This window comes from Cryptomeria japonica, chromosome 7, assembly GCF_030272615.1.
Source record: "Cryptomeria japonica chromosome 7, Sugi_1.0, whole genome shotgun sequence".
Lineage (NCBI taxonomy): Eukaryota > Viridiplantae > Streptophyta > Pinopsida > Cupressales > Cupressaceae > Cryptomeria > Cryptomeria japonica.
In genome coordinates this window covers 845,520,709-845,592,797 of record NC_081411.1, presented here as the reverse complement: position 1 = coordinate 845,592,797, position 72,089 = coordinate 845,520,709, and the positions used below count along the sequence as shown (strand labels likewise).

Genomic DNA, 72,089 nt, shown 5'->3' with positions numbered 1-72,089 from the left:
AAAATGAATAGATCATTACATAAATTCCCTTAAATAACACACCGATAACAAATTTCAATTGCAAAACTTAATTATAAATTGAACTCAAAACCTACTTTCCACATTAAAAAACTTACAAATCTTCCTCGATATTCTTATGAGAAACCCACTTTAAAATGATAAATCATTGCATAAACCTCCCTTATAACCCATCAATAATAAACCTCCCTTGAATAACCCATCAATAACAAAAGCCTTAATTGAAACCTAGTTTCCACATAAGAAACTACTGGTCAATCATCTATACATTTTCAAAGATGCTATATATTCATCTTATTTTAAATCTAAAAAATACTTCTATGTGATCTCCCTAACCATCGGCTGAGATGGGGGCCAATGCAATCCAATAATGGAATGCGGAAAGAAATTTTATGAATATAAAAAGTAGATATTTATGTTAGCACATTAGGCTTATATCTTGGCTCTCTAGCATGTGCTGCCATGTTTCCACATGAGCCACACGTACGCAAATATAATTGTTTGAATATTTAATGCAAAATCTCTCAATTATCAAACCAAATTAGGGTTGAGTTAGTTTCATTCCTTCCCCTTTTGTTTTGTTGCGTAGTTATGATGTTTACTTGTGTTTTAATGGAGGCCTCTCTCATCATATCATTCTATTGGGTGACCCATTTTCATTAGGGAGTGGTATATCCAAGAGCATATTCTTTGTTTTTAAGCACATCCAATAGTATATTAATGGTCCCTGCTTGGCTCTATTATTGGTGTTATATTTTATGTTTACTTTGAAGTGTAGGGCCATAATGTCATGTGACCATCTTCTCTTTACTTTCCTCTACATGTATTAGATGTAATGGAGAAATTTTGCCAAATTTCATTTAGATTTGGAGTTTTTAAATGGAATACTTTAATACAATTATATATGAATAAATGATGTCTTTATAAATTTAGGTTTTTTTTTCGTTTTCTATTTGAATATAGTTTTATTTATTTTATTTATATTTGCATTTATTCTTATATATCCAGCACATTTATATTTATATTCATATCTGATTATCTATCTCAATATGATGGAGTCACAAATGGAGGGTCTAAAAAGAAGATTGTTCAACCATGCAACCAAGAGTTAACAAAGTGAAAATATCATATGATGGAAAAGAACTTATCTTTGATTCAACATAGTAGAATGATTACGACATGTTTGGTCTACTACATGAGATTACAAATTGGCTCGCATTGCACCACATGCTTGTTACAAGCTTCCATGCAAAGAGACAAAGAAACTCAAAAATAAGGTTCAAACTCTTATAAAACTAACTCAATTGGCTCTCATTGAATGTACAAGATGCACTTATATATAAACTCTAAGCCTTTTGAATGATTCGTGTTGAACACAAGGTATCCTAACACTTGATATTTTGTGAATGTGTAGGGTGTTCGAAGAGTTAATGAAATTCATTACAATTTCAATTGAAGATCTTCTTGGTCCCATACTACCCTGTGAAATGTCAAATTTAATGCCACAATGTACAAAAATATTTTGTAAACTTTGACTAAAGAAATATGTGATATTTTCCCTTTACTGTGAACCTCTAATGCTAGTAACTTTTAGTAAACTAATCCAAAGCTACTATAATCTGAATATATTGTGTATGAAATAAAACTCGACTCATGTTCTTTGTTGCATGACAAATTGAGATAATGCAATGAAATGTGGTAAGCACTGCTAGGATGCATCAAACACCTAGAATTATTTGAAAAGTGAGTCTTGCACTTCGTCAGTTTTGGATAAATTCCAAGGTTTTCTATCTCAATTTGTAAAATCTATAATGCATCTTCTATTGGTCTTCCTTTCCACTTGACTAATAATTCTCTCTACTCTTTATTTATGGTGCTACATCCAATTTTGTCATCCAAAAAATGTTCTATCTACTCTTGTGGTTGTTGTGGTTTTTGTTCTTAGAAGGAAACATTTTTTAGTGTCATCACTTGACAATCCTTCATGATACTAATGAAGATCTGCAATGTTGAATATGGGTGTTATGTCAATTGTTTTTGGCAACTCAACCCCTTATGTGTTGCCTAAATCAAACTTCTTAAAGAATCTTGCATGGTCCAAGCTTCTTCACCTTCATCTTGTTGCATGTACCTACTAGGAATCTTTCTTTATTGAAATACACCTACTAGGAATCTTTCTTTATTGAAATACACCATGACTTGCTCCCCAAGTTCAAATTCTCTATGTTTCCTCTTCTCATCTATCTAACTTTTATATTTGTTAATCATTGACTCCAAGTGTTCCCTAACCTAGTTGTGCACCGTTCCATGTAGTTTTCAAACTACTCTACTTTTACACTCCTTTTTCCTTCCCTGTTGATGTCCATAAGCTTTGCTACTCCTCTAGGATGCAATCTAGTCACCATTTGAAATGTTGTCCTTCCAATAATTTTGTTTACTAAATTATTGTCTACAAAATCTAGTTACGATAATATTATGTCCTAATTCCCTACCCTTTCTCCTACAACCTTCTCAAACTCGTATTCTACTACCTCTTCTTATCTATCAGTCTGTGATTCAAACGTTGAACTCAATTTTAGATCAATGTTAATATTCTTCTATAGTGTCCTACAAAAATATCTTGTGAACTTGGTATCCCTATTAGAAATTATTCTCCTCAATAATCCATCCAATCTCACAATCTCTTTGAATAATAGGTTAATTGTACAAGTATCGCATCATGTGTTTTCTTTCAAGGAAAGAAATGTGTCATTTTGGAAAATCAATTCACTACTACAACAAATATGGAAGCATATCATCTATGAGTGTTTGGTAGTCATAATAGAAAACCTATGCTTATATATTTCCAAGGTTTTTTCAGGACCATCAAAGGTTGGTATAATGTGGTGTTTTGACTACTCCTTATTGAAAATTGATGGGTTCTACACTCTTGAACAAGTTTTCTTACATTCTTGTGCGACAAATAATGTTCACTTACCAAAACCATTATCTTGTCTAGATACCAAAGTGCCCTAATCTGACACTATGTTTCTCCTTGATCCAATTCTCCTACATTGAATTCCTGCGAATGCACAATTGTTTTCCCTTGAATAACATACCATCTTTGTCACAACCCTCCTTTATCACTTTTTGATTTAAATACAATTCTATTATTTTATTTTTTTTGTTAAGCTATTAAAAATGATTGAATAAATGTTATAAAAGAATAAAATGAATACACACACACACTTGGAGAATATAATTCAAAAGGCATTATTTTTATTTATTTAATTTCCACTCCCAATTATGGCACATTTTGTAGGAAGAATAAGAAGCTTCTAGATGAATCTCCACCACCTTGCATGTAACTCCCCCACTAAGTTTAATCAATTTGCATGAGTCCAATATTGGAAAAGAATCTCCTTTTTAATTAAATTTTCTAGATAGTGGAATGGAGGGATTTTTCTTATAAAATGACATGCAAGTTTCAAAGAAGGGGGTTGATTATGTTTTGAAGAAAATTTCCCAAGTTTTTTTCTTTATTAGTCTCATTTTTCGTTGCAGGATTTTTAAGTTGTTGGTTGAAAGATTTTTCTCAAGTTGCAAAGGAGGATCAAAAGGATAGCTAGAGGATTCAACATCAAGCTTCGATAAGCCAAGTTCTCTTCTTGTTATTTCACATATGAGAAATGGTATTATCCAAAGATAGTTTCTAGATTCTCCCTTATTTTAAATCTTTTCTTCTTATTTAGGAATAAATATTGATAAAATACTTTCTCATAATGCATGTAAAGGATAGCATTATTATTTATTTTATTTTTCCTAGAAAATATACACATAATCTTGCTTTTTTTGTTTTTCCAAAGATTTTAGATCTATGCAAAATCATATTTCCTTTATTTTTAAATCTCTTTTTCTGAGATTAAAACTCTTCCCTATGTGATTTGAATCTTAATCTTTATTTCTTCCCTCTAATTCATTTCTCTGGTTCTTCGAATGGAAATCTGAATCTCATTCTTAAAATAAATCTCACTGTGAACATTAGTTAAATAAATCTCTCTATGAATATTAGTTAAATAAATCTCTCTGTGAATATCAGCTAAATTTGAGAAATATATTTCCCTGTGAATGATCCTTTGTGTTATTCATCCCTATAAATAAATTTTATTCTCATTTGATCACATAATTATTTGATATATACATGTGTGTGTGTGTGTGTGTGTGTGTGTGTGTGTGTGTGTGTGTGTGTGTGTGTGTGTGTGTGTGTGTGTGTGTGTGTGTGTGTGTGTGTGTGTGTGTCCTGTGAATAACCCTCTGTGTTATTCATCCCTGTGAATGCTAGAAATAAATTCTTTCCCTGTGAATGTTGGAATAAACTCTCTCTCTATCTGTAAATATTGATCTCATGTTACTGTAAAACCAATTTTAAAACAATTATCTACCTCTGTGATATCTTGATTTCTATTCTATTCTTGTTCCTATTTTCATAAATACTCTTTTATTATATACCTTTAAATAAATGTAAACCATATATATATATATATATATATATATATATATATATATATATATATATATATATATATATATATATATATATATATATATATATATATATATATATATATATATATATATATATATATTTCATACAAAAATGAATATATTCAATATTGCAAATAATGTTAATATGAAAACTATGTCCTTCGAAATTTAATTGGGGTATCGAGCGGCATGCAGGGTAGTGGAGGCGGTTATCGTAACCGTCGGGGAAGTGGTACCCTCCACTTCCCCTGCGATCACTGTCACAGCAGTGGCTGCAGGGTAGTGGAGGGGACCACGGGGTCCCCTCACCACTATGGGCCTGCTTCCACAGACCCGCAATGGTGATGGGACCGGTGGGTCCCACTCCCACTTGCTCCCCTTTCTTTATTTTCAAAAAAATGCCACTATAAATTCGGACATTGTTAAATTCTTTTTTTTAAGTTAATAAAAAAAAATTTAGGTAATTTTCGAAAAAGCATTTATTTTTAGCAACTTTTCCAATTGTAATTTAAATTGTATAATTGCCCTTAGAAAAAATTATAATAATTAAATTTCTTTTTGCAATTTTCAAATTGTAAGTTAAAATTGTATTAAATTTTATCATTGGAATTTTATAAAAAACTACTTAAAATTCGTTGGGTTATTTAGTTGGTATTTGGACTCATTAAAAGCAATTATCATATGCCAAATGTCTAAACTAAACACTATTTTTGGAACCATAATTAATTATTCCCGTGATAGGAATCATGCATTGCTTAAATCTTGCACGCTAGTTACACTTTTAATTTTTAATAGGCAAAGTTTTATAATTATCATTTTTATGCAAGTTATATTTCAAGTTTTGAATAATAAATAATGTTTGTTATGGTTTTTATTCCGTGTAATTCATCAAGTAGTTATTTCAATTAATTGAGACTTGCATACGCGTTCAATTCATAATTATTTTTCAAGCATGATGTTTATCATAAGTTAGAAAATTAAATAAAGGAAGTTGGAAAACCAAAACTTAGCAGCGTTCGGTATATACAGTGCCTTTGGGTCACGCTTACGGGTAAAGCCGTCGTGTTGAACTACTGCACTTAATGCCTAATAAAGCTGCATCAACGACATTTGTGGCATCGTCCCTATAAATCATCGGGGAGTAATAAGGGACACTTGGAAGTTAAAATCCAAGGGGCGGGTAATCCCCCTTGGATCGATAATTTAATAAGATAATTCTAAAATGATCTTTCATCCGCTGAGTTAAACCATAGTAAACTCCTATAGGGATGATGAGTGAAATGATTTTATGAAATTGATTTAATCTCGAAGAATTGTGGTCGATTGACAATTGGTCAAGGGTGACGCATATGATAAGAATTAGGATCTAGTTGTTTTAGGCCACAAGCAATAGGCCATCTTGAGCCTTTGCTTAAGTGCTACCACCGTGGGTAGCAACCGCAGAGAAACTGTATGGGACATTGACCCTAGAAAGGGTTGCGTACCCACTAATCAGTTTACATCAAACCTTAGAGTAGAAAATAGAACTACATATTCTACACCTTGATCCCGTGTCGAAACGGGTATGTAGGCAGTCTTGGGACGAAGTTGTCCCTAGTACTCAGGCGTTCGTGGGTGGGGTCTAGGCTTGGTAAAGAAAGATTGAATAGAATCCTAATTTTGAAATATAAGTATAATAAAAAGGAAAAAGTAAATCAATGCATACTCGGAAGGGATCCCGTATGGATTCGCTTGACTTCCCGAGGCTTTAAGCCAAATTCCAAGGCGGAACTCAAGCTTGTATTATGTAATTTAATTACTCCTAAGGATGGCGACCTTGGTGCACTTCTATTAGAAGAGTGTAGTACTTAGTGAGTGGCTCAGGACCCGAATGGTCCCGATGAGTCTAAGTCTCTAACCAGAGCACCTCCTATCCCGATTGGATAGATGCCTACCCCGTATGGGTAGATGCCTATCCCATATTGGATAGATGGAATCTTATGCCCCGTATGGACAGATGCCTAACCCGTATGGTTAGATGCTCATCTCAGATGGATGAATGCCTAATCCAAATGGATGGATGCCCAGAGTATGCGATTGAATCAAACACAATGATTAAATTAAACAAAAAAAAAAGAGAATGGTAAATTTTGTTGAGTTAATTATGGTGGGTTATTACATGTGGTATCAGAGCAAAGGTTCAAATCTAGGCCTTGTCCTCACTTCAATTTATACAACTAAGGGAATGTTTTGCAATGGTAGAAATTAAATTTTAAAATCCTAAACCAAAAACTAACTACATAATTTAACTTTCAGGTAAAAACCTAGAATGGGTAGAGGAAGAGGAAGAGGAAGAGGAAGAGGAAGAGGAAGAGGAAGGGGAAGGGGAAGGGGAAGGGGTAATGGAAGACGTACTACCACTAGGAGTCAAAGGGAAGAAAACCATGAGGAAAACCATGAATAAAACCATGAGGAAGACCATGAAGGGGATCAACATAACCCAGGAAATAACGAAGATGGGGTTGAGGCTATAATCAACCTTCTAACCGAACAAAGAGATAAAATCAACTTCTTGGAACAATCAATGCAGGACCTTAGGGAAAGGCAGAATGACTTTGAAAATCGAAGTGGTACCAAAAATGGAAACCCTAGTAGCAATCAAGGGAATATGGTGGGTAATAGAAAAGAAAATAACATATTGGAACTCTCCAAGGACTTAAAGAAAATCACCCCTCCTAAGTTCGATGGAAGGCAAATCGGTGAAGGAGCTGAGAATTGGTTAAATGAAATGGAAAAGTATTTTGAACTAAGAGATTTTAGCGAAACAACCAAATCCTTATGGGGTTCCTATCAACTCACAGGGGAGGCAGCTAGTTGGTGGACCAACACCAAGGAACAAAATGGGTATAGCAAGGATACGGTCACATGGGATCAATTTGTTCACCACTTCCGAGAGAGGTGGCTCCCTCAATTGTTCTTTGATGAGAAGGTGACAGAATTCCATAATCTACGTCAAGGGCCCCTATCAGTCCAACAATATTGGGATAAGTTCGCCAAATTGCTTAAATATGTACCTATGTACCAGAAAGATGAAGAAGGCCAAGCAAGGAAGTTCATTTTGGGGCTAAATACCAACATAGGGGCAGAGGTTGACATGCATGGACCCAAAAACATGAACGAAGTACTTGAAAAGTCCCTAAGGCAAGAGAGGAAGATTTAAACACTAGTAGGGCGGAACTATAATGGGAACCACTCATTTAAAAGGAAGCAGGAATTCAATGGGAACACTAACTTCAACAAAGGTCAAAGGAATAATTCTTCTGAAAGAAGGCCACCCCCTAATCAATATCAGAGGAATGGAAATAATAATAATAACAGAGGCAACTACAACAGGAATGACCAGCAGAGCAGGATAACTTATCCACCCAGGGCCAATGAAACAAGGAATGATCCCCTTAGGAACCAAGGCAGGAGGGGTCCTCCAGGTGGATGCTTCATGTGTGGGGGAAACCATTTTGCTAGAGAGTGTCCCAGGATGAAAGGACGGATTAGGGCCAATCAACTCCAACAAGGACCCCAACAAAGGATTCATGCAACAGTTAGGAACCGAAGAGGAAGATACCAGAATGTTCCCGTGGAAACTACAGGTACACTATTTGAACAACCAATTTCAATTCTAATTGACACTGGGTCATCTGAATGTTTCATATCACCTGAATTAGGAAGCAAATATGCATTAATCTTGTGTGAAATAGTGTCCTACTTTGTCATTCTTGTGTGAAATACATCCTTATCTTATCTAGAAAATGGATATATCATTACATGAATCTCGTTATTCTTGTGAGAAAGACATCTTTATCTAAAAAAATGAATAGATCATTACATAAATTTCCTTAAATAACACACAGATAACAACCGGATTCAAAAAACTGAGAATCCTTTGAAGAAATTCATGGAGCATAGTCTGTTGTGTTGAAGGTGTCCTCGCAAAACATGAATGTGTTGATTGCTTGCCTGGAGAAGAACAAGCAGAATAAAGAAACGGTGATTATTGATGACGAGTTGGCTTCTAGTTCTGTTCTACACTCTTACAGACACAGAACCAGGCAAAATGCAAGTGAGCTGGAGCTGAAGACCAAAGGCAATCAACAGATGCAGGAAAATAAAAAATTGAAAGAGGCAGCTAATGCGATGATGATGTTGGTCAAGGATGCGGAAGAGACTATAAAGATTTTCATCCGAAATGTAATTTTGTTTTAGGGGTGCCAGTCTCTCGCTAGCCTTGAGTTGTTCTTTTCTTTGGCTGTTGTTCTTTTTGATGTTATTTTGCAGTCTTTCTCTCTTTGTTCAGTCTTTTCTAGTTTCTCTATTGCTTATCTCTTCGTTATGTAAGCGGGTTTCAAGTCCCTTAAAACCTGATTTTCCTTAATCAAAAACAAATTTCAATTGAAAAACCTAATTATGAGTTGAACCTAAAACCTACTTTCCACATTTAAAAACTTACAAATATTCCTCAATATTCTTATGAGAAACCCACTTTAAAAAATGATAAATCATTGCATAAACCTCCCTTGAATAACCCATCAATAACAAAAGCCTTAATTGAAACCTACTTTCCACATAAGAAACTACTGGTCAATCATCCATACATTTTCAAAGATGCTACATATTCATCTTATTTTAAATCTAAAAATATACTTCTATGTGCTCTCCCTAACCATCGGCTGAGATGGGGGCCAATGCTATCCAATAATGGAATGCGGAAAGAAATTTTATGAATATAAAAAGTTGATTTTTATGTTAGCACGTTAGGCTTATATCTTGTCTCTCTAGCATGTGCTGCCATGTTTCCATATGAGGTAGACGTAGGAAAATACAATTGTTTGAATATTTAATGCAAAATCTCTCAATTATCAAAACCAAATTAGGGTTGAGTTAGTTTCATTCCTTCCCCTTTTGTTTTGTTGCGTAGTTATGATGTTTACTTGTGTTTTAATGGAGGCCTCTCTCATCATATCATTCTATTGGGTGACCCATTTTCTGTTTGGCTTTGGTTTTCACTATTACCAAAAAAAAGCAAAACCAACCTTTTAATAAAAGTTTTTGTTTGGATTAATTAATCCATTTGAGTGGAGTTTCCTGTCAACTTCATTAGGGAGTGGTATATTCAAGAGCATGTTCTTTGTTTTTTTAGCACATCCAATAGGATATTAATGGACCCTGCTTGGCTCTATTATTGGTGTTATATTTTATGTTTACTTTGAAGTGTAGGGCCATAATGTCATGTGACCATCTTCTCTTTACTTTCCTCTACATGTATTAAGGTGTAATGGAGAAATTTTGCCAAATTTCATTTAGATTTAGAGTTTTTAAATGGAATACTTTAATACAATTATATATGAATAAATGATGTCTTTGTAAATTTAGGTTTTCTTTTTCCTTTTTTATTTAAATATAGTTTTATTTATATTTGCATTTATTCTTATATATCCAGCACATTTATATTTATATTCATACCTGATTATCTATCTCAATATGATGGAGTCAAATGGAGGGTCTACAAAGAAGATTGTTCAACCGTGCAACCAAGAGTTAACAAAGCGAAAATATCATATGATGGAAAAGAACTTACCTTTGATTCAACATAGTAGAATGATTACGACATGTTTGGTCTACTACATGAGATTACAAATTGACTCGCATTGCACCACATGCTTGTTACAAGCTTCCATGCAAAGAGACAAAGAAACTCAAGAATAAGGCTCAACCTCTTATAAAACTAACTCAATTGACTCTCAATGAATGTACAAGATGCACTTATATATAAACTCTACGCCTTTTGAATGATTCGTGTTGACCACAAGGTATCCAAACACTTGATATTTTGTGAATGTGTAGGTTGTTTGAAGAGTTAATGAAATTCATTACAATTTCAATTGAAGATCTTCTTGGTCCCATACTACCTTGTGAAATGTCAAATTTAATGCCACAATGTACAAAAAACAATTGTAAACTTTGACTAAAGAAATATGTTATATGTTCCCTTTAATGTGAACCTCTAATGTTAGTAACTTTTAGTAAACTAATCCAAAGCTTGTTGGAAATATGTGCCTCGAATTAACTTGACCTGTGTTCAGACTGATTGGAGTAACCTATCTCGTTTGAACAGTTGTCGATGTGATTCTTGTCGATGGGCCGATGGAATCTTCTTCCTATGATCGGTTAATAGGTGATCAAGTCCGAGATGATCTAACGATTGTCGCTATACCACAACGGGAAGATGATTGTTAGTTAATCCTTGCTCCTTGGCGACAAAGCACATGCAAAAAGAAATGTGTTAAAGACCGTGCAAGTTGAAGGTGGATCAACGGTTGTCACTATACCGCATGATGGAGATGCACAAAGTTTATCCTCTGCGACTTGGCGACCATGGTGGGACCCGGTAAGAGAGAAACTCAGATGAGTTAACGGGTGAGCAAGTCCGGGATGATCGAACGATTGTCGCTATACCGCTATGGCAAGATGCACGAAGTTTATCCTCCGCCACTTGGCGACCAAGGTGGGGTCCAACAAATAAGAGCTTCATTCTGGACAGTTAGTGAGGTCGTGCTAAGGTGGCAGGGCAGGGACCCTGGAGCCAATTAGGGGGTGCCACGTGGCGGAGCGCAAAAAGAGAGATTGAGCATATCATCGGAAGATCGGAGCAATGCATTTGTGGTTTTTCCGATGGTCGATGGAGTAGAGACTGACTACGGGTGTGCGCTTGAACCGGAGTCCAAAAGATAAACACTTGGACAGTGAAGATGGTCTTGTCGGTGTATATGAATATGAATCGACCCGACTTCGTGGTGCATGTGGGATATTGTGTTTCTCATAAATGCAGACCGACGCAGACGGTTAGACTTCAAACCGTTGGTGCAATTGCTCAGATGAACTGTCGACAATTTGGTATATGAAGCCATTGGATAACTATGGTGTTGTGACTAATATCTAAGAGTCAATTGTAGTGTCTAGTTTGTTAGAATCTGAGAACGAATGCCTGTAGTAGCAGACTGAAACTTTATTGTAAATTCATTTACTGAAATAAAGTGTTTCAACTATTGGTGGTGGGTTTTTTTCCCGAAAGGGTTTTCCCACGTAATTCTTGGTGTTTTGTCTCTGTGTTGATTCTATGTGTTCTGTCTATGTTATTCTTAACGTTCTGTAAAAGTTTTAAACTGCATTCTTGCATGATTTTCCCTGTTAATTGACATTAGGAAGGTGTTTCCGCAGTGTGCTTTCCTTACAAAGCTACTATAATCTGAATATATTGTGTATGAAATACAACTCGACTCATGTTATTTGTTGCATGACAAATTGAGATAATTCAGTGAAATGTGGTAAGAACTATTAGGATGCATCAAACACTTAGAGTTATTTGAAAAGTGAGTCTCGCACTTTGTCAATTTTGGATAAATTCCAAGGTTTTCTATCTCAATTTGTAAAATTCATAATGCATCTTCTATTGGTCTTCCTTTCCACTTGACTAATAATTCAATCTACTCTTTATTTATGGTGCTACATCCAATTTGGTCATCGAAAAAATGTTCTATCTACTCTTGTGGTTGTTGTAATTTTTGTTCTTAGAAGGAAACATTTTTTAGTGTCATCACTTAACAATCCTTCATGATGCTAATGAAGATCTGCAATGTTGAATATGGGTGATATGTCAATTGTTTCTGGCAACTCAACCCCTTATGTGTTGCCTAAATCAAACTTCTTAAAGAATATTGCATGGTCCAAGCTTCGACACCTTCAGCTTGTTGCATGTACCTACTAGGAATCTTTCTTTATTGAAATACACCATGTATTGCTCCCCAAGTACAAATTCTTTGTGTTTCCTCTTCTCATCTATCTGACTTTTGTATTTGTTAATCATTGACTCCAAATGTTTCCTAACCTAATTGTGCTCTGTTCCATGTAGTTTTCAAATTACTCTACTTTTACACTCCTTTTTCCTTCCCTGTTGATGTCCATAAGCTTCGCTACTCCTCTAGGATGCAATCTAGTCACTATCTAGTGTCCTTCCAATACTTTTGTTTACTAAATTATTGTCTACAAAATCTAGTTACGATAATATCATGTCCTAATTCCCTACCCTTTCTCCTACAACCTTCTCAAACTCTTATTCTACTACCTCTTCTTATCTATCAGTTGTGATTGAAATGTTGAACTCAATTTTAGATTAATGTTAATCTTCTTCTATAGTGTCCTACAAAATATCTTGTGAACTTGGTATCCCTATTAGAAATTATTCTCCTCAATAATCTATCCAATCTCACAATCTCTTTGAATAATAGGTTAATTGTACAAGTATCGCATCATGTGTTTTCTTTCAAGGAAAGAAATGTGTCATTTTGGAAAATCAATTCACTACTGCAACAAATATAGAATCATATCATTATGAGTGTTTGGTAGTCATAATAGAAAACCTATGCTTATATCTTTCCATGGTTTTTCGGGACCATCAAAGGTTGGTATAATGTGGTGTTTTGACTACTCCTAATTGAAAATTGATGGGTTCTACACTCTTGAACAAGTTTTCTTACATTCTTGTGCGACAAATAATGTTCACTTACCAAAACCATTATCTTGTCTAGATACCAAAGTGCCCTAATTTGCCACTATGTTTCTCCTTGATCCAATTCTCCTACATTGAATTCCTACAAATGCACAATTGTTTTCCCTTGAATAACATACCATCTTGAATGAAATATCCAGGCACTTGCCCATGTCTATCACTATTGGTTCTCTACTTACTTTCTAGGATTTTGCAAAATCAAGGTCATATTCATATAGGTGTTTCATCTCTTCAAATATCATTACATCTACCTTCATCTTTGTCAACAAGTTTCTTCTCCTACCTAATGCATCTATAACCTTGTTTGACTTTCCACTCTGGTGCTTGAATACAAATGTGTAGTTCTACATTAACTCTACCCATCTCATGTGTCTTTGATTTCAATTTATCTTAATTTTTCAAATATTGCAAGGCTTGATGGTTAGTATACAACACAAATTCTTTAGGCAACAAATAATGTCTCCACTTCTTCAGGGCTTGTATTATGGCATAGAATTCCTAATCATAGATTGAGTATCTCTTTCTTTCATCATTTAAATTCTCATTGAAATATGTTATCAGTGTCCCTTCTTGACTCAATATTGCTCCTATAACACTTCCACTAAAAAAAACAATCAACCCGAAATACTTTATCGAAATTAGGGAAAGCTAGCAATGTCTACTTGGCTACCTTTTACTTCAAAAACTCCTTTGTGATCTTTATGTCCACTTGAATTCCTTCTAATCTCCCTTCATTATATATGCCATTGGTGTACAAATGGCTCTAAAGCTCCTAATGAAATTCCTATAGAAACTTTCCAATCCATGAAAAGATCTTACCTCTCCAATGCTAGTTGGTGTTGGAATCTCCGCAATTTCCGATACTTTCTCTATGTCCATTTTGAACCCTTGATAAATCTCAAATAGACCAATTCTATTTTCATGAAACTACACTTTTTTATGTTTATTAGCAACTTCTCTTCCCTCAACCTTTGAAATACTTGTCTAATATGCCATAAATGTTCCTCTTTTGTCCTACTAAAAATAAGAATATCATTCAAGTAAAAAATAATGAACTTCCCAAGAATTAGTTTAAGACCTTATTCATCAATTGCATGAATTGCATGAATGTACTTGGTGCATTGGTCAATGCAAAAGGCATGACTAACCACTCATACAATCTTTTATTTGTCTTGATTGCAGTCTTCCATTCATCTCCCTTTTTATGATCCAGTTGTATCCACTCTTTAGGTCCATCTTTGTGAAGTACTTTGCACCACTCAACAACCCTTAATATCATCCATCAAACAATCCATAAATTTTGCAAAGATGGGAAATTCATTAGGTTTCTTTGTCAAAATATAGGATGACTGATAAATCAGACAAGTTTGACAAATTATCTACATCCATGAAGTACAAATGTCAAGAGGAACCTAAGGGCTCTAAGATTGCCTCCACAGTCTAGACACTGTAGATATTGATTCGGGCCATATTGACCAAGAGTTTCGTGAGAGGACATTTGGAGATGATGCAACACTTAGGTCCAAGATAATAGCCGATTTAGGATCATCTCACATATTGGATTCCCTGCTACAGTGCAAATCCTAGAGCTGATTCTGGAATGTGCCCAAAATTATGACCCAGATACAAGAACATCAAGACACCTAAATGGGAATATCATTTTGGATATCTCCCCTATGCTTGCAATGCATGTCTTTTTCCTTCCACTCAGGGCATAGTGACAACATTAGAAAGGATACCGCTCATAAGGAATATAAAATAGATGAGGATGGCCATGTTAGGAATTTGAACAGGTCTTCGTTGATGAAAGAAAAAAAAAACAATCACCAAGAACCTCACGAGATCAAATTTATGGGGAGGTATTGGTGATATGATCACCTTGCTGAATAAGGTAATGGGTAAACCAAACACTAGGCTATATCAAACCTAGATGTACTAGTTAACTAACATGATCTTGAAGGATAGAGAGTACATTGATTGGGCACAACTAGTAAGTGATAACATACATCATCAGCTCACCACTATCTAAAATAACAATAAATTCACAATGACATCCTATGTCAATTATTTGTTAGCAAGACAGGCCTCCTTCCCAAGGTCAGCAACAGAGAGAACAATAGGATAAAGACAAGGACATAAAAAAGTCTGAGAACATTATACGCAGTTAGAATACAAAGAGTCCCGTAAACATTTCAAAATGGTTAATGATACAGTAACCATGCATAAATTGACTATAGATGATATAGTAACCATTACGCTAGGCCCTCACAAGATATTACAAATTTACAAGAAATAATATCGTAAGCCTCTCATGGCCACTTTGGAATAATAAATTATTGGCAGATAAAAATTATTTTTAAAATTAGGTATAAGAGAAAACCTCTTTCAATTTTACTGCTTCATTCAGAATATTCTCATTTTAAACTTATAACCAGGTTTTTAAGTTCTAAATCATTCCCACAAATATGCCTTCTAGAGACTCCAGAGAGGAATAAAAATGAGCTGGAGGTTAAATCAGATTTCATCTCCTTTCTTTAAGTAATAACAGCCAAAAAAACTCGATCATTTCTGAATGATAATGGTGGATTGCTCAAGGGATCCCGATTGAATGCATATTCCCTGAAAAAGCCTACACTCAGTACATGATCAAAAAGATATAGCATCTTTTGTCAAATTTGAGTCCGATGTAAAACTTCCCACTGACTCGTGGATGTCTTGGATTCCTCTAACTGTACTTTTTGTTTTGAAAACTTTTACAGTAACTTTTCTTAAGGTACCAATCAAAACTTCATTGTCTATATGAAGAATTAATGCAGTAAATGAACAATTTGCCGAGTAGAATAACCACTATATGTCAAACTTGTTTCATGCCAAGTAGCTGTTTATTCTTTCCCTATCTCGAGAAATCACCAATTGTAAAAGAATACATCAACACTTCTTCAACAAAAAGTGGCTACTTGACAATTCAATCTGCATAACAATTAGACTGCAGGGTCTATAACAAATGAATAAAAATGGAAAGAAGGGTTCCCAAATTTAATGTGCGCAGATCTGGGTAAGGCTCTATTTTTATATTTAAAGCCATGACCCAATAAGGAAGCAAGCCCCAAAATTGTTTCTTTAGCATGTCTCAAAACAACGAAGTTCTACAAAGGTAGCAAAAAATGGAAATAGAATTAACTTTAGATTAAATCCAATCACCCAAAAGGTCTAAACATGAGCACCACGCAAGTATCTTCTTTCATATAAACCAGTGACTTGATCCGCAACTGCCCACATTATGGCCTGTCCTGGAGGTATCCTCATAAGCCTTGGAAGTAATCCCTTCCACAAGGCTAACAATCCTTCTTCTGCAAAAATTGTTCTCAATGCATGAACCATGCCCTTATACTTAAGTTCCCCGGTCTCAACAGATCTACTTTGGGCCATTAATCTTGTTTTCACGACATCAAAAGGACCTGTGCATATAGGACCTGCAGTTCCTGCCAGAAACCCTGATATCATGGATTGCCATGGCTGAAGAGTCCGCCTGTCATCTTCATGCTTTTTCCATAGAACAACATCAAATGCATTCTTGGCAGTGAACATTGCTGCTTGATTAATTCCATTTCTCATAACAGTTGGTGCTGCACCAGCCCAGAGGCCAAACAAACCTTCCTCACGCACAATGCTAGTTGCACAATGAACTGGGCCTTTATACTTCAGCAGCTCCGAAGCTAGACCTCTCTGCTGCTGTAACCTAATCTTTACCACCTGCAGTTTTTTGGGAATGAATTAATTAGAACTGAAGTGAAGACAAGATGCTAATGCGATTAATGAAGCCAAAGAGACTTAACATTTAGTCAAAATCAAGATGTTAATCATATTTGATTTGATACTTACGGAAAGCAAAAATATGACTAAAAGCCATAAAATCATATACAAACCCTATGGAACCAAAATAAAATTTTAATATCCCAAAAATGCAAAATGAAGAGGAACCAAACACAAACTTTAATTGCTAAAAAATCTTGGGCTGCTATAAACTTCAAATAAGAAAGAATTTCATACTTCTTTTAAGTTATTCATTCAATTATCTACAATTGTTCTTTCATGTTTGGGCAATAATAAAAGCAGTACTACGTTACAGCCATTGTGTTCTACATCTTCACAAAAGAAAAATAAAAAAAGAGGATATTAGTATAGTTGAAAATAATTACAAAAGATGGCAAATCTTATGAAACCCGACAAATAATTTGCAAGAACTGAAGATGAGGTCAAAACCCAACACCTAAAAGAAGTTACAGGACACCATCAAAATAATCTCAATCAAATAAACACGAGGCAAAAATCCACAATGGCTATTATCAATTATGTAAGACTTGTGAAAGAAACAAAAATGTTAGGCACACAAGCAAAATTCCCAGAACCTAGGAGTAAGTGATGGAAAACTCATAAATCTCAGTGTTTTCAACTTTTCAAGGATCTCAGTTTATTCAATGGTCTATAGTGATAATTTAAATTATTTTATCAAATCCATAACTTACTATGATGTTGCTTGGACATGAAGTGAGAAATTAACCTAGTTAATTCAATCTATTTCTTATTATTCAGATATGGATTAAAGAATGGGATAACTTATCTAAAGCCACAAAAAATATATATGAAGCCATCACCAAATGAGGTTCAAATTCAAAGGGGCTTATCCAAATGATTCGAAGAACTTGTTTGCAGTGAAAGTGCACACAAAGATCCAAGCATCTCTATCAGTTCAAGGACAAAACATTTACAAACTTCTGGTTAAGAGGTACGGGTGTGGGAGAATTATAGCAGGGGCCTAAAAAGTTCCCGGGAGAGGCACTTGACCAAAAAGCCCTCAGTCAAGTGGAACTCATCACCCATCATTAGCACTGTTCATCCGAACAATCTGCAACAATTCAAAGACCTGAAATCATTACCTAAATTACTTAATCAGTTAAATGCTTGAATGACATTGTGAACATCGTTCTTGCATGTTCAGTGAAAAAAGGAGACCCTTGTCAATACTGACTCCTAGCATTCTGACATGGACACAAATGACTTGTACAAAACCCACAAAATAATAACAGAGTGCAATGTCCCCTTTTTTATTTAATTAATGTTGAAGACCGAAAGCCCATTCTAATATTTTGTGTGGGCTAATGGGAATTTGCTAAGGAAATAAATTTGATTAATATTTATTTTTGGCGCCCAGGTTAATAATTATTTTTCAAATTTGGCAAATTGGGCCATTTGACTATGAACTTATTTATTATTTTTTGTATTTACCCAAAATGGGGCTTGGGATCTTCACAACAGATTCTATGATGAGGTATTTAAGCAGTTACAACTTGACATACATACCAAAGTGGAAACTATTTTGAGGAAGGAATATTATGTGACAAGGCAATTAGGTAGGAGTTATAAAATTGCTTTATTGAGGAACATCTTCATAAATATGTATGACAGGTTTTATGACGGTTGTGAGTGTTACTAGCTAAAAATAACCAGGAATCAAGTCGAGGTTATGACAACTCATTGAGTGGACTTAAGTGGTGAAGGAAGGTTTAACATTTTATTATTTTAATTGCCCGGAGATTCGGAGATATGGGGTATTAGAATTCAGGCCCTCTCATTTCTGTTTAGTCTGGGCTTCTCTTCAGTTTTCCATCTCATACCAATTTATCAACTTTCTTCATAATTTGAGCACTTGCGTTCAACTACAGGGGTCAAGAACTAAACCCCTTTAGTTTCCTATGAGCAATCTTCACACAGCTTGAGATTGTACTTCAAAGCTGTCTGAATTTCTACATATTTTAGTAATCTATATTTACAGAAAACGTGTATTTCAGAAGATTCAATATATTGTGGGAGCATATCTCTTTGTAATCAATTTAAGTATATTATTTTTTGTAATAGAAGTGTATACATATTGCATTATATTTGAAACTTCAGCATATTTATGTTATTTTTGCAATCCATTGTTACATCAAAGCTTTGTCTGGATTTTAACATATTTTAGTAATCTATATTTACAGCAAACGTGTATTTCAGAAGATTCAATATATTGTGGGAGCATATATCTTTGTAATCAATTAAGTATATATTTTTTTGTGATAGAAGTGTATACATATTGCATTACATTTGAAACTTCAGCATATTTATGTTATTTTTGCAATCCATTGTTACATCATTGAATGTGCGTGTGAATATATATATACTTGGCAAATTGCTACCAAGGGGGTATCTCCCATATCATTAATCACAAAGAAAAACAAGATACATAGTTTTAGCAGCAGAAAAGCAAACAGAATCCTTGTAGCCTCTATGACCTCTTGAGCTCTACTTAGCTGCTCAAAAGGGAACAAGTCTCCGTTTACACTCATCAAGTACTCATATGTCTCAATGTCATACATATCCTTCTTTTTCAGAATCACCTCTTTGTCAAACGCATCACCAACGAAACCATTAAAGGCTTCAGGCTTAAGCCTCTTCAAGGCCTTCACAGTTGGGTCTGAAGATGGGGGAAAACCATACATCTAATAGCCTTTTCCACTACCTCATGGTCCCCAGTAGTCTGTACCAGAATGTAAACAAATCCCTCAAAGGAGCTCAGCATTGTGTACATGACCACGGCCCAGGCATTCATCCCCTAAAATCTTCCTCACCACTTCCTCCGCCTCGTCCACATCCAGAGCGAAAACTTCCTTCAGTTGTGCCTCCACCGATGCCTAATTGCAGTCGCAGTCGCACTCCGGAATTATCACTGTATCAAGCTCCTTGGTCCCCGACCCCGCCATACTCTGCACCTAGATATATTTACCCCTCTGCATGATCGGCTTTATAGCGGGAGGCATAGTTGGCAACTTCCATAAGGGAAGTCACTTCAAACCGATAATCCCGATCAAATCGGGCTATGCGATATGGATGGATCCCCTAGACAGCTCCTCACGTACCACCTGTACTCAAGTGTATCCCAATGAAGGTGTTCTCGACGCTGCCTTCTGCAGACATCAAAAGCAGTGTCTAAGAACGAGGTGTGGTCACTGAAGCTTAGACCAGTCTAAGCCATGATTTCATCTGCAATGATAGCATCATTTGTCAGATCAATGGTATGATTGGAAAGAAAATCTACCTCCTAGTTTGCTTCACGAAAGACATGTTTTATTGAGAAATCCATTCCTTCCAGGATCTCCCGAATGTCATTCACCCACATTCTGGATTTCCAACTTGGGGCATTTCCAGACATTTCCAGAGCTTACAATCCGAATTACATTTAAGCAGTCTCCTTCAATATCAATATTGAGGAGATTCTGCTCCTTACGCAATCTTAGGCTGCCAAGGAGGGCCGCATATTCGGCATCATTGTTGGTGCCGTTAGGAAGCTTGACAAAACCTCCCCATATATATATATCCAATGTATGCTCACTTTGCTTCCATGGAACCTGATTGATCAAAAAGTGGTGAGTAATAATATTTATTCACCGTATGCTCTCACCTTGCTTTCATGGAAGCTGGGTGATTAGGAAGTGGTAAATGAGAATATTTATTCACCATATGCTCTCACGTTGCCTTACAGGATCTTGATGAGATAGTGATAAATATTTTATTGAAAAAAAAAAGGTAAATACATTGATATCAGAGTTTTAATGTTGCCAACCTACAAGGTAAATAAAATTGTTGATACTTCCCAATGAAAGAGACACCAGAAAAGCAACCAACCATTGATCAAACACAAAATATTGAAGACAATATGGCAAGAGGGAGAAGACAATAGAAGAAATTGATAGATGAGGAAAAGGAGGATTTCTTCCTTGAGACTCCAATTGGAATCCATCAAGGGAAAGAGAAATTGGCAAACGCTGATGGGACAAATGATGCAATTCCAAAATAGCATGAGAGATCAAGACCATGCTGAAACATCTTAGAGAAATGGGAGTACATCTACAAATAACCAATCCATGATTAGCTCCATGTCAAAGCCAACCGAATCCATGTTTGTGCAAAGAGAGGAGAAGGAAAGAAAATACCAAGAGGCCCCTCCAACGGAACAGATTGACATAATTTTTGAGGAGTACCCAGGTAAATTTGAAGCTGTCTGCTTGTTAATTACCTAGACATTCTTGTAAAAAGAATTTCTAATAGAAGAACTCGAAATGACAACAAAAGCAATGAAAAGAAAGCAACCGCAACAAAAAGTAAGATAAGTGCCCCTACCTTTGATGGTAGTAAGAAGATTTCAACTTGGGCTTGGTTACAAAAATTGCAAATTTAATTTATGTTATGCTTAACTCTATGGAGGGGGCAGATGCCATTCAATTTTCTACATTGCATTTAGAAGGTATTGCTTATGATTGGTGGCACCATACTTTGATTACATAAAGACAAAGCTTTGTGCAAACATTTGATGACTTCAATCAATATATTCTAGATTGTTTTGATTGGAAAGATGAAGATTAATAATTCAGAGCGCTTGCAAGAATCAAACAATTGAACTTCGTATAAATGTTTGATATTTCTGAAAGAATTGTTTTTTTATTTGTTTAAGGTCTGTTTATAGATTGAACTTCTCAGAAGTACTGATAAGGCTTTTGCACCCTCTTCACTACAAGAAGCAATCGCAAGAGCTTTAATGTTTGAGCCATATGTGCTTGAGAACAAATTTTCATCTCAATCCAAAACACCCACCTTTACAAAGCGTAAAGGGAATTTTTAGAAAGGGGAATTGTATTCACGTCCACAAAAAACCACACAACAACCATCTGCAATAAAGAAAGTAAATGACTACAGAAAAAAAAAAACTCGAGAAAGAAATGTTTTTCTTTCAAGGAGCCATGGGAACCTGGTCATAGATACCTTGGCAAGGGTCAAGTACATCACATTGAAGTGGTATCTGATGAAGATACAAATTCAAAAAAACTTCATAACCATACATAGAAGAGCATAAACCAAAAAACTTGGTATTCGGGCATACTTGCAACTCTTTTAGGAGCACCCCAATACCATCAATTTAGAGTTCAAGGAGTTCTTTCCAAGTAGTAGACCATAATGTTTATTAATAGTGGGGATACCCATGTTAGGACTTGGGTGATATTCACCTACAAAGAGTTGTTGCTGGAAGAGTTTGTCAACAGAATACTTCGCGGTGAAATGTGATGAGTTGTCAAATGTTGTGTACAGTTCGCATGGTGATTTACATATACCAATGATGTTGTCGGTGTTGGAGTACATCATATATGTTGTTTCACATGTGGTGATGCTATGGTAGCAACCGCAAGGCATTTGGAAGAACTCACAACTGCATAAGACAAGTGTTTGCAAGAGATCACCAATCAATGATGCCGGAGCACTTGCCGCAAAGCTAGAGATCATGCAACATAATCTGAGGGCAAGATAATGAACTAGAAGATGAACTGTCATCTAAATACACCAATCACACATTGTTATCATCCTAATCTCTTGGTCATCTACAATAGGGGTCAAAATCCCCTTTAGATGGTTGATTTTCTATGAATATATCGATATATATCAATCTGTGTAAATGAGCCAAGGTTACTTTTGAAAGACCATATTGTATTGAATCTATTTTAATTCTACATAATATACCTGTCAATGTCTTTTGGTGGTGGGTTTCTCCCAAATGGGTTTCCCATGTAAATATTTTGTGTCGTGTAAATCTTGTGGATGCATACTATTTCATTTATTTCCATAAATGTTGTTCGCTGGATTTTTAAAGTGTTGTTGACTGTCATCTGAATACAATAATCTTAAGTCTTCACCATCCTAGTCTCTAAGTCGTCTACAACAAGGGTCAAAATCCCCAACAGTCCACAACTTCTTGATGAAAACTTGATGATTAGAGGACTAAAAATTGAAGACTTTGTTAGATTCCATGTCATAGTAGTAGACGGTTTCCCCATCCCATGCACCAAAATTAATCTGACTAGCATGGTTTGGGGTGTATAATGATTGCATTCCCTTGGGTTTTAACAGAATTATCAATCCATAGAGTTTAAGTTTAAATATGACGGGGCAGTTGTGATGCTTAGAGGTATTTCTGATGGATCACTCTGAGTAGTCACAACTAAAAGATAAAGAGGACTTTTCGGAAGGGGTACGTTGCTTGCATAGCAAATTGTTTGGTGATGCCTACAAGGTCATCTGTGGGTAAGAATTGTACTTATCATGTTGATATTTAGAGTATTTTGGATAAGCATAGTGGGATGTTTAGTGATTTGCCTCCAAGGTTACCACATTATAAAGAATTCTAGCAAATCATAGAATTGAAATTAGGTTCTAAGCCTATCATGATCACTCCTTGCCATCACCCAAGGATATACTATGAGGAGATAGAGAATGACATAAAGGAGCTATAGAAGATGGGTCACATCAGCCCTAATTCTAGCCCATTTGTTTCATCAATGTTTCTTGTGAAGAAAAAGAGATGCAACCACAAGAATGAGCATCAACTGCAAAGTCTTGAACAACAAAACAATTGAAAACAGATATTTTGTTCCCATATCAATTAGCTCATTTGATGACTTGCATCGAGCAATTTATTTTTCAAAGATTGATTTGAGATCAGGCTACCATCAAATATGTGTGAGGGATGAGAATGTGTACCAGATAGCATACAAAAGACACTTTGAATTCTTGGTCATGCCTTTTGGATTAACAAATGCTCCAACTATCTAGTCATGCACAAATTAGACATCCAGTAATCAATTACGAAATTTTGTTTTGGTTTTCATTGACGACATTTTGATTTAGAACAAGACTTAAGAAGAGCATTTAATCCTTAATGTATTAAAGCGATGGGCTCTCTTTGCAAATGAATCCAAATGTGAGTTTGGGGTGACGGAGATCTTGTCATTAGTGTTCAAAGTATTCAAGTGGATCAACAAAAAATCCCAACCATCTTGGATTAGCCTTCTAACACACTAACACAATTTAAAAGATTCTCTGGCTTTTGCAATTACTACAAAAAATTTGTTAAGGGATTTTCATAGTACAAACACCCTTAACTGATAGAAAAAAGAAGAAAGCTTTTCAATCGACAAAAACAACACAAAAAACTTTTGACGTTCTTAAGGAGGTAATGAGTTCAAGTCTTGTGCTTGCTATTCCATATTTCTAACTTCCATTTGCTCTAAAATGTGATGTCTTGGGAGAAGGAATTGAAGCTATATTAGTACAAAGAAGCATCCCATAGCATTTGAAAGCAAGCAGCTGAAAAGATCTGAAAAAGAAATCTCCATACATGAAAGAGAAATGTTGGTTATCATGCATGCTTTGGCCATATTCCAACGATATCTAGTTTGTGAAAGATTTTTGGTGAAAATAGAGTAACAATTTGAAGTTCTTCCTTGGCCAATGTAACTTGAATGAGAGGCAACAAAAATGAGTTTGTAAGCTCTAATCTTATGATTTTGATATAGAGTACATGAAAGGAAAAAAGACTATACCTACTGATGTATTTTCTAGGATGCCTACTCTATATTCTACTTCTGTTATTTATGTTGATTGGAAAGTCTCTATTAGGACAAAATATGTTAGAAACACATTTGCTACTAAGTTCCTTGATGAGACTGTGTGAGATGACAGATTCATAATGGCAAATGGTCTCACTCTTTATAAAATAGAGTTCCATTGGTTCTTAAATCCAAAATGAAGGGAAAGATTTTGAAAACTTTTCATGATGTACCACTAATAGAGCACCCAGGATACAAATCAGTAAAAAAAAATTCAAGAAAATCTAATGAAATAACTTGGATAAAAAGGGAATATAATGTGAAATATTCTACAAATAATTGATAATAACTGAGAATAACAAGACACTTTGTAGGGGAAAACCTCCAAATATCTCCAATGAGAACACAACTCACAATCTAATAATTATAAACTTACATCTAGCTCCTATGTATACCTAATTATGTCTTGTCTACCACCCCAACCAACTTAGACACTTAAATATGACACCTAGGATGACCTAAATATCTAAATAAGAATAAAATAACGATCATATAACTTAATTAAGAGTTAAGGTAGCCACAAGCCAACTACACATAACCCTATGCAAACACTAGGTAGCCACAAGCTGACTACTCATAACCATATCCACACTCCAAGGTTAAAGGCGTAGCAAAAAGGGACTTAAGGAGGATGTCCTCAAACACATCAAAAAATGCATAACCTGCCAACATAATAAAGCATGAAATGTCTTTCCAATAGGTTTACTGCAGTCATTGCCAATTCCAAATCAGAAGTTGGATAGTATACCCATGGATTTCATCGCAAGCCTCCCCAATGTAAATGGTAAATATTGCATTTACTAGGTATACATCCTTCTTTTCAACTTCTTCAAAACTAAAAAAGCATTAGGTAGCATATTTGTGAAGAGCACACAAATATATTATGATGGGGGAGGGGGGCACAGGAGCAAGTGAATTAGTATATTACAACTTTTTACTATTTTAAAACTTTATTAATTACAATAACATCATTTACTCAACATCAATAATTATGCACATGAGAAAAACACAAAAACACATGATATTTACCAAAATGAATGCTCCTTTATTTAATGACATATCATGGCAAATTTGTTACAATCATTCCCTTTTCAAAATTTGCATTCTTGTGCAATCTTTTCAATGATTTTTCACCTTGATTTTAGTGTTGAACTACAAAATTAAATAACATGACTTGTCATCATGGAAAAATAGTAATATTTTGTCAATTACTTGTTTAAGGTAACCTTTAGTATGATACCTTTCATTAATTTTATTTGTTGTGGATAGTTCCTAGGCTTTTCAAGAGATTTTACCAAATTTGGAAACTTCTGACCATTCAGGGGCAACAAGACAAACATAAATGTAGTTGGTAGCACAATGCCCAATATAATGACTATGGTTTTATCCTTTGGAAATTGATATCTCCTTGTAAGCTTGAACTAGATATTGATTCATATTTTCAAGGTTAAATTCAAAATTTACAGTGACCAAACAGCCCAAAAACACTTATACGAAAATGATTGAAAGCCTTCGAAGAAGGCAAAACATACAAACAAGAAAACAACTATAGCACATACATACAATCTTATGAGTTTGAATCTTATTCATAGTGTTTAAGATATATAACATTAATCCAGATATCATGGATCTCACTAACACTATTCATAAAGATCAAAGGCAATGTATTACTTGCATTCAGCAATTGTATAAGGACCACTCCAAAGAGAATCAAACTCCGAACAGAGACCAAGCTTTTCTGCTCTTTCTTTCCATTTGAGGACCAAATCTCCACCTTTAAAGTTTGGCTAGAAGGATCGCTTGTCAAACCATCGCTTGACAATCTGTTAATCTTAGGCCATATAGTTTTTACCCAATTCTTTTTTTCTTCTAGTTCCAACAATTTTGATATCCTTCATTCCATAGCTCTATCATCCTCTACTACTAACTACTTGATCAATTGCAATGTTGAACGTTCTATAGATACTGGCAAAACAACTTATTTTCTATAGACTAGTGCATGGGGAAGTCTCAAGTAATGAAATCAACCCATAAGGCTAGTTTCATATTTTAATGCCATTCCCTCTGTCGTTATGCTCCAATTCGCTTGATTGTTTTGATCAGATTTTTATTCACTAATTATGCCAAACCATTTCATTGTGGATAGTAGTTTGATGACGCCTTCAAATAGATACCATATGTCAAAGAAAATTCAGAAATTTGGGCACCCAAAAACTCTTTCCATTATCAGATATACTAGTTTGTGGCACCCCAAATCTAATAACAATATCTTCTAAAAAACTTAGGATAACAACTTCAATGGCTTCCTTGAGTGTAACTACTTGTCATGCCCCGATTTTGTATTAACAAATTAGATTAATAAACAAAACCATACACATCCTAAGGTGATAATGTATATGCAAACCTGACAACAGTAGTATTTAATATTTCTTTTAAATCAACCGTTTGAAAGATAATCGGATTAATTCATAAAGTAATAAACAGGTATTAGTATTGGCAGACCAGATCTGACGCATGTCAGATCTGTCTGCCTTTGCAACAATTAAATAGATCACTAATTTATGCAGCGATGTGAATGTTGAAAATATTAGTTGTTAGTCAACACATTAATGAAGAGGCACGATTTGTCTAAAGGGAAAGGTGCGATCAAGGAAAGGTTGTATCCATCACCAAACAAAAGGGTGCAACCATTCAACCATTCGAATATATTTTAATAAGAATCGCATACTCATTAAGGATTATGGGAGATATCCATCACAAAAGATATAAGTTTAAAACTACAGAAGACCAATATATATTATCGATCAGATCAGATCAGAACTGTTATTAAGTTACAGGCAGAAACATCCTTGTTCTTGGTGGTATGCATGGGGATGTGTTTATAAGTATGCTTAATATATAAAGCCTGATAATGTTCTTATGCAGAATTAATAGTAATATTAATATGGACTGCAATATGTATGACAGTCATACTTAATTTCATATATATTCATAATACATAAGAAATAGTATACTTATAGTCTAAATCATGCTATTACTGTCAGTATTTAAGTAGATGGGATCGAGTTGTTTCCAAGAGGGGCAGTCTAAATCCAGACAATAGGATGATTCCCAAGAGAGGGTGGGGATCAGCGTCCCGAGAACCTCGAGGGACAGGGTCCCAAGATAGGGTAAGGGCTTGGATCTCTAAACTTTGAGGGAACCTATTGTATTTGGTATCTAAGTGCTTGAATAACATTCACATCCTCTTCTTCCTTAAAACTGAAGTAGTAACAAAGTTTGACACTTGCTTTAAGAATTATGGATGTATGATAGATGAGCAAGTTACTTATTAATAAATTAATGGAATATCACTGATTTGATTCATGTTAAGATAGAACTATCTCCTAATCAATTTAGATTAAGTCATAAGTACATTGGAATAGGTTAATTATGGTTAAAACAGGCCTAAACCTAGTAGGGGACATTACAAATGGTATTAGAGCTTTGATCCTGTCATCCTGCAGGGTAAAGATGAATCGATGAATCATCCCAGTGCATAAGAAGGAATCTAACAATATGAGTATTTGAGTGTATGCTTCGTGCCTGCATATATCCATGTGTATACTCTGTGTTTTCAAGTGCATGCTCTGTGTTTGGCTCTATATTTTTACTTAATATTAGTAAATCAAAAGATACAAATTTATTACGCTTGAGGTCATAGACGTGAGTCATGCTATTGTGCAAACATTTGTCAATCCAAAATCCAATGAGAAAATCTTGTCTTGAATCATAGGCCTTGCCATTACCAAAGCTGAGCTGTTGAGAACATTAGACCAAAAAAAAAAAAATTGTCCTCATATCTTAGACGATGATCAACCTCATAGTAGTTTACTGAGGCAAGTATACTAACCATCATTGAGTAAGATCATATTAGTATGAGTTGCTTGAGGACAAGCAAATTTAGGAAGGGCCGACTGTCATGCCCCGATTTTGTATAAACAAATTAGATTAATAAACAAAACCATACACATCCTAAGGTGATAATGTATATGCAAACCTGACAACAGTAGCATTTAATATTTCTTTTAAATCAACCATTTGAAAGATAAATTGGATTAATTGTCATAAAGTAATAAACAAGTATTAGTAGTGGCAAATCAGATCTGACGCATGTCAGATCTGTCTGCCTTTGCAACAATTAAATAGATCACTAATTTATGCAGCGATGTGAATGTTGAAAATATTAGTTGTTAGTCAACACATTAGTGAAGAGGCACGATTTGTCTAAAGGGAAAGGTGAGATCAAGGAAAGGTTGTAACCAAGGATGAAAAAATAGTTCAAAAATCACCTGAATCGCGATTTATCGCGAATTAGAATGGCAAAAGATTTAATCGTCCAATAAATCGCCGGCGATTTTGTAAAAAAATCGGGAACTTTTGACTGGATTAAATCACAATCAAATTGGAAAAAATCGCGTTTGTAGAACCGACTGTGTTTTTAACCCTAGAAATTGGGCGCAAATCCGTGATTTCGTTTTTATTGAGTGCGCGAGTCTTCACGCGACGGCCGATAGGGTTTGCAAGCACAGCAAGATGGGATTTGCCACCATTTGGAGAATTTGGAGGTATCGAGCGCTACGGTCCGCTATGGTCACAAATGAGTGTTTTAATTTCATTTATCAAACCTTTAATAGATATTACACATTCTAATGGTAATACCTCTAAATTCTCCAAATAGTTATTACCATTTAATTTAATTCTAGATTGCCGGTTCAAGTTCGGACACGGGTTCAGGTTCGAAGAACCCGGTACGCCGGTACGGCAAAATTTTGAAAAGGGGTTTGGGTTCGTTTGGGTTCGTTAGTACAAAAACATGTAAATTTTATATATATATATATATATATATATTATTTTTTTGATATTTGTGAAGCCTATAAGCATGAATTAAAATTTGCATGTCACATAGCATCATATAAACAACAAAACAAACATAAACTTGTAATCATAGCATCATGATCATACCATAATAGCATCATATACATCAAGTTTAATATCAAAATGACAAAATATTCAAGTATCATTGTTTCAACTTTCAACAATATAAACTTAAAGTTTAATCATCAAATGGATCATCTAATTCATCCTCCTCCTCCTCCTCCTCCTCATTGACATTGACATTAGATGAGCCAATGCCACTTGCACTTGCACTTGCACTATAAGTTGGCTCAATTTCCGAGTCATCAAGTGTCAATGCAAGAAGCTGAGAAGTAGGAGCATCCAAATCAGTATGCTCTAGCTCTATATCCCACATCTTTGTTTCCTCTTGTGTGTAGTCATGTTGTTTGTGTGAAAGAAGACGTAGGTTGGAATGCACATATACTAAATTCTCCACTCTTTTTGATAGCAGCCTATTGCGCTTTACAGAGTGGATGAAAGAGTATGTGCTCCAATTTCTTTCTGAAGCAGATGAACTAGCAACCTATGAAGACAAAGTAAACAATTAAAGTTATACATTAATAAAAATAAAATTACTAGCAACCTATGAAGACAAAGTAAACTATAAATAAACTAAAACTTGTAAATTTAAAATTTTAATTAATTAAACTTACTTGTGAGAAAACTTTTATAGCGAGGGGTTGTAGGTGTTGGAAGCATGTGCCATGGAAGTACCCAACTACGAGCATCCTTCTTGGATCTATGACGAAGTGCATCAACACTTAGACCATTCCCATTTACAAATTCTATGAACTCATTTGTAACAACATCTCGCAAATCATCATCGGGATATAGTCTAAGAAATGCTGCCTTGTACCCATCAGATACTTCTAGATCTCTCCATGGTGGAATCCTTCCTGGTTTATCAAGAAACTGATTGCTATAGTACTTAGGTGTCAAGGCATAGGCAAGAAGGTGCAAAGGAGTGGTCATCTTATTCCACCTTTCTACAATAATTACTTCCAGTTCTTTGAAGAATTTCTCCTAAGGATCATTCTCTTTTTCATTTATAGTGACCTTTGTTTTTTCAAGCATTGAGTCAATGCCATCATAAATCTCACCTATGCAAGGCCTATCCATGTCTATATAGCGAATCATGCTCATGATGGACTCAGTGATACTTAGGAGATATGTAACAAGATCCCACCATTTCTCACTCAATATTATATCCCTAATTTTTTATGCCCTCTTAGTGCTACTTTGCTTCCATAAAGTCCAATTGGCGCTGATCACCATATTGCATAGTGCCACTCTAACTTTCACAAGTTGTCTTAAGACGATTGTGTTTGATGCAAAAAGGGTCTCAGCAACCTATAACACAAATTAATGCCAAATGATTAAAAAATAAAGCCAAACTTTAAAGAAGAATACACAATATAGCTTACACAATGATATTATGAACATTGAAAATTAAAAAAAATCAGAAAATGTAAAATTAAATTACTATTTCACTTACCTTCAATAGCTCCAAATTCGAATAGGTTCTAAAAATCCCTTGACATGTGGTGGTTTGTGATGAACATCTGGATGTCCTCAGCCTCTGCATACACATCTCTGATCCATTTTATTTTTTGCCCAATCCTTTGTAGCATAAGATTGAGTGAATGTACCGCACAAGGTGTCCAAAAGATGTGATCACAGCGTTGCTCAACCAACAAACCAGCAGCTCTACAATTTTTTGCATTGTCCGTTATGACTTGGACAACATTGCGGGATCCCATAGACTCAATGGCAGAGATGAGAATTTCTGCAATAAATTGGCCATCGTTTATTTGGCCCTCACAATCCACAGCTCTCAAAAACATTGCCCCTTTAGGGGACACCGCTATGACATTGATCAAGGGACGGTTTTTAGCATCTTTCCACCTATCTGAAACAATTGTTACACCTGTCTCAACCCATGAATCCCTTATGGGTTTCAATGCATCTTCAACCCTCTTCACCTCTTTCTCCAATAATGTTCCACGTACCTTCTCATAACTGGGGCCCTTATACCCTTTTGGAGCCTCATTAACACTTTTTATCATTTGCTTCCAATATGGGGAGCGAACAACATTGAATGACAACCCATTTGCATAAATGCACCTTACTATATCTTCGTCAACATTGTCTCTACTCTCATTTTGGAATGCGGTTTCTAAAGGCCCCTTTGTTCTTTTACGTGTCAAGGGTGGTTCACTTTGAGGTTCATTTGTGGCAAAGAAGGGGTGGTCTTCTACTACAATAGTGGGATTAGAGGGGCCTTGCACTCCCTATGTTTTCTTTGATGCGGTTTGGTTCAGTCTACGGGCTTCCCTCTCTTCTGCCGCCTCATGCTCCCTAATATATTTCATCACTATCTCATCTAGTATAGGTTTACCATTTTTTCCAGGGCATTTTTTGATGCCTCTTCCTTTTATTCCACACAAATGGCCTACCACCCGATAATATGAACTATTACGTTCAATGTCACATCCATGGCATTTCCAACGGAATCCCCCACCTCCCGGAAGTTGTTTTATAATGTCCACATATTTCCATAAGGGAGAATTTGGATCATTTCTTTGTTTTGCAATTATTTGTTCATTGCCAATGGAGGAAGATGTAGATGCCATTCTAGTTCCTATGGCAAGAAATAATATAAACATATTCAAAAACAAAAACTAAATAATGAAAAAAAATTCAAGTTTCATATTTGACAATTTGTGAAACAAAAATAGTTGGACAAAAATGTTTAAAAACCTACCTCTTGCAGCCAATGGAAGATTGAAAATGTATGGAAATGATGCTGCAACACTTGTTGAAGCTTCAAAAATCAGTCTTCAACTCCTCTTTGATCTTGGAAGCCAAATTTTGTTCACCCTTTCTTCAACCTGCTCTCATAAAACTTTTGTTTGCAACACAAATGAAGTGAAATGAGTTAATAAAATGTTTTAGAAGTCAATTTTAAGTTATAATTTTCACTTTTTACAAGGTGGAATTGAAAAAAAAAAAAATTTGCAATGTTTTTTGACTTTACGGGCCGCCCAGCCGCCCGAGTTCGACTAAGTTCGACCCTGGGTTTGATTGGGTTCGACTGGGGTCGAACCCACTCTAGGTTTTTCGAACCCTGGTCAAACCGGACCCATACCACGAACCCAGTCGAACCCAGACCCGTACCAGGGCTGCCCAGGGGCAAACCCGGTAACCTAGATTTAATTTAATGAACCTTTAATAGATTTTGCACATCCATTATTTTAATATATTTATTATTTAAGAATCAAAATAAAAAATGATGGTAAATTTAATTTAATTTTTTAATATATTTATATTTAAATAGTTATTACCATTTAATTTAATTTAATGAACCTTTAATAGATTTTGCAAATCCATTATTTTAATATATTTATTATTTAAGAATCAAAATAAATAATGATGGTAAATTTAATTTAATTTTTTAATATATTTATATTTTCAGAAATTATATATTTTCAAATGTTCGATAATTTTGCCGATTTATTGCCGATTTTTTCCCGATTTTTTGCCGATTCCCAATTTTTTAAAAATTTCCGGCCAAAAGATTTATTGTCGATTAAGATATTTACATCTTTGGTTGTAACCATCACCAAACAAAAAGGTGCAACCATTCAATATATATTTAATAAGAACACTCATTAAGGATTATGGGAGATATCCATCACAAAAGATATAAGTTTAAAACTACAGAAGACCGATATATATTATCAAACACATCAGATCAGAACTGTTATTAAGTTACAGTCAGAAACATCCTTGTTCTTGGTGGTATGCATGGGGATGTGTTTAATAAGTATGCTTAATATATAAAGCCTGATAATGTTCTTATGCAGAATTAATAGTAATATTAATATGGACTGCAATATGTATGACAGTCGTACTTAATTTCATATATATTCATAATACATAAGATGTTAGTATACTTATAGTCTAAATCATACCATTACTGTCAGTATTTAAGGAGATGGGATCGAGTTGTTTCCAAGAGGGGCAGTCTAAATCCAGACAATAGGATGATTCCCAAGAGAGGGTGGGGATCAGCATCCCGAGAACCTTGAGGGACAGGGTCCCAAGATAGGGTAAGGGCTTGGATCTGTAAACTTTGAGGGAACCTATTGTATTTGGTATCTAAGCGCTTGGGTAACATTCACATCCTCTTCTTCCTTAAAACTGAAGTAGTAACAAAGTTTGACACTTGCATTAAGAATTATGGATGTATGATAGATGAGCAAGTTACTTATTAATAAATTAATGGAATATCATTGATTTGATTCATGTCAAGATAGAACTGTCTCCTAATCAATTTAGTTTAAGTCATAAGTACATTGGAATAGGTTAATTATGGTTAAAACAGGCCTAAACCTAGCAGGGGACATTACACTACTTCAATCCATCTTGTAAAACAATCTATCACTGTGAGAATCAACTTGTGTTCTAAACTTAGAATTGGGTTAATCATTCTAATGAAGTCTAGACCCCATTGGGCAAATGGTTCTTCTATTAGAATAGGCCTCAAAGGCATCATTGTATTTCTCTTTTTTCTAATGCTTAATTGACATTCTGAACATTTTCTAACCCACTCGTGACAATCAACGAGCATGGATGGCCAATTATAGCCAACACAGGCTATCTTTGCAGGAATTGTTATGGTTAAAAATTGTCCTCCTTGGGTTCCTTGATAGAATTCATACAATAACTTCTTAGTGGCACTTCGTAATATACATCTCAACAAAACTCCCTTAAATTTTCTTTTGAAGAGAAATCATCACCTCTTGAAGTAAGACATGTTTTTTGGATATTCCCCTATTTTTAATCCATGTCTCTGGATTTTGTTCCACAATCATCATAACTTTCTCATCTTCTATGAGCTCAGCTTCATTCAATCTTTTATCATCAACAATATGTTGACAAAATAGTTCGCAAACTCAAACTTGGCAAAACCTTTGTAAGCTCAAAATTTTCAACTCGTCAAAACTTGACAATTTAAAAGAATACCTAATTTCTTAAAAAACATAGTTCTTTACAAATTGAAATTACAAAAATATGAAGAAATGTTTTGTATTAGATTTGATTCTTGAATACATATATGGATTACAAAATCGCATCATGCAAAGTCGAATATAACAATTAGCTAATTGCTAACTATTATGAATTTATGATGATTGTTTTCAAAAACCATCATAATAAATTCCATATTTAGGCAAGTAACAAAATACAATTTTTTGCAATTTCCTCTTCCCCATTCTAGTGAAAAATTGGACAATAGAGGGTATGATCCTTGCACTCAGTTGTGGCTCCTTGCTTGGCCTAGAAGACTATGCTTGTGCATGTGGCTCCACCCTACTGCTAGATGGAAATGGCTCCTCCTCTAAAACATCAATGTCATCCAATGACAGTCCAATCTCCCCTACTTCCGCTACAGCCACAACCTCTATATCTTGCCTATCAAAATCAACAATCTCATTCTTTGTAAATCAATTAAATTTTAATCAATCTACAAATTTGTTGGTATGTGAAGTCAGTTTTATTCTCCCAACATTGATAAAGTAGTTGATAAATTGTTCCATGTGTGACACAGGTTTTGGTGCATTTGTATAGTACAACATGCTTGTTTGTTGTGGAGTGTGGTGTGGAAGGGCAAATGAAGGTTTTCTAGAGCAGACATTGCATTTTTTTCGTGTCAACATTGTGTCTATGTCTAACCCACAACATTACCCTATGACTAGTTTTTCATGCAGACTCGCTAAGTTTCGACAAGTGCTCACACAAAAAAATAATCAAGTTTTTGTCAAAAAATTGAGAAACATTTCAGTAAGTTCTCACAGTGAGAAAAACTTGTGTACTCAACAACTGATTGAGTCTACAAACTATGGTTGACACAATGCTCTTCCTCTTACGAGCTTTGTGGGCTTGATGTCAATATCATATTCTATTTTTTAGTTATCCAATTTGCTTTCTTTTCACTTGTTTCTCCTTACATAATATTTTCTCTTACACTAAAATATACTACAAATGTTGTTATTTTATTCCTTGATATTAGGTGTCTAACTTTCTTCAATACTTTAAAGAAAGCCTATGTTTGTGTAGCGTCCTAAAATTGCGACACTTGCAATTTCGACCGCATTTGGGTCTTCACGACGGCGTTGCAACACTGAACCTGAATGGAGACCCCGAAACTTGCTCACGACATCAAAAACTGCATTTTTCCAGCACCCTGCCTGATCCCTCCTTGCACCCTGCTGTCCCGGGAGGTGGGACCAGAGCGCCCAGCGCCCTGGTCCCTGGCCCTATTTTGGGCCCGGTCTCCTATGAGGCTTCGGGTCTTTTTTGTTTGCAAATTGGAAAAATAACATTTCCTGGTCGGCCTAAGGTCGGAAAAATCAGTCTATTAACCCTAATTGGCAAGTATATAAACTACATTTTCCTCTCTCATTTGGATGGATGGGAAAAAGGTGGGAATGATATTCAAGCATTCAAGCATTCAAGCATTCAAGCATTCCTTCAAGCAATTGATCATTCTAAGTCTCCATTCAAGGCTAAGTGTTGCATTCAAGACAAGGATTCAACCATTGAAGAGGAGATCACATACTACAACATACAACATACAACATACAACAACATCTACACCTTCGCATGTAAGAATACAAACATTCTTACAACAAGGTACTAGTACTTGTTTTACATTACAGTCATTTACATTTACAGCATTTCTCATTTCTTGGTTAATTCCAAAACCGGGGTTTGACCTAAGGGCAAACCCCTAATCCCTAACCCCCCAATCGTCTTCGCTTTTCTGTGTGTGGGTTGCAGGTACGCGGCTGAAATTGAAGATCTGGAATCCTTGTGCAGAGACGAACAGATCCCCCTTCGTTTCGCGGATTTTTTGGAGGACCGTGTGCACGCCGGGCACCATCGTCCCGTCAACTTTTGCTCAAATTTGCAGGACAGCGCCGTCTCGACATTCTACTACTAATTCCAGGTCCGCAGCTTCATCCTATATCCCTATCTCAGTTTATAAGCGAATCTTTCTCACTTTCTATGCATTCCTAGCTTGATCTTTCTATCTACATTCTTTACAAAAGAGGGTAGCCTTGCTGTCTTAACCCTTGAAACTCATTTAGAATCCAATCTTGCATTGTGAGGGATTGGATCTTGTGGGTTTCAACCCCTCTTTTGAATGTAAAGTCTCCCCTAAGTGAAAACCGTCAATCCTAGTAACCTCCCTTCTCTCTCCTTGGAGTTGGAAGAGGGGAGAGCAACTAGGGTTCGATTATTTTCCGCTTTACAGTTTGTTTTTTAACAAAATTGTACTTTACCTCATAATCTTTGAGAGTCCTTGAATTGAAAGCAATAGGGCACTAACAATTTCCTAGATCATCTCTTTGTGTTAGTACAAATACATGACTATGATCTCCCCCATAAACATATAAAATGAAATCCTTAGAGAAGTCAAGATTCACTGAAGTCGATGCCATTGATATAGCCTTTTTTATTTTCTCAAAAGCTTCCTTACCTTCTACAATCCATTTGAATTCTAAATCCTTCATTAGCATAAGGGTTATAGATCTTACCAATATAGCGAAATCAGATATAAATCTACCCATAAAGTTAATCTTTCCAAGGAATGATTTGACCACCTTCTTGTTTACAAGTAATGAGAGCTCTAAGATGGATTGTACTCTGTTAAGGTCAATGGAAATGGCTTCTTTAGAGATCAGATGACCAAGGAGTTTACCTTGAGGAACTCCAAAACCACATTTCTTCAGATTTAAGGAAACTCTATATTTCTAACAACTTTGAAAAGCTTCTCTAGGTGTATGAAATGATCTTCTTTATTTTTCAAGAACATGGTAAGATTGTCTAAGTATATCAAAACGATCTTATTGACGAGTTCACCAAAAGCAATATCCATAGCCCTTTGGAAGGTCACTCCTTTATTTGATAACCCAAAAGACGTTTTGGCATACGTGTAAGTCCCCCACTTGGTAGTGAATGTTATCTTATACTAATCCTTTTCTTTAACATAAATTTGATTGAAACCTAAAACACCATCAAGTAAAGAGAAGCATTCTAAACCAACTACTATATGCAGTATTTGCTATATGGAGTCAAGAGGATAGCAATTTTTTAAAGAGGCCTTATTTAGGTCATAGAAGTCAACACAAAGTCAAATTTCTTCATTCTTATTTTAAACTGGTACCAAATTAGATAACCAAGTAGAATGTTTGATCACGAAGATCTTTGGCTCAATCAATTTGGTGGGTTCCTAATTTATCAAGGGTTCTATCTTTGGATTAAGCAATCTTTGTTTTTACCAATGGGTTTTGTGTTTGGAGACTGCTCATAGTATGTTGGATTTTGTTCTTGTCATATCACTTCAGTTCCTCACAATTCCATGCAATAACTTTCTCATATTTCTCACACAAACAAATCAAAACATCAACCTCTTTTTGGGTAAATACGTTATTGACTTCAACACTTTTGCTTGGAAAAAATTTAATCTCAACAATGTCTCAATGGACTTTCTTCTCTCTGATTTTGCATCATCAAGAATAAAAAGATTCTCAAAGGTGATTATCCCTTTCAATAGTTTATTAGATTTAAGTTAAAACAATTTGATCTTCATAAGCTTTCTTTATATGGGGCTGCAGTTGTTCTATGAATTCTCTCTATTGTTGAATAAATGATGTGATTTGAACATCACTGTCAAATACTTGTCAGTGATCACGATTATTTGGGATATCAGCCTAGATTATCAACTTGACGGAATCCTTATTGACAAAAAGGTCCTTTGTAGGATCGAAGTATGACCCGATCATGGCCATTTGGTAGCCCTCAACATTTTGTGCTCTTGGAATTCTTTGGAGATTCAAAGCTTTGAAACTCTCAAAGAGATCTTAGACTCTATGCTAATATGACCTCATCCTTACGGAGACTCAAAATGCAGAAGTGTAGGAGCAGCAAGATGAAGATGAGCAAGAGGGATGGAATGTAGTTAAAGGGAAGAGAGATAAAAGATTAAAGCAAAAGGGATCCTGCAACACGCTTCTTCGATCACCTACTTGTTGACATGTTTTTTATGACAGCGTCGAACACAAAATAAAGTTGCCTAACGATCACTTCACTCTCTCTGGATCAAAGTAAGATTGTGTGCTAAGATTGCAGGAAGATAAGACAATCGACTCCAAGGTTCCTTTATGGTACGGACGTGACTCAGTTGGCTGATGTGATTGCTGGTAATCCAAGGGGCCTTACGTTTGCATCATTCTTTCACTTCTTTGTTGTGGCGGGAACTCCATCATCGGATATGACAATTCTACGATGCTGCTGCTTGGAACGGGCTAAAATGAATTGGAAGTAAAGGGGAAAGGGTTTAGAAGGATCTAAATCTACTCCTAAGGGCAGTGATAACAATGAATAGTGCTCTGGTGGACAAATTCCAAATAAACCAAGCTCTGCTTCGCCAAGTTTAACTACAACTCCACAAGAACCGGTGCAATCTTCTGGGGATGCTAGAGGATTTTCAAATTGAGAAAGTACATTTGAATACCCAAAACGGCGCAATCCAAACGACTATCCACAATCGAACTTAGCACGAATTTAGGGAGGCTCAGACTAACTTTACACTACAACTTACAATCAGCAAGATGCAAAAAGTATGAACCATGGAAATTCATCAGACACAATTACATTCTCCATTGAAATCAAAGCACATTACTATTTATGATCTAAGTGAGGAAGGTGAAACCATGCAAGCTTTAAAAAAATAACTTAAGTGGACACCATCAGAGAACAATGTTTCACTGTTATTATCTCAAAACTTATCCCAACAATTTCATACAAAGCTCCCTCTCCTTTTACAAATGAGGGGGTCACCCCTTTATATAGGCCTCAAGCCATGATTACATGCAAAACCCTAATTAAGGTTTGCTCTAAAGATTCTCCACTCAAGATGCAACAAGGTGGGAATCTCCAATTAATAACCCATCATGCCCATATACAATTAATTACATTCCAAAAGTGCCCACTATGCAATGAATGTACCCTCATGCCCTCATGCAAAAATCGCCCATGATGCCATAAATGCACCATCATCTTCTGAATGTGACGGCTGCATGCAGAAGGAATGTCATAATGCCATAAATGTGACGGCTGCATGCAGAGAGATGCTTCATTAATTCAACGCCCGTTGACTCGGCTGCAACTTGGCAAGAAAACCTTGGAGAGAGAAAACTTCAAAAGAGAAGAATTTGATCCATGAAGAATTTTTCTTGAAGTTTCTCGAACTCTCCTTGCTCTGGAGGAGATTTTCAACAATCCTCCACCATCTCTTATTTTTTAGGAATTTCCACAATTTTAGGGTTTTGGTCCAGGAGAGAGAGAAATCTCTCACATATCTATATCTTCAAAATTTTCTAAATTTGGAGGTCATTTGAGCCCTGAAAAATGGATTTTTCAAATTTTTCCATGGGGGGGGGGGGGAATTTCTTGTTCAGTTCATCCCTGATTCCTTCCTTCCCTTAGAAATTTTATCTTCAATTCATCCTTGGGTGTGATTTCTTGTTGTGGAGGAATTCTCCTTTGGAAAGGAATTTGTTCCTTACCCCGAAGAAGGAAATTCTTCATGCCTTAGCCAATTTTCATGATTTCCAAGAACTATGTCCTGAAGGAAGAAATTTCAAACACTTGGTCAATTTTTTACCTTTCCTGGAATTCTGTCCTGAAGGAAGGAATTTCCGACACTTAGCCAATTTTTTCAATTTCTTGGAATTTCTCCTTCGTGGGTGCGATTTTGACTTGGTGGAGGATTCAGTGAATTTTGTGAATCCTCCATGCTTCCTTGGTTTTGGCACCCAATCACTTCCCGGGGCGGAATTTTCACTATGTGAAGGATTCATGGAATTTTTTGTGAATCCTTGAGACCCTCATTTTGGCGCCCAAGTCCACAGTTGGGTGGATTTTCACCCCTATGGAGGATTCATGAAATTTTTTCATTTATCCTTGCCTCCTTGATTCTAGCGCCCAATCACTTCCTGAGGCGGAATTTTCACTATGTGAAGGATTCATGGATTTTTTTGTGAATCCTTGAGACCCTCATTTTGGCACCCAAGTCCACAGTTGGGCGGATTTTCACCCCTATGGAGGATTCATGAATTTTTTTCATTTATCCTTGCCTCCTCCATTCTGGCGCCCATTCACTTCCTGGGGCAGAATTTTCACTATGTGAATCCTTGAGACCCTCATTTTGGCACCCAAGTCCACAGTTGGGCAGATTTTCACCCCTGTGGAGGATTCAAGAAAATTCCAAACATTTCCTGACCTGCCTCATCTAGCGCCTAATCATTTCCTTGGGCGGAATTCTTCATGCATGGAGGATTTTTTCATCATTCCATCTTCTAGACTTAGAGCATTTTGACCTCCTTGTGATTTTAAAGTGTCTTCTTGAACCTTGGTGAATTTATGAGCTTTCCATTTTAGGCATAGGCTTCCAGCACTTAACCAATTTCTGGCTTTCTCTGTCTGCTGTCTGACTCTCCGGAATTAGAAATATCTACAAGCGTCTAATCTTTGTCGCCTTATCTGACTGACCTTGCCAGTTCTGACTTTCCAAAAATAGAAACCTTCAAAGTGTCAGCGTTAGGCCCCTAGGCAGGGTGCATAAATGACTTACTATAAATAGAAACATACTAAAAATAGAAATTACTAAAAATAGTAAGTTTGATTTTTGGCAAAATGACAACATTCTTTGCATGACAAAACTTCTCAAAGGTTTTTCATCTTTGCTGCAAGCTACACCAATTGTTGAATGTTTTCATTTGGCCAATTGCACAATAAGAAATGATTGCTAGACTATCACCTTTAAAACAATATGCATGTCATTGATCAAAATGAAATCAATAGTTCCAAAACTTCATAATTTTAACTTGTATCCTTTTACCTTTATTAAAACTTGGACCCACTTTCTCCATCATGTCATCCTTCAGCCAATGGCACTTTTAGGAAATTGTGGCAATCTAGGCATTGCTTAAAGGAGCATTCATGTGTCACATGTCCAGACTAATTGATGCCTTTATTCTTTTCTATAGTCTACACAAACATGAAATATTATGGGGCCCACCAACTCGATTGGCTCACTCACCTTTTACTCAATAGCACAGCTTTAAGTCATCAATCTAACAATCTTGAAAATTTGCGCAAATCATTAGATATCCCCTTTATGCAATCGATGGCTCTATGTTGCCAATGCTCTCCTTTTATAACTATGTCGCTAAGATATCAGGTTCTTCTGTTTTAGCCCAGGTCCTAGTACAAGTACTATTCGGGTACGGGTATGGTTCGGGTACGACTTGGGTACGGCCCTAGGTTCTTCCTAGGTGCCTGGGTTCTTTGTGGACCCAGGCACCCAAGAAGAACCCAGAGCCGTACCCAAGCATAGTTTCATAAATTAAAACCTCGCTTTCACTCTCACAACTTTGTGACATAATTTTTTATCAGAATATGCCAGCAAACAAGCAATTAAATATCATTTCAGTTGCCTTTGTGAGCTATACATATGGACATGGGATTAGTAAACTTTATATCAGCATTACTGAAATTGATTTCAGTTGATTTACATTATGCATATGTAGCAGTTGTTTGCTTATGTTTTGTGAAATCACTTTCCTTGTGTTATTAATGATTTGTCCTTTTGTCAAATGTTTGAAAAATGAAATTGAACCAGCTTCTACACTTGACACAGGTAGTGGTAGTGGCAATCCAATTGATTGTGGTTCAAATGAAATTGAACCAAATGTTGATATTGACCTAGATGCTTTTGATGAAGAACATGAATATTAAAATCAATTATATTTTGAAATTTCATTGTGTAATGACAAATTTGAGACATGAGTATTTTCATTTTTGCAAATTATGAATGAGGTATCAAAATATTCTCTCTTTTGATATTTATAGGCAATTATGGATTTATGACTATCACTCTTCTTATAATTATACACTGATATAGTTTATATTTTATAATTTTGATGTTTGAACATATATAAATGTGTGTGTGTGTGTGTACGGGCATACCCGTACCCGTACCCAAGGGATTTTTTTTTGCCGTATCCGTATCTGTACCCATACCCGAATCGGTACGTTAGCTATGTCATCATGGGACCCGCCCAAAGTGATGTGTCATCTAAAGAATGTGTCAAACTAACAACACTTTTTGATTGCACCAACCATTGATTTATGTATCAATCAATGATGCAGATTGGAGCCAATCTTGTGACCCAAACACTGTTTGAGGCAATCAAAATATTGTCTTGAAAAGGCAAATAAAGAAAAAAGCTCTACAATTATCAAGCTAGACAATAAATTAAAGATGTGGCCTCCATGACTACAATATGCAAGTTAAAAAGCCTATATTTCTTTAAATTAATTTTGCTAAACAAATAATCTCAAAAGATTTAGCCTTTAGCTACTTGCATACCTCAGTTTGAAACCAAAATAGCAAAAACACAATAAGAACTATCTACATTTTTCAACTATAATTATTTGTGTTGTTTTAACTTTTTTACTCTTGTAGGTTTGTAATTTAAAATTTGAAATCATTAAATGGTTTAGCCTTTTAGGATTTTTTTTTTTTGTTTTAAAATTTTTATCTATTTGAATTCTAGTACCTTTTGTTCAATGTTTGTTTTCCAAACTTGTTGCTTTGGGAATAAGAATGGCAAATATTTCTAGCTTCATTGGGCCAACCTCACTTCAAAATCAACCCAAGTTTAACTTTGCGGAAGCATGTAGAAATGATAGAATAAATTCCAAGTAGTGGGACATATGTTTGGATATGCAGTGAGTGTGGTTAGGGGTATACAAGCACATGTTGTTGAGTGAAAGCCCATTTATGTGGCATTCCTAGCATGCAAATCAAAACTTGTTCACTGAAGAAATAGTGTACCTATAACAACTCATAATATAGCAAAATATATCAGAGAGCAAGAGGATGTAAATGCAAGAGTTATCCTTAGAGCAAGCCTTTAGGGAGAGGATGGGGTTCAAAGGGGCTCCTTGCTTCCCCATCTCCTAGCATTGACACCTTGGAATTGTGGTATAGAGCCACCCATTTTGGGGCAAAAATAAAGAAGAGCCCCGTCATCTGAAGAGAATGATGTGGCCACTGGAGAAGGCATTTCAAAATGACACTAGCGAGATTGTTGATAAAACCAATGCAAGATGTTTGTATGTAAATGATTTTTCTTTCAATGTTGTTCAATCACCATGTTAACAAGATATGGTGAAAAACGAAAAAATGATGCTCCAAAAGGGTACACAAGCCCAAGTTATTAGAAGGCATGCAATACCTTATTACTAAAGGAAATCAATAATATAGAAACTTAATTGGATCCCATTAGACATTCACAAAAACATACATGGCGCATACATCATTTTCAATGGAAGGATGCTAGAAATTCGCCATTCATCAATGTGTTTGCAATGTGCTCTAAAGGGGCAATGTTTTTAAAAGTCGTGAATTGAGAGGCAAATAAAGGCTGCACAATGTATTGTTGAAATCCTAGTGCATTAAAGAAGTGGATTCTCAAAATGTTGTCCAAGCCATAATAGACAATGCAAAGTGTTGCAAAGTAGTTGTTATGTTGGTTGAGGCACAATATTCAATTCTTGGATACCCTGTGTTTGCCACTCAGTCAACTTCATACTACACAATTGGACAAGAAAATAGATTGGATCAAACAAGTCTATGTTGAGGCTAAAGAGATTTAAATGTTCATCACAAACTGCCACAAAATAAAGGATGCACAATGTATTGTTGAAATCCTAGTGCATTAAAGAAGTGGATTCTCAAAATGTTGTCCAAGCCATAATAGACAATGCAGAGTGTTGCAAAGCAGTTGTTATGTTGGTTGAGGCACAATATTCAATTCTTGGATGCCCTGTGTTGTCCACTCAGTCAACTTCATACTACACAATTGGACAAGAAAATAGATTGGATCAAACAAGTCTATGTTGAGGCTAAAGAGATTTAAATGTTCATCACAAACTGCTACATGTTGCAAGCAATTTTTAGATCATTCTCACAATTGGAGCTGCTAAAGAACTTGCAATTTTGAAAAAGAGGTCACAAGTTCTTCTAATCTACCTACATCATCTAATGTCAATTATAACGATGATGTTGGTCTTGATAAAAATTATATGATGCTGGATACTGATTGAATGATTTTGATATGGAACCATGAATATCTATCATGACATTCGAGATTGACAAATCAGTATCATATTAGCATACTGCATTTGTAATATTTTTAGTGGTTTTATTTAGCAGGTGCAAATATGTATATATTTATGATTTTTATTTTGTATTTTGTATATGTGTACCCAAAACGTTCAAAAATTGCTGCAATGACATACTGAACCCACATACCCATACCCATATCCAATTCAGCAGCTTAGATGAATTGTAATGCAGACAAATAACCTTGGACTATCAAACAGCAAATCAATATACTCATACCAAATGGTGCTAATGTAAAGGGGGCAATTGACCTACTAGATGATGAAGAGTTTCATGCTTGCCAACAAACGTAGTGAAGAGCCAGAAGACTACCAAGCTTTTGGTTACTTCATTTTGATTTTGATCTAGTGAGGCTCAGAGCGCAAATGTTGCCCACCTTTGCAGAAATTCTCCAGCTTCAAATCCAAACAGATTATTACAGGCCAAGCACTCCGGCGACAAATTGCAGGAGGAATCACCAAATTCATTCAAACAACAAGCGTCCAATAGTCTTGCCTCTACCTATTTTGGAAGAGGATCTGCCCCAACCATCTGGGAATTGGTTCAACCATGACAGTTGAGATTAGGGAGACTTCCAACCTTTTGGTTAGTCTTATTCTGGATATTGGCCTACCTGCACCATTTGGTTCCTTGCCATAACTTACAGCTCATAGGAAAAATAGCAAACTAAATAAAGCTCACTAACTTAACAAAAGATACAAATACCAAACTCTTACAAATTTCACAGCTTCTGAGCACCTTTCCTCCAGTTCCACATTCCTAACAAATGTCCACAGCCCATAATCATTTCAAAACTGACAAGCAAAAATAGTACTAATATCTGACCTACCTCAAATGGAGTGACAATCACGAGGGCCTCCAGCACCCCTGCACCAAAGCCAGCCATCATCCTGCTTGCATTGCTAAGCTTCCCTGTTTGAGAATCTGCCAAGGCAACCTGCAACACAGCATTAGTCCCCATCCTGAGCGTGTACTTGAGGGTCAAATGTGTGGCAAAAGGTGTGAGGCCCTTCCACAAGGCTCTGACCCCCTCTGTTTTGGCAATGGTTGTACCACAATGAGCAATCCCTCTGTATTGACCCACCCTGTCCAGTTGGAGCCTTGTTTTTATCACATCAATGGGCTGCAGGCAGCAGGCTTCCACCATGCCTCCCAGTGACCCTGATACTGCCTTCATGTATGGAGGAATAGCACTTCTATTTTGGGGGTTCTTGGTATCTCCTGAAGAAGTAGAAGAAACAACCTCTGCAGTACTGGTACGACCATCTCCTACTGTCCCCATGGAGTATTAGATTGTCTGTCAACTTGGTATTATCAAACAACAACCAGAATGACAGATATGATCTTGAAAAATACAGGGAATGTAGATAACCCAAAAGAGAATCAACATCAGGGAGTATGACCCATTTAGTGAAATTCAACACCAAGGATATATGACAGAAAATTTCAACGATGAGAGCATACGTGAAGGAATAGATCTCCTCCTCCACGAAGCAAATGCCGTTTAGGTGCATAAATCAATCTAAACAGAAGTACTGCTTCGGCTAAGCAGCCATTAAAAATCTTGGAGCATAAATACAACTCGTGTCATAAAGAAGTAATGGCTCCGAATAGGTCTAAGTCAAAGGTCATGGTATATTCTATGATGTTTAGAAATAATTGTTTTAGTGTTTTCTTATTTCTTCATTACTTTTTTGGGGGAGTAAGGACATCAGAGAAGAGGGCCAGCCCATGTGATCTGCTGGAAAAATGTAGAGATTAAATTTAAATAGGAAGAAAACAAATGTCATGTAATGACAAGTATTTGTCTTATATAATGGTATATGTGTTGTAGTAATGTTTAAATTTAAAATAAATGAAAGTGAAAAAAAATATAATATTTATAATTTATATATAGAATTAATAAAAATTTATTAATATTAACTTTATTTATATCATAATAATGATAAAATTGATTAAATATATTAATATTTATTATAATAAGAAAAATTATAAAATTGTGTAATCAATGTATAGTATATATGTTGTGATTGTTTGGTATTCATAACGATCAGTATTTTGTGCATAATATTTTTATCTTTAAACTAATGCAAAGTTAAATAAGTATTTCTTTGTGTAATATCAAATATTGATTAGTATCTTTTTTTTTAATATTATACTATTTTCTATAGATTAATGTAAAGTTTAAAAAGATATATTCATCAAAAATATATTTATTAGTTATTAATATTAATGAAAATATACTTTATATGCATGGTTGTATGGTTGAAATGGCCTTTGACATGTATCCTAGTGTATCCTATCCAGATCCCCCTCAAGATCCTTTGCTACTAAAAGAAGATGTTATTTAGATCGGCCCTCCTTGTTGTGTCCCTATTGTTGAAGAGAAGATGTCTTGCAGATTTGGGATCTAATGTGAGTGTCTAGTGGAGACTAGAAAGGAACAACTCAGAAGGTTGTTCAAATCTCAAGATGAGTGGGAGATTATGGAGGCAGATGCCAAATGATTGGTGTAGACAAATGGAACAAGGGACATGTACATGATGAAAGAGTCTACTAACCATTCTTAAGCAATATGGCGTAGATTTTTGGATGCCTTACATGAGGAAGCATTTATGCCAACCACCTAATTGTTGATGAAAATGAAGTGGTGGTTAAGGTTGTTTTGTCCACCATTCCTATACTCCCAAAAAGAGGCCTAATTACTAGTATTTTTTATGTTGAAGTTGTGAACAAAAAGAAAGTCTTAGAGAAGGCTTTGATGTTGGAAAGAGCTAGGATTTGAGAAAAGATCTTTGGAGCAATTTGGTAGTTTTATTAGCATCCATGGGGATCTTTTCTCCCCTCCTCAACTTGAGAGGATCTATGAGTGTGTTGAGGGCTTAATGTTCATCATGCACTAAGTATTGTAAAAAAAAAATTGTTTGATTAATATAAAGTGACATACCCCTAGTAACACTCACTCAAAAAAAAAATGAAAATATACTTAAATTTGATATATTAATATTCAAATTTTAAAATAAATTTGGTGCCTTGAATCTAGTGTTTGTTTTTGTTATGGCCATACTTAATATTAACACATGTTAATATTTGAATACTTATTAGTTATCTTGTTAATGTCTCAAACATCATTGTTCTATCAACCCCTTATTTTACTTTGTCGATAGAGTATTTTTCTATGGATGAATAAAGTATATGCTTGCCAATTTATGAGTGTGCATTGCATTAGTGGCCCTCACCTATGTTTATATGTTGGTCATTGATTGCATTGCAAACTCTCTTTGTATCACAATGTCTTATCAAACATCAAGGTTTGAGTTTTCATTGGCACGTTATGGTGACAAGTGGCACCTCTATATTGTAGTGCATTAGGTCTTTGCAGCATAATTTCTAAAATATCTCGTTTTACCATAGTCATGTTGATGCACTCAAATGGCAGGTGTCATCCACAACAAATGGTTCTAGGTGATTTTTAGTCTTTATTGGTCATATTATGGATCAAATGAAAGCAAATAATTATTTGATAGTTGCAATCCTCTCATTGTGGTTACCATTCCTTCATAATATAAATTAGCCAAAGCATTTCCTTTCTAAAGTTGTGTTGACAAGCTGAGACAACATGTGCATTTCACAATATTCGAGCAAGATGATGTGGCCTCTCCTCATTGGGTCCAGGTTTCTATTGTAGTGATCAAAGATATTCAAAGTGATGGTGATTTTGTATGGTTTCAAAACTTGTGTTGGAGCACAACAAGCTTTTCACCATCACATCGGAGATTCACAAGGCTATTATAACCTCATCAATACTCAATAAGGTACTAAGAAATGTATTGAAACTCAAAGCAATTTTCAAAACCATCTCTTTTGGTTCCCAGATGTGGTTTTAAAACCTTCAACAAAAGCTAACAAGGTTTTGAAATGTATCAAAATTTTGACAAATAGGTTTTAAATGTTCATATTTGAGAAGATAAGTATCATCTATGTGGCAGTATTACATACATGTCAACATTAAAGACAACATATACATATTCACAAAGCTCGAGAACATCAAATGCTACTCAATATAAAGTAAAAGTGAAATGTAGAGAAGGCATTTTAGCTAGTAATTGTTGATACCTAAAAAAAGTATGAAGGCGAATTTACAAGGTGCATCTGGCAAGTAGTGGAGAGAATATTTTAGGTTCCATAGAGTGTAGAGGAGCTTCTTAGATGTAAAGGTACATAGTTATTTTTTCTCTTATATTTGTAGAATGGAAATTTGGTTGGTTTAAAATAATTGCATGAAAATAGTTCAATTGTAGAAGTGTTTGCTAAGAATTAAAATTCCTTCAAATCATTTAGGTATTTATTGAGAAGTTTGGTTTTTATTGTCTATAATTTATCTTGACTAAAATGGTGACCGACACCCATGTCTATGTGTTAGTTGTTGATTTCATCACGCTCTCTCTTTGTAGCATAGTTTCTTGTTGAGCATTGAGGCTTAACTTTGCACTAGCATGGTATGGCAATAAGTGTAGCTTTCTATTATAGCTCGTTATAGGTCTTCATAGCACAATGTATAAAACATTCCCCTTGATCATAGTTGTGTTGATGCACTCTAATAATTTTCATCCACAACAACTATCTCTAGGTGATTTCCAATATTTATTGAGCATGTGATTGATCAAAAGAAAAAAAAAATTGACCTATAACTATTGTCATCACATTATAGTTCACCATTCCTTCATAGTGAAATTTTTCCAAAGCATTTCCTTTTTAAAGTTGCATCGATGCATTTAGATGATATGTACATATTTCATGACATTCAATTAAGATGATGTGCCCCCTCCTCATTGGGTCTAGGTGTCTATTGTGGTTGTTGGAGATATTCAAAGTGACTATGATTGCACATGGTTTCAAAACATTTCTTGGAGTTCAACAAGTTTTTCACTACAACATCAAAGCTTTATAAGGTTATTGTAATTTTATTAGTCCTTGACTGCAAGGTTTCCAAAACCATGTTACAACCTGAAGTAATTTTTAGAACCATCTCTTTTAGCTTCAATGAGGTTTTTTGATACCCTTGGCAAATGTCGATAAGATTTTAAAAATGTATCAAACTTTTGATGAATAGGTTTAAAAAGTTTAGATTTGAAAAGGAGCCAAGTATCATCCATATAGCGACATTACACATGCTCTAACATTAAAGTTGGAATTAACATATTCATGAAGCTCGAGAACATTGAATGTTACCCAATATAAAGAAAAAGTGAAATGCATAGAAGATATTCTAATTGGAAATTGTTAAGACCTAAAAAAGTACAAATGCAAATTATAGAGTGCATTCAACGAGTAGTGGAGAGAGGATTTAAAGTGACATATAGTGTATAGGAGATTCTCAGTGGTGAAGGTACACAATTATTTTTTCTCTTATGATTTATAGAAGGGAAATGTTGGTCATTTATAATAATTGCATAAAAAAATTATCTACAAAAATTTTTGCATTGAATTTTAAAGAATTTTTGAGGTATTTGTTGAAAATTTTGGTTTGCATTGTCTACATTTTTATGTAAGCTAAAATAAACTATAAATACCTCAAGTATGAATATTTGCATGGTTTAAAGAGCACCATGGTTGAAATAGGGGATATAAAACTAGGTTATATCAACTTGAACAAATTCTAGAGAAGAATGAATTCCTAGAATGTCTAAAATTACATAAATGTTGGTAGATAGTGAGTTGTTGCAAGTGGCTAGATTTTTTGTGGTTATACAATGCATAAACCTAGTTTTTAAATGTATTAATCACTGTGATCTTAAGGCTTGAGTGGTGAAAGCTCCAAATAAAAAATTGATTGCTAAGTTGGATGGTGAATGTTTTAGCAAACTCTTAAGATTTCCCCAAAGAAGTATTTGTCAACCTTGATAATATGATTGTTTACCAACATTTCTTTGAGAAGAAAGGGGTGTGTACCAATATAACTATAGGGTGATGGTTGGTAATCCTTAAAAAGGAAAATTTACAATTACCAAAAAATCTACACAAATCATATTTCATGAAGGAGATTTCAAATATCATTATGCTCATCTACAAAGTGGTTGTTAACGAAGATGCTCATCATTTCAAGGATTAAATGTATATGTTCATTATGGTCATCACTCATGGAGAGTAATTCACATATTAGAGAATTGTAATCAATGATAAGATTCATCTGTAAATGATCCAATTTTAGCTAGATAACTCTTTCTACATGGTGTCCTATTTATTTATGCTATTATTGGTATAAGAGTTTGTTCAATGTTAGTTACAATTAATAATTACGATGAGGTGACTCAAATATACAATTATTATTCATAGTTCTTGTTGACCAAAAAACAATATACAAACACGAGACCAAATATATGTTATTGTCAACCAAGAATGAGGTTCCAGAATATAAGCTTTAGAACATAGGGTACACTTAAGGACTACATCCCCTTTAGGAGATATAAGTAGATAAGATAGATCTATTCACTAAAGTAGATGAGAATGGATAAGAGATAGATGACATATGTGAAAAGGAGATATAAGGAATGTAATGATTATAAATTGATATATGAATAAAAATACTTATGATTTTGGGTCTATTTTGTGTATGTGATATTTTAATCTGATTTACAACGAGGATAGGATCCAAAATACCTTCCTTGTTGGCTCAACAAGACTAAGTATGGGGTATTAGACTACAACATCATAAATCCTTTGGGTACAGAACTTCAGTCTCTATCCCTCAAATGTCTTGCTAATAGTTTTAATTAGAGAATAGCTAGAGAAGTTTCATGAGGGTGAATGTCACATTCATAATGCATGTGGTTCACAACCTACAAGGTGATATGAGCATGAGAGTATCTATAGAAGCTACCCAATTAATCAATATATGCGAGATATTTTATTCAATTTTGAATATTCATCAATATTAGAATTTGAGGTTTGATGGATTATCATGCAAATGACCCAAGCATGTGAGTGACATATTTTTTCTATTTGATATTTGTGGATAGATAGATGAGTTATGTAAAATTGGAGAATGGAACAAGGTAGGAGTCTCTTTCCCCATCATTGTAGGTTGTTATTCATGTAGTTCATTGTCTAATGCACTAAAGATTGAAAGAGACTTAGTGAGATATACCATGTAATAATTTTAAATGAGATTTCCTTTTTATAGAAAAAATTATACTAGAAAAAATCTATAATTAGGACCTAGTTTCCATCACCTTCCAAAATTAAAAGATTAATAGGTTGATTGTAATAGAATATTTGACGTTAAAAAAGGTACTAGATGAGACTATTGTTACAATAAATCAAAAGATAGATAATGATGAGTCTTATATGGTAGACCTCATGTATTTTATTCATATCGAGATAGAGTCAATATTGCTCATTGATGTTCACAATAGAGAAGTATGAATGATAAATAAAAGGATAGGATTGGTATTGAGGACACAAGAGTAGATATTGATAAAGGTTTTTGAAAAGTCAAATGTAAAGGCTTATACAAGGAAACAAAGTACAAAACAAAGGGAAGGAGATGAATAAAATCATTCCTCCTCTCATATTATGTCATCCACCGATTGTTAATCGATAGCAGGAGATAGAGGAGGTGATGAAAAATATCTCATAGGGATGAGGAATCATGATAAAATATGCAAAGATTAGTCAACGAGGAAGGAGAAGAAATACAAGGAGAAAGAGAAATTGGCAACTATCCAATAGGTACCAAGGGAAGAGGATACTATTCGTGTTGTATAATCTCCTTCTTAAGTAAGTACCTCTTTATCCTCTTCATCTCATTTATCACTTCCTTCCTCACCATCATAGTCATCTCATAACCCCTCTATTCCATGCAATCCTTCAACCCCATCTTCAGCTGACATCTCATCCTTCAATCAATTAGTACATTTATTCAGTGCACTTCCCCTAGTAAGGTCGCTACAATTTCCCCCTAGTGCTATTGGAGCTTCTTCTTCTTTTCTATTTGATACACCTTATCTAACTAGATTAAAAATATACTATCAAAAAAGAGAAAAGTAGCTTAGTTGAAAATTTACCAAGTTGATGTTGTTGCCTATTTGCTCCAAAATTTGTCTCAATGCAAAAAGGCCAAAACAACTTTGAGGTTGATGAAAGACAACTTCAAAGCATATGTTTATGGAGTTTACCCATCCATCTAGGTAACTAAAAAGAATCTCAATAAAATAAAGGTTGTTTTAAGCCCTCCTTCTCCTAATGGAGATATCCATCATTCAAGTGTCAAGTACGAGGCTTATTGTGAGGATAAAGAAAGATAACCAGTGTAAAGATGAGCTTAAATAGAAAGCAAGACCCTTTACTACTTATCCTAAGTCAATAATGGAAAACTCGAGTCAATTATTGGACAAGATTGTGTTGGTGTTTTAAATTGATTATCTAATTACCTCTATAGATAAGCCACTTTTAATTCTTAGGAATCTCACGCAATGGCCAACAAAGAAATTTTGCAAAATCGCTCTCATTTGCATTTCAAGTTTTATGATACCTAGGGGGTATCTCTTAACCAGTATCAAAGGATTTTACACTTAACCTACAAGGATATTACAACAACAGGACATGTTCTCTCAAGTTGTATCAAGAGTGTATGAATTATGCTCAAGATTGACTAGGTTCTTGGATAATTATTCATTATTGCCTTTGAGAACATATACAAGTTTAATATAACTATGAAAATAAGATAAATGTTTATATGATTTGTCATTTTAGTTTTTCTTCTAGATATTGGGTGAAATACTGTAATATCGACTAATGCTTTATTAAGGTAACAGAGTCAAATTAGATCATGCAAATATTTCCTTCTAGCAACATAACTCAATTCAATGGGTCATTAGCATTAATTCCTTACAGCAATTGACCCTACAAATTGAATTTATCAAAATTCTACTTTTAGATCCTTAACATACCACACTTTTTTGTGTCTCTTATTCAAATCATTTAATCTTTTCCTTGAAATGAAGCAAAAAAAAAAAATAGCCTACAAGAAAATTGTAGAGATGAATTCAAAAACCCTTGATATTTTTATTCATAAAAAAAATGAGTGTACATTATGAAGACAATTACAATAAACACCTAAACTGAAACTTGCTATAAAAAACTTTTTGACTTGCAAACCATGATCTTCTTCTATTGTCAAAATAACTAACTTCTCTACATTATAACTCACCAAAATAGAATTTCCACAATCCTAATATAAGAATCATAATTCCATTTTATAGAAACAAGGAAGAAAACAAACTTAAAGCCTTGTACACGTCATATTTTTATTTGACCACCATTATAACACAAATATGCCATAGAGGCATAATCGTCACATATAAGATAATAATATACTTTATGCTTAGGAAACTGATGTTACAAAAGTTGTTGAAACTATTGTAGACACTTGCATCCTCCTTGAGGAAGTTATGCTCATATCAAGAAAATTGAATTGCATCCCAACACCATTGGAGGCACATGTGCCAAATGCACTAAAATATAATGACCAATTGAAATGCAAATTTGCATTCGTCTTATCCATTGCATCGTTAGATGGAGACAAAATAAGTTGTTTAATAAAATGTCTCTCAACTACAACTGAAATTACATCCAAAAAATTTCAATTATCATTAGAAGTATTTGCAGGAAAAAAATTCATTTTTGCCATGTGAGAATAATAGACATCATCTTCTACAATTTTTTTGCCCAAATTGGACAATGGAGTCATTTCAACCTCTAAGCTCATTATCTTATCAAGGCTCAATTAAAAAAAAAAATCCACCTTATTTTCTTCATTTATCGACTTACATAAAGAAGGTAAAACTACCTTCAATTCTATTCTCCATGCATTTATTGTCTTAATTTTACCTTCAATAGATAAACTGGAGGCATCAAATTGACCTCCATTTCCCCAAAACCATCTACTTCTTTGCTCAAACTAGCCCTATAATCTTCATGCTCTGTTAGGAGAAAACCCAATGCATTATAAATTTTAAGAATCCTTGCATGTACAACCTTACTGTCTCCAACATCAACATGATGTATGACTGGTCTCTACTAAGTACAAGTGATCGATGTAGTAAATCAATGCACTCAGCTTGGGCAACTAATCCCACATAAAGTAATCTAATGTCCTATAGTAGATGCTCATTTAATTATCGACCAGGGATGTATATACTTGGATGGTGTTGGCATTGAATGCTAAATAAAGGATTCTTAAGACATCTATCAGTTGTGTAAAGGGAAATGTTAACTAATGAAAGCATAAAACATGTTGGAATGGAAAATCTATATGTACAACAATTATTGCAAGTAAACAATATAACGTCTCAACTACAACCTAGACTCTTTAACCATTACTTGTATTAACATAACACATGAACTGAATAAACCATAACAATGATTCTACAAGAGTAATGATAATCTAACTAATTATTTACATAAATAAAACTAACAAAAAAGAAAAAGGAGAGAGTTACACTACTTCAAGTGGCCCTTGCTTGAGGAGGTGTAACCTTGAGAGAGAACCATTCTTTTAACTCATAATGTAATGACCATCCACTTTATTCATACTGATTGATGCATAATAATAGTAACAATAATATTATCAATGAAATGGAAATCTAGGTGTATATCTAATATGTATTACATATATGTATTCAACAACTAAAGATAAAAAATTGAAGGAGAAGTTAACTCGGACAAAACTATTTGTTATAAATAGTCTATGAAAGTGGAACAATTACTTCTCCAAAACTAACTAAGACATGTGTTGATCCTCCCTAATGCTAACTTGATGACTTATTCCAAAGGAAAAATGAAATAACAACTATCTCTACCATGAGTCCCAATCTAACTTGGACTCTTTATTCAAATGACAATAGCAAATTAAGAACATGCAATAATTAATTTATGCAAATTTGTGAAGCATAACTTCATCATTCTACGAACTCCTACAATCATTCCTTGCTTTTATTTGGCAATACAAAGTCAACACTACTTCAATACAACAATATTTTAATTGATAATCATTTAACACCTAAAAGTAATACAAAGTCAACACTACTTTAGTGCAACAACATTCTAACTGATAATCCTTTGACACCTTCCACACGAGCAACAAGGAAAGATCTCCTTTAACTGCGAGATGACTATGATCTCTTAAGTTGCATGCTAGTCTCTCAAAACAAGCATTTATCCACATTAATCACCATTTATAACATATTCAAAGTATATCAATCATAAAAACTATCATAGCATATTCATATATTCACATGTCATATATATCATTAATTGGATAAAAGTATGGTTCAAGATGTAGTTAAAGTATATAAAAAGATTGATAAAAGTAGCAATAAGAAAGTAAAATAGTGACAATTCTAGGACTCATCAATGTACAAGAATATTTATGGTTGCAATCCCTTTTGACCATGTGAAATATCTCCATTTTAAGTTTCCTCTCTTCATATGCTTCTCATAAATATTTTTGATAGAATTATAGGCATTCCCTTCCTCACCAACAAGGCTCAATATGTTGGACAATCTAAAACCAAGAATGTCATCAATAATATCATTGACATTTTTACTCTCCTTCATTAATGGAAACCTTCTCTATTTCTTTTCTCTTTTTAAGCTTCTCCTGCAAGCTCTTCCCTTTGTATTTTAAAATTTCTACTTCTTGAAATGAACTATTATAAATGGAAGCTTGAGGAGATGACAACAGTCATGTAACCAAATTATAGTGCTAACGTAATTTCAACTTTCCTTCATAAGGGTTTGTAATATAAACTTATATATTTCTGACAACTACTTCAGTGAACATGATTACCTTTACTATTAGTGATGTTGCTTGTGATGAACTTGTATCACTTAATCTTCTAACAATCAAAATACTAATTAATTCATTTGTGTCTTTGATTACCTATGGTTTGTTGTTCTCATGATAGATATACCATATTGGTAAGGCCTCATGCATTAGATTAAATCCTAAATCAAAGTACAGTTCATGTGCTTACTCTTCATATGTCAAGACTGGATCATCACCCTCTTGCATCCTAATTGTATCAAATGAAATAGACAAAGAAATGTCTCATCCTTCTAGCTACAAAAAGCCACCTTTTCTCACAATATATCTTCCCTTGTCATGTGTCATCCTAGCTACATTAGCAGTGACTTTGACCGAAATCTAAAATGCTATCTCATCCTTATTCTCTATAGCTATGTCTTTCTCTTTCATTTTCTTTTAAAATTATTTGGTGGTAATGAATTTGTCGTTAGACATAAATTCAATGTGAGCCAGTCCTCTAACTTCATTGGTGCAGGAGCACCTAAGGGTGAGCAAAGACCCTTTCAAATTTTGGCAATTTTGGCATAAGGACTGGTGTTTGTCCATTAGGTTGTCTATTTGGAGCTTGGAGTGCATTTGACTTCTTTTGAAAATTTCATGTATCAGCTTACCTACCCCGATAACCCAATGAGGTGCCATCGGCTATCGGTGGGACTATTTTCTACCTAGCCCGATAGGTCAATGAAGTCACAAGCGGAGTGGAGCGAGCAAAGTGAGTCCATTGTGGAGCCATCGGGTATCAGCAAGACATGTTTTGGGCTAACCCGATGACCCGATGCGAAAGCATGCGGTTTGGAGCACACCATCGGCCATCGGCAAAACATGTTTTGGGCTATATCGACAACCTGATAAGGAAGTTTTTGTGGGGAGCACACCATCAACCATCAGAAAGACTATCTCGATGCTAACCCGAGGACCCAATGGAAACCAATGTGGAAGAGTGCAATGTGTGAAATGCAATCGGACATCAGAGTAAGTGTTTTGCGACTACTCCGATGACCCAATAGGAAAACATGCGAGTTGTAAACCGCCATGGGACATCTCGATTAGTGTTGCGGTGCGAACTCGATGACCCGATGGAGGTTGAAAGACAGTTATAGTGGGAAACCGATTGTGTCGAGTTCGATCTCGTCCATTAGGGATGTTCTCATGACATGTTGCAGAGGATATAAAAGACCCAATGGGCATTATGTAAGGGGTTGGATTTGGGATTGTTGGATGTGATAGTTCCACAAAACGAACATCTTTTGAATAACAATTTGTAGACCATTTTTTGTTTCCCTTCTCAAAGTTCTGTAAATAATGGCTTAATATGTGAATGCCCGTGTGATAGAGTAGATGTTTCTTTTTTGCGTTCTATGAGTTCCAATTCTATGTTTGTGCCAAGCTCAGTTTTGTAAATAAGTTATCATTTTGTTTCTTGTTTTTTGTTGGTGTCAAGCAGTCATAAACATGGCTCTTTCTTGACTCTCCATTGTGGGATCCACACGACTATTGGAGGTTGTCAAGAAGAGCCAGTCATGTACAATAGAGTTCCATTTGTAGCAAACCAGGGAATGGCGTCGACCGTTTCAGCAAACTGGCCCTAGGCAAGCTTTATGATAGTCTGGTTAGGTGTTAGTGACCAAAAAAAGGAAATCACTTGCAGGGTAGGCCGAAGTCTAGGCTATCGGCCTCAAACAGTGGGAAGATGGGATCAAATGGAGAGACAGTCCTAGCATGAGGAGAAAACAACCTAGGATAAGTTGTAGGCATAATCCATGGTAGATAAAACCCTGTAAGGTGTTTGGTTAAATTCAATTGATTGGTGAGTTGGTGGATTTACGAAAGTGAACTCACAAGGAGCAGAGTAACAACCCTCGGTAGTGAGGACCTAGAGTGGATTAGGGAAATAGAGAGACATATTCCCGGGTTAGGCTAGGTAGAAAGCCTTGGAGTGAGTCAAGGTGACTCGAGCAACTAGGATCCTCCCTATCAGATTGGTATCAAAGAAAGTTAAGGACTTCGGGTGAAGAGTGTAAGAGTGATCTAGTATCAGAAGACAGAGTAAAGATCGTGACCAATGCAGAATTGGCTAAGAAGGTCACTGACCAAGAAGGTGAAAACCGATTGCTCAAGGAAAGGTTGGAGCAGTTGGAGCAGAAACTGGGTGTGATGGAAGTCAAGACAGCAGAAGTGAGTGGGAAGATAGACGAGAAGGGTAAAATGTTGGCAATAGAGGATGAAGTCCCTATACTAGACTCGATTATTGATCAAGAACCATTCTTGAAGGCTTTGAAGGCAATGAGTGGAAAGTCTTTGGAAGGAGTACCACTATTTAGTGGCAAGATGGAAGTAGAGTCGATAATGGAATGGATAGAAGGAATGGAAAACCATTTTGAGTGTGACGGTGTGACTAAGGCCCAGAAGGTTAAGGTGGCTAAGTCAAGAATGAGAGTTGCTATCATAACTTGGTGAAAATCTATACAAAATGTGTGTGTGTGTGTGTGTGTGTGTGTGTGTGTGTGTGTGAGAGAGAGAGAGAGAGAGAGAGAGAGAGAGAGAGAGAGAGAGAGAGAGAGAGAGAGAGAGAGAGAGAGAGAGAGAGAAGGTAAGAACCCCATCTCTACTTGGAAAGGGATGGTAAGCAAAATCAGAGAGACTTATCTTCCTTAGGATTATGAAGTGCAGTTGCATAGGAAAAGAAAAAACCTAAGGCAAAAGGAGTTAGATGTAAGTACCTACACTAAAGAGTTCCTGAAGTTGTGTCTAAGGTCAAAAGTGATGGAGGATGAGAGCATCAGAGTAGCAAGATACCTTAATGGTCTGAGATGGAATATACAAGAAGAATTAAGTTTGTTGAGTCCAAATATCATTCACAAATGTTACCAGTTGGCCCTGAAGGTAGAAGAAAAAAATAAGAGGAAACATGAAAGCACTAGTAGAGGCAGAGGTAGAGGACGAGATTCGAGAGGTTTCAAAGGAAACTATGGAGGCAGAGGAAGTGAAACAAGATCGCAAAGAGAGTCAAAATTGACTGAGCAGTCCAATGAATCCAGTGGAAGGGGAAGTTATGGTAGAGGAAGAGGTCCTAACAACAACAACAAAGGTAGATTTGGAAGTTCTGGTGGAGGTTCATACTTTGCAAACATGAAGTGTTACCATTACAGTAAGTTTGGTCATCCTGCCTATAGGTGTCCGAAGAAGGCAACCTCATCACATGAAGAGAAAAGAATTAATTATGTGCAAGAGGATTCCAGTAGTGTGAAGTCTCCTGAAGTAAACCTTGACCCAGAGAGTGGAGATAATCTGATGATTAGAAGGGTGCTAATCAGGGAGCCAGTTAAAGAAGAACCAAAACAGAGGAGGTCTCTTTTTCATAATAAAGTGCAAGACACTTGGTAAGGTCTGTAAAGTAATCATTGACTCAGGATCAACTGACAATATCATCTCTGAAGAAGCAGTAAGTAAACTTGGGTTGAGTAGCATGCCACATAGTCATCCTTACAAGGTCACATGGTTGAATAAAGGACAAAATGTGTTAGTAAATGAACAAGTATGGGTTGAGTTTGCAATTGGGAAGTATTCTGATAGAATTTTATGTGATGTTCTACCCATGGATGCTTGTCATTTGTTGTTAGGCAGACCATGGCAATTTGACGGAAAAGCTATCCATGATGGATAGAAGAACTCTTATGCATTCACAAAGGAAGGGGTGACATACATGATTCAATCTTTGGTAGAGGACGAAGGAACCAAGCTTAATATTCCTAATGTGTTGTTGGCTGGAGGAAAAGAATTTTTGAGAGATCTCAAGAAAGGAGGTGGAGAACATTATGCTCTCTTAGTGAAACCTAGTCAAGAAGAAAAGATTAAACAAGAAAGTTTACCTAAAGAGGTTCAACAGTTGTTAGAACAGTTTAAGGACATTGTGAGTGATGGAACACCTGCAATGCTACCTCCTCCTAGAACAATAAGTCACCAGATAGACTTTATACCCAGAGCATCACTACCTAATAAGGTTGCATATAAGATGACTCATGAACAAAACAAGGAAGTGGCAAGACAAGTACAAGAGCTACTTGACCAAGGTCTAATTAGAAAAAGTATAAGTCCATGTGTTGCACCAGTGGTGTTAGCAACCAAGAAAGAAGGTAAATGGAGATTATGTACTGACTCTAGGGCAATAAACAAAATCACCATAGGATATAGGTTTCCTATTCCTAGAATTGAGGATTTGATGGATTATCTTGGAGAAGCAAAGCATTTTACTAAGTTGGATTTAAAGAGTGGATATCACCAGATCCAGATTAAAGAAGGGGGTGAATGGAAAACAACTTTTAAGACTACAGAGGGGTTATATGAGTGGTTAGTATGCCATTTGGGCTTACTAACGCCCCTAGTACCTTCATGAGGTTGATGAATGAGGTGTTGAAGGACTACATAGGTAGATTTGTAGTGGTATACCTTGATTATATCCTCATATTCAACAAAACAGAGAAAGAGCATCTTGAACACTTACAGATTGTATTAAGGAAACTGCATGCAAAACAATTGGCAATCAACTTTGAAAAATGTGAATTTATGAAACATGACCTCATTTATCTGGGTTTTGTAGTGTAACAAGGCACTTTGAAAATGGATCCTAGAAAGGTGGAAGCAATACAAAGTTGGCCTACACCGAGAACTGCTACTGAGGTAAGAAGTTTCCATGGGCTTGCCCAATTTTATAGAAAGTTCATTCGAGGTTTTAGTGAAATTTGTGCTTTTGTTCTTGATACAATTAAGGGTGGGTTGAAAACTAAGTTTAGGTGGACTAAAAGAGCCAACCAGGGGTTTGAATTACTCAAAAAGAGGATAGCTACCCAACCCATCCTAGTTTTACCAAGTTTTGATAAGTTGTTTACCCTAGAATGTGATGCTATTCATATAGCAGTAGGAGTTGTTTTGAACCAAGAGGGATGACCAGTAGCATTCTATAGTGTGATAAATTAAATGAAGCCAAGCAGAAATATTCATCCTATGACTTAGAATTTTATGCCTTAGTGCAAGCTCTTAGGAAGTGGAGGCATTATCTTTTACCCAAAGAATTTGTAGTATTTACAGATAACCAAGCCTTGAGCTTTATTAATTCACAAGAAAAGTTGAGCAATGGGCACATCAAATGGATAGACTACCTACAGGCATACATTTCACTATCAAGCACAAAAAGGGACAGTTGAACAAGGTAGCAGATGCCTTAAGTAGAAGACTTCTCACTATCCAGGAAGTGACATTGCAGAGCATGGGTGTGGAGAGTTTCAAGGAACTTTACAAGGAAGATGAATATTTTTCTGAGGTATACAAGGTATGCAGTGAGTTTAATAATCATTTCAATAGCCAGTATGCAGATTACACATTACAGAGTGGTCTTTTGTTTAAGGGATGTCAGTTATGTGTGCCAAGAGGATCTATGAGGGAAGATCTCATATAGGAAAAACATAATGGAAGTCTTAGTGGATAGTTTGGTCCAAACAAAACACTTGAGTTTGTGCACAGATTTTATTATTGGCCAAAAATGCATAAAGATATCAGGAAGTATGTTGAGCAGTGTATTGTGTGTTAGAAAGCCAAGGGTACCAGTTCAAATGCTGGACTATATCAACCTTTACCAATTCCCAATAGACCGTCAGAGTGCATCAGTATGGATTTCATTATGGGATTACCAAAGACCAAGACTAGTCTGGATAGTATTTTTGTCATTGTTGAACGGTTGTAAAATGAGTCATTTTGTTCCATGCAAGACTACGCATGACACTGGTTACATTGCACATTTATTTTTCAAAGAGGTGGTAAAAATTCATGGGCTGCCTCTGGAAAACTCTGTGGACAAGACTGGTAACTAACCTTTCTTTTGGTTCTGCGTATCATCCGCAGACAGATGGTCATGTAAAATTTTGATGCCAATAGCTAACAAGATGAGAGTGGGGGGGGGGGGGGGGGGGGGGCGGTGAATCATACAAACTTAATCTTCCATAAAATCAACAGATTCAACCTGGGTAACTTATACTTCAGCAATATAACCAAAAACTGCTAAACATGCTAACTCATAAACACATAATCATCATAACACATATAACACCAGATTTAACATGGAAACCCAAATAGGGAAAATCCACTGTGGGATTTCGGACCCACTAAGAAATATACTCTTCTAGAGTATGGTCGGTTAAAAGCAAATCCTATTAAAGATTACAAACACATTGCTATATGTGACCCGGTTAAGGGATTTCCCTCAGATCTGTTAGAATCTTCACTTTGTTAGAAGTGACCTTGTCAAAGGATTTCAAACACTCATGTAGAATGTTACCTTGCTAGAGGATTTACAAAGAAGACTATTAAGTCCACTCGGTTAAGAGATTTTGTCACTTTAAAAAATAGCAGTAATAAAAATATATCTGCAACTTCACATCTAAAATGCTAAAGCAGATTCTTATTTGCTTAAAACAATCTTGTCATAGGACTTATCATGTCCCTCTGCTAGGCTCCCTACTATGTTAATCAAATAGGTCTTCGAGCTTCTGTGCTCGGTAATCACTATGTAGCATCCATGTGCTTACACTTGCTCGCTTACATTGTTCATCAACAATTCCTTATTTATAAATGCAGACACCTAAAATTGTCCAGTCTAATTAAATAAATATTTTATTTATTTAATTACTTTAGCCTAATTCTTCTATTAATTAAATAAATCTTTATTTATTTAATTAATTCATTTATCCTCTTCTAGCCTTATTTCATTTAAATAAATACATTTATTTATTTAAATTATCCTTTTCCTAAATTAAATAAATATCTTATTTATTTAATTGATCCCACTTCTTCTATTAATTAAATGAATCTTTATTTATTTAATTAATTCATTAACCTTTTCTACCCATGACACATGCCATTCATCTCTTAATTCATACACTACCTACCCTCTTATTATTTTATTATTTCCTCTACCTACCCTCTAATCATAGCCGACCTCTTTTACACCTCTTAATCTTATCCCTCCATTTCTTATAGTGTCTTCTATATAAGGAGATGCTTCCTTCATTATCAACTCTATTCAACTAATCATTCTATGTACCTCGATGATTACTCGACTACACTACACTTTTGAACTTTCATATGCAAGCCTACTTGCAACCACATTTCTGTTCTTTGTTGAGCTCTTACGCACATATAAAATCTGAGAGCAAATATATCAAGCAAGATCAATGGAGATAGGAAGAATGGAGATCAAAACCCTATTGGACATGTGATGGTATAATCTTTGTGATTTCATTTGATTTGCATTGTCTTAGGTAATCTTCATATGTTATGGTGGATCTTTGTTGTTGTTAGGCTAGGGTTTTGTGGTTGAATCCATTTAGTCTTTCAATATTGTTTATCCATTTTCACCATAAACAATAAACAATTTGCTAACCGTTGAATCTCCTTGATCACATTTCCCATGATGAATCATAGCCATCAGATCTTCAATCTTGACTAGGTTCAATGTATCCTTTGATCTGAAAACGTTTTACCTCACCTTGGAACTTGCATTCCTTCCTAGGAACTTGTGCCAGGTTATTGCGGTTCAATCTGAGCTGTAGATCTTCCTCTTGATTTTCCATTGCCGTAGATCCTTAACAAACTTCATGCGTGGTATACCAATCATTTATTCATCTCCATCTCATTAGCATCCATCATTAAATAATGCTTTTATCCATCCAATACGATCTGTTATAACTCAGTTGTTACTCGGTAAATACTAAACTTTACTCGGTAGACATTTCGCCTTCATTAATTGATATCGATAACCTTAGGGTTTACCGACTAGGTTCTTTGCTCGGTGACATAGTATAGTATTAACTTTACAATAAAACAACATACGTAGGATATCAAAACAATCTAAACAATATGATCTCATCATTGTCTAACTCGATAATAGTTGCCCATTGAATAACTTATTTCTCCCCTTATTCATCACATTCTTTCTGTGTCTTTTACCGACATCTTAATTCTCTTCAAATCAATCTTCTCAAGATATGGCAACATCATACTGAATCAAAAAATCAATTTCTTGACATCAATGACAAAATAATGTTATAAAGATAGTTATCATCATTTTTCAGTTATATCAATAATCTCCAACAACCTTCTCAATATCCTTAATGAAATACCAACAATCTCCTTCTATTGAAATGCCAACAAGTCAAACTGAGGTCATTAACCGAGTATTGGGTAATCTTCTAAGGTGTTTGACAAAGGAGTATGGACAAATGTGGGATCAAGTGCTACCACAGGTAGAATTTGCATATAATGACAGTCTCAATAGAACTACCAGTAAGAGTCCTTTTGAGATTGTTTATGGACTCCACCCATGTGGTGTATGTGAACTTCAAGATTTAGGACAACTGGAAGGAAGAAGTGGACATGCAGAGGATTTCACTCAATCTATGAAAGAGGTGCATGAACAAGTGCAGAAAACATTGATCGACGCTACACAGAGGATTAAGGCTAAAGCAAATGAGAGGAGAAAGGACATTCAATTTGTAGTTGGAGATATAGTGATGGTACATCTGAACAAGGCAAGATTGTAGAAGGGAGTTCCTAGTAAGCTTTAGATGTGACAAATAGGTCCTTGCAAAATCTTGGCGAAATATGGCTCAAATGCCTATAAGATAGATTTGCCAATAGATTTGGCATTGTCCCCTGTGTTTAATGTGCAAGACTTGGTTCCGTTTAAAGGTCCCATAGCAATGGAAGATGGATCGCACCCAGAAGGGGAGACTACTCTCCGTGATATTCTAGTACCACCCATGTCTAAACCACAGGCGGAACAGGTTTTATATTCCCGGGTGCAGAAGCAAACGAGGCATGGCATGTATATGGAACACTTAATCAAGTGGCATAATTTACCTGAAGCTGAGGCCACTTGGGTTGTAGAATCTGATTTCAAACGACTGGGCATTGATGTCGCCTTGCCGCCCATAGGGGGGACTTGATTTTTCATGTGGGGAGTATGGTGCAAGAGCACCTAAGGGTGAGCAAAGACCCTTTCAAATTTTGACAATTTTGGCATAAGGACTGGTGTTTGTCCATTAGGTTGTTTGTTTGGAGCTTGGAGTGCATTTTGACTTCTTTTGAAAATTTCATGTATCGGCTTACCTATCCCGATAACCCAATGAGGTGCCATTGGCTATCGGCGGGACTATTTTCTACCTACCTCGATAGGTTGATGAAGTCGCAAGCGGAGTGGAGTGAGCGGAGTGAGTCTGTTGTGGAGCCATCGGGTATCGGCAAGACATGTTTTGGGCTAACCTGATGACCCAATGGGAAAGCATGCGGTTTGGAAGTCACCATCGGCCATCGACTGAACATGTTTTGGGCTATATCGACAACCCGATAAGGAATCTTTTTGTGGGGAGCGCACCATCGGCCATTAGAAAGACTATCTCGATGCTAACCTGAGGACCCAATGGAAACCAATGCGGAAGTGCACAATGTGCAAAATGCCATCGGACATCAGAGTAAGTGTTTTACGACTACTCTGATGACCCAATAGGAAAACATGTGAGTTGTAAACTGCCATGGGACGTCCCGATTAGTGTTGCGGTGCGAACCCGATGACCCGATGGAGGTTGAAAGATAGTTACAGTGGGAAACCGATTATGTCGAGTTTGATCTCATCCATTAGGGATGTTCTCATGACATGTTGCAGAGGATATAAAAGACCCACTAGGCATTCTGTAAGGGGTTGGATTTGGGATTGCTGGATGTGATAGTTCCACGAAACGAACATATTTTGAATAACAATTTGTAGTCCATTTTTTGTTTCCCTTCTCAAAGTTTTGTAAATAATGGCTTAATTCGTGAATGCCCGTGTGATAGAGTAGATGTTTCCTTTTTGTGTTCTATGAGTTCCAATTCTGTGTTCGTGCCAAGCTCGGTTTTGTAAATAAGTTGTCATTTTGTTTCTTATTTTTTGTTGGTGTCAAGCAGTCATAAACATGGCTTTGTCTTGACTCTCCATCGTGGGATCCACACAACTATTGGAGGTTGTCAAGAAGAGCTAGTCATGTATAATAGAGTTCCATTTGTAGCAGACCAGGGAATGGCATCGATCGTTTCAACAAACTGGCCCTAGGCGGGCTTGATGATAGCCCAGTTAGGTATTAGTGACCAAAAAAAGGAAATCACTTGCAGGGTAGGCTAGAGTCTAGGATATCGGCCTCAAACAGTGGGAAGATGGGATCGAATGGAGAGAAGGTCCTAGCATGAGGAGAAAACAACCTAGGAGAAGTTGTAGGCATAATACATGGTAGAGCAAACCCTGTAAGGTGTCTGGTTAAATTCAGTGGATTAGTGAGTTGGTGGATTTACGAAAGTGATTTCACAAGGAGCAGAGTAACAACCCTTGGTAGTGAGGACCTGGAGTGGATTAGGGGAATAGAGAGACGTATTCCTGGGTTAGGCTAGGTAGAAAGCCTTGGAGTGAGTCAAGCTGACTCGAGCAACTAGGATCATCCCTATCATTCATCCACCACCTGACCCCACTTGTTTGAAAGTTAATTATCATTCTATCCTTGGAGGGTGGCTCAATTACAACCCTAAGTGTTGGTTTTGTGACTTTCCTTATCTCTTAGATGTTAGGCAATATGTCATCCTCATCAATTGGGTAGTTCACCAAGGATTCTGATTGTGCAGATATTTGTTGAAGTGGGACTTCTCGCTCATGGCTCTATTGAATCATCACTTGAGTTGAAGATGACTAGGCCTATTCTTGGATGGTTTAGGAAGGTTGGCCAATATATTGGCAACATTATCCAACATTACTTTTATTCTTAGTACATGATCAATTATTTTAAAATGTGATCCTTTAAAAGATGGATCAACCCCTTTCTTCCTTTCCTTTGCAATTTTTATTTTGGTATATATATCTCTTCTTTTTATGACCTTAGCTTAAAAGGGACTATCTCTGATCAAATATTCAATCTAATTATACTCATTAAGGTATCCTAACAAATTGTGTGTAACTCTTACATCATAAATAAAGTTCTTTAGATCGCAATTCATGATCTTATCAACTCTCATTTTGTAGGGCAAAAATTTTGTGGAAAATAATTCTATCCCCTCCTTGGAATTAATTTGAAAATAAAAAAAGAAAATTATTTAGGGAAAAAATGATCCCTTCTTCATGATTATTAATTTGAAAATAAAAAAAGAAAATTATTTAGGGAAAAAATGATCCCTTCTTCATGATTATTAAATGTTTCTTGTCTGGAACTGGTCGAGGAAATATATGTTGTGCAATTGGAGTACCATAAACTCTAATTACTATTGAGTTTGCATAGAAAAACCAATCACCCCAATTGTGATTGATTCTTAACCTAGGATACTCCTCCTTATAGGTCTTATAAACCTTCTAACCTTTTTTGAAATTATCTAATTAACTAGCTGGCATAGATTACTCAAAACATCTTTGGCAAAAAATTCTTTAAAAAATGAATAGTTTATTTCATATAAGTCCATTCCTAGATAGGCATCAGTCTCTTCTAGGCATCGCCAAACCTTACTTGAAGTGGAGCCTTTTGATGAGCCTATAAATTTTCCTATTTATTTCATGATTCATGATACTTTACCCCATTATTATAATGCCATTCCAATACATTTCTTAGCTTTACATTGGTTTCATGAAGAATTAACTATGATTAATGATTATTGATTTACATTTGTATGTATAGTTAGTTAATGCTAATCTATGGTAATATATTATGATAAATGGTTATCATTAAATGTAAAGTATTTTGGAAGGATTAACATGTTTGTGAGGGATTTGAGTCATTCATACAGTTGGAAATAAGAAGAAACATGTTGGCAATTAACAAATGCAAATTCTGACTAGAAGTGTGAAAAATGTCAAAAAGCTAGTTTTAGTAAAACATCCATATCTCCCTCATTTATTAACAAAATTTAGATCTTCAAAATGATTTGGAAATCTTAAAAGGCAGAGAAACAAACCCATAAATTCATTTTAAGATATTCACAATAGTTAAGGACAAGTATTCACTAGAAGTTGACTAAGACAAAAGTGACAAGATTGGAGGTAGTAGTTAAGGAATGGGTTCTAGTTCAATGTGGACTTTTCCACCTCTTGATGATCTCATGGATTTGGAGTTATTGAATTCAAAGAACAATAGATAAACTTGTGAAAACAATAAATCATGACTCATAAATTTTATGACATTTTTTACACACATTTTCAGCCATGACTATATTTTGATATTGTAAGAGTTTGAAGAAGATTTTGAACACTCTCTACTCCTTTTAGTTAAGTATTTATTATTAGTCATGGAAAGAATAAGTCATATTCTTGATATTGTGGAAAAAATGACACTTTTTAGATAGTTTTTGAGTCTATAATTAATCCAACTCTTAGGTCTCATGTATAACTCTGAGATCTTGTTTGAGTTGAGAAAAAGGAGAGTAACTAGTTAGTGGTGAGTTTTGTTAGTAGTGTCTTTGTTCAATCGATATGTCTGATATTAGTTCATGTATTCTCTTTGATTTGAAATAAGAATATGAGTTATGATAATAAAGATTTTATGTTGAAGATCGAATGCTAATAACTAAGATTGAAGCCACTCAAGCAAGGGCCACTCGAGGTATTGTAGATGTGCAATAGTTTAGATTGTTGTTCATTATGATTTACTATTAGTAGCGAGTTTTTTAGGATAGGTTTTATTGAAACATATTTAATTCTATTAGTTTTATAACAATCAACCTGTAGCTACTATTGTGTCTATTAACCAGTTAGCCCATAACAAATGTTGTGTAGTTAGATTTATTTTCAGCATTGTTATCTTTTCAACTCATTTTATTATTTTCAATTAATTTGTTATACACATCAATAGAACAACCTAGAAGGCTTCCCTAGTGCACATATAGTTTTCGACATCATCCAGGAAGACACGTCCTTGGTTGACAGTTAAATGATTCTCTTCTTTAGGACATTAGGTTACTCTGTGTGGAATTAGTTGCCCAACCGAGATGAGTACATTGAGTTACTACATCAATCTTTTGTACTTAGTGGGGATCCAATCATTTTTTAAATACATGTCTTTTATTGTTGTCTTAGACCGTAGGAGGATGACCTTGATTATATATTTTCACACCTACCTCCGACATTCATGATTGTGTTTGCTTCATTTGATATGTTGTTCTATTGGTTTCCCTTTGCTATTATAAATTTCTTCTTCAATATCAAAAGTGACAAAAGAGAGAAATGATTAGGGGCATTTATACCAAAACAAGAAGGACAAAAGACAATGTTAAGACAATGGGAAGGAACACTAAAGCATAGAAGGTAGCCCCTTAATAGCACTAATATTAAAGGAGAATAGTATGAGAAATTTAGTGAACAACAAGTAGTAGAATCATGAGACAAGTGCAAAGAAAAGGAAAAGATGAAGAATCTCATTATTAACTAATGCACTTAAGATGAAAGAGCTTCACTTCATCCATAGCTATTATGCATTAGTGCAGAAGTCACATAAATAATTCAAGGCAACAATCAACAATGGAAAAGAACAATCAAAATAGATTGTCCTATGAAGAGATTACAAAAGAGAATAAAACATGATAGGGAGACCAAGGAATGGTGATAACCAACAAATTATAGAAAGAAGACACCTCCCTAGTTGATATTAAATGAGCATTTGCTTTAGAACATTAGGTTACCCCGTGTGGACATTCCAACCAAGCTGAGTGCATCATTATATTGAACCAATCTTTTGGACTTAGCAGAGATCAGTCACCTCCCAAATGACACAAAAGAGAATACCACTTGAAATAAACATTGCTATCCTTTTTTAATGGGTAGAGACTTTTGTGTATACTATCTGCAATAAAATTTGCATGGTCATGAGGCTTTTTCACATCCAAACTTTGGTTATTAATTGTTGACACCATCAAATGAATAAGAATTTGAGTTTTGACATACATTGTAATGCCTGGCATATAGAAAAATAAGTTTTATTCAAATAAATCATAATTAAAGTGCTCTAGCTCATTGTTGGAAAATCCCTACAATTTTCCATTTGGCCCTGTAGGTTTGAAATTTGGTAGCCACTTGACCCTGTATCTTCCTTCAACTTATCATATGATCTATTAAGCTCTCCCAAATCAATTGGCAATTGAGCATTTAGATTTTTAAGTTGAAAACTTAGCAAATATAATCTCTACTCCAACTTGTTATGTGTTTCCCCTTGCCATTGCAAATTGCTCTCTCATCTAGGTTATAAGCCCTAGCAATAACCCTAATTAAGTCAATGTTAATGAAAACTTTTGGTATTGCTAACCTCAAACATAATCTCCAAATATTGAAAATATGTTTGTTGGCCATTTATTTATTAAATCTATATCTAAACAATTTGAAGTCGTGAGTTCAGATCATGTCATTCCCACAAGCACCATTTTTGTCCATGATATTAGTGTTGGGAAAATGGTGTCTCAACCTTGCATTTACATGAGATTAATATTTATAGAAAGTTTTTGTTTGAGCATGAAATGGTGAAAAATTCTCCCTGAAGCTTCTGGTTGGCTAGATAAGTATGTCGGTAAATTTTTGTTGCAAGATCATAGCTAGTTTTGAAGATATCAAAGTTTGTGTTTTTGGAGGGTGTGATGAAAGGTTTAAAATTGATTTTGAGGCCTTTAGAAGCTCTAAAATGTACTTAAAAGTGGGCTCAAACAAATTTGTGGTTAATGAGGTGATAGAGCACTTTGTGAGCTTTCTGACGCTTCAAACGATTCATCAATCGAACACACAATTCACAAGTTATGGCCTTCGAAAGTTTGGACTCCTAAAATAGGAAATATAAATTGCATCAGACACATAAATGAGTTGTAAAAGGGAGGAACATGTGTTGATGTGTGTTTTGACATGTCATAGGGCATCTAGAATGGAGATAAGGTTGACTCTACTTTACTGGGTGGTTTTTGTTGGACATTGTTGCTACTAGTAAATGTTGTTGTCGTTGATGTCAACATATTCCTATGATTTATTGCTCTGGTGATTGCAGATTGGTTTATTGGGATCATGGTTTGGTAATATGTAGTATTTATAGCATCATTACATCTTTCTGTATTGGTTTTGGTGATCTAGAAAGCTTAATTGATCATATCATATGATCTGGTTTACAGTTTAGTTTTCTGATCAGTGCTTTGAAGAGCCGATATTGCCTCCGGTATATTTTGGTGTGATCAGATCTTGAGCTGAGATTTAGAGAGATTATT

The 72,089-nt window shown here is 35.3% G+C and overlaps 1 protein-coding gene across 1 annotated transcript; it reads right to left on the bottom strand.

Annotated features, from left to right (window-relative positions):
* Positions 1–15,975: 15,975 nt before the first annotated feature.
* LOC131074860 (mitochondrial succinate-fumarate transporter 1) lies at positions 15,976–46,529 on the bottom strand. The gene is made up of 2 exons (XM_058011584.2): positions 45,762–46,529; positions 15,976–16,894 (listed from the first exon to the last, which is right to left on the bottom strand). Exons 1-2 carry the CDS (start codon positions 46,212–46,214, stop codon positions 16,352–16,354), a joined length of 996 nt encoding a protein of 331 aa, XP_057867567.2. The 5' UTR covers positions 46,215–46,529; the 3' UTR covers positions 15,976–16,351.
* Positions 46,530–72,089: the final 25,560 nt, after the last annotated feature.

Bases quoted from the DNA above. Each gene is read 5' to 3' on its own strand.
- LOC131074860 (XM_058011584.2), bottom strand. From the start codon at position 46,214: ATGGGGACAGTAGGAGATGGTCGTACCAGTACTGCAGAGGTTGTTTCT. The intron at 16,895-45,761 runs GTAGGTCAGATA...AAAAAACTGCAG, and splicing joins TGATTGTCACTCCATTTGAG to GTGGTAAAGATTAGGTTACA.